We start from the raw sequence: 72,089 nt of genomic DNA, 5'->3' as shown, positions 1-72,089 counted from the left end.
CAATATAGTTTATTAATTTGCTTATATTATTTCACTAACTTAAAGTAAAATCATCCTGTCATTTTCAGGTTAAGAGAGGGAATAGTTTTATTGAACGAAAGGCATAGATTCTATTAATTAAATTTTGTGCAAGTAAAATTTTACATTTCTATATAGTTGTAATTACAGTTCTATTAACTAATGCCAATGACAACATGAGCATGTCTGATTCTGACTGACAAATCATCATGTCATATTTCTGTTAGGAGAATGAACAATTCCTGACTTAACAAACATAAAAATAGCTGTCTCTCAATGACTTGAAATATCAGCACTTTAATTGTTAATAATTCCATAATTAGAATAGCAATTTCATTCCTTCCCTGTGCCTGTAGTTTGTATTGTGTGTAGATTATGATGGTACATTAATTCTTAATCCTACATGTTTCCTTCATTATATACAGTATTTTTTAATATTGGCAAGTTATCTCAATAAATTTTACATACAGCTTTTCATTTAGTGAATGATTTACTGAATGATCATAATTAATGTTTGTCTCTGGTACCAGTAGGTCATTTTTGTTTGTCATAAATTGCTTAATTTAAATCATTGTGAAATCGAGATTGTAATTATTTGTTGTGAACTATTTCAGCTTTCATGTGGATGTATGATTGAGTTTGAGCCCATGACTGGTTTGCTTTTTGGACAGCCCTTTGATTTCACTAGTATGTCATTTACATAGATTAAGTTTTTTTTCATTTTTATTTATTTATTTATTTTTTTAATCCAAGCAATCAAGGCACTCTGTGTGCTCAAGGAATATAGCAATAGTATACTTTTTCTTGTTTGGCTGTACTAGGTCTTCATTTTTTAAGTTGCAGATAGCCTTCCCTGTACAGAAGTTCATACACAAGCCAGTGCAAAAGATAATACATTACACTCAGAAAAAAATCAGAGTTTTATTTAAGTTAATGATCTTAAAATTTTTGAATAGACTGGAAAAGATGAAACATGTCTCATTTTGTAGGAACAGTTAGCTTATCCCAATTTTTATATATGGGTGTTACTGCAATATATTTAAGCATGGCAGGGAATATTCACTTAGTCATTGACTGATATTAAAAAATCTCAAGGGTAGTTTTCCAAAAAGGTTACAAGAATTTAGTACTCCACTATAAACACTATCATAATCTCAGCGATAAAGTAATTTTTGTTATCTCCTATTGGCTGCACAAACTATTAGAAATATGATAATTTTAATGATGGAGAAACAGAGTTTAGAACAGTTTATAGCCACTGAAGGATCACAAAATGAAATATAATAATTTCTCAGATCATTATATATACTCAAGTGGTGACCAAGTAATTGCAGAAATATACTAATATTTATTAATATACCTAAAACAAAGATGATGTGACTTACCAAATGAAAGTGCTGGCAGGTCGACAGACACACAAACGAACACAAACATACACACAAAATTCAAGCTTTCGCAACAAACTGTTGCCTCATCAGGAAAGAGGGAAGGAGAGGGAAAGACGAAAGGATGTGGGTTTTAAGGGAGAGGGTAAGGAGTCATTCCAGTCCCGGGAGTGGAAAGACTTACCTTAGGGGGAAAAAAGGATGGGTATACACTCGCACACACACACATATCCATCCACACATATACAGACACAAGCAGACATATTTAAAGACAAAGAGTTTGGGCAGAGATGTCAGTCGAGGCAGAAGTGCAGAGGCAAAGATGTTGTTGAATGACAGGTGAGGTATGAGTGGCGGCAACTTGAAATTAGCGGAGATTGAGGCCTGGTGGATAATGGGAAGAGAGGATATATTGAAGAGCAAGTTCCCATCTCCGGAGTTCGGATAGGTTGGTGTTAGTGGGTAGTATCCAGATAACCCGGACGGTGTAACACTGTGCCAAGATGTGCTGGCCGTGCACCAAGGCATGTTTAGTCACAGGGTGATCCTCATTACCAACAAACACTGTCTGCCTGTGTCCATTCATGCGAATGGACAGTTTGTTGCTGGTCATTCCCACATAGAATGCATCACAGTGTAGGCAGGTCAGTTGGTAGATCACGTGGGTGCTTTCACACGTGGCTCTGCCTTTGATTGTGTAAACCTTCCGGGTTACAGGACTGGAGTAGGTGGTGGTGGGAGGGTGCATGGGACAGGTTTTACACCAGGGGTGGTTACAAGGGTAGGGGCCAGAGGGTAGGGAAGGTGGTTTGGGGATTTCATAAGGATGAACTAAGAGGTTACGAAGGTTAGGTGGACGGCGGAAAGACACTCTTGGTGGAGTGGGGAGGATTTCATGAAGGATGGATCTCATTTCAGGGCAGGATTTGAGGAAGTCGTATCCCTGCTGGAGAGCCTAATTCAGAATCTGATCCAGTCCCGGAAAGTATCCTGTCACAAGTGGGGCACTTTTGTGGTTCTTCTGTGGGAGGTTCTGGGTTTGAGAGGATGAGGAAGTGGCTCTGGTTATTTGCTTCTGTACCAGGTCGGGTGGGTAGTTGCGGGATGCGAAAGCTGTTGTCAGGTTGTTGGTGTAATGCTTCAGGGATTCCGGACTGGAGCAGATTCGTTTGCCATGAAGACCTAGGCTGTAGGGAAGGGACCATTTGATGTGGAATGGGTGGCAGCTGTCATAATGGAGGTACTGTTGCTTGTTGGTGGGTTTGATGTGGACGGACGTGTGAAGCTGGCCATTGGACAGGTGAAGGTCAACATCAAGGAAAGTGGCATGGGATTTGGAGTAGGACCAGGTGAATCTGATGGAACCAAAGGAGTTGAGGTTGGAGAGGAAATTCTGGAGTTCTTCTTCACTGTGAGTCCAGATCATGAAGATGTCATCAATAAATATGTACCAAACTTTGGGTTGGCAGGCCTGGGTAAACAAGAAGGCTTCCTCTAAGCGACCCATGAATAGGTTGGCGTACGAGGGGGCCATCCTGGTACCCATGGCTGTTCCCTTTAATTGTTGGTATGTCTGGTCTACAAAAGTGAAGAAGTTGTGGGTCAGGATAAAGCTGGCTAAGGTAATGAGGAAAGAGGTTTTAGGTAGGGTGGCAGGTGATCAGCGTGAAAAGAAGTGCTCCATCGCAGCGAGGCCCTGGACGTGCGGGATATTTGTGTATAAGGAAGTGGCATCAACGGTTACAAGGATAGTTTCTGGGGGTAACAGATTGGGTAAGGATTCCAGGCATTCGAGAAAGTGGTTGGTGTCTTTGATGAAGGATGGGAGACTGCATGTAATGGGTTGAAGGTGTTGATCTACGTAGGCAGAGATACGTTCTGTGGGGGCTTGGTAACCAGCTACAATGGGGCAGCCGGGATGATTGGGTTTGTGAATTTTAGGAAGAAGGTAGAAGGTAGGGGTGCGGGGTGTTGGTGGGGTCAGGAGGTTGATGGAGTCAGGTGAAAGGTTTTGTAGGGGGCCTAAGGTTCTGAGGATTCCTTGAAGCTCTGCCTGGACATCAGGAATGGGATTACCTTGGCAAACTTTGTATGTGGTGTTGTCTGAAAGCTGACGCAGTCCCTCAGCCACATACTCCCGATGATCAAGTACCACGGTCGTGGAACCCTTGTCCGCCGGAAGAATGACGATGGACCGGTCAGCCTTCAGATCATGGATAGCCTGGGCTTCAGCAGTGGTGATGTTGGGAGTAGGATTAAGGTTTTTTAAGAAGGATTGAGAGGCAAGGCTGGAAGTCAGAAATTCCTGGAGGGTTTGGAGAGGGTGATTTTGAGGAAGAGGAGGTGGGTCCCGCTGTGACGGAGGACGGAACTGTTCCAGGCAGGGTTCAATTTGGATAGTGTCTTGGGGGGTTGGATCATTAGGGGTAGGATTAGGATCATTTTTCTTCATGGCAAAGTGATACTTCCAGTAGAGAGTACGAGTGTAGGACAGTAAATCTTTGACGAGGGCTGTTTGGTTGAATCTGGGAGTGGGGCTGAAGGTGAGGCCTTTGGATAGGAGAGAGGTTTTGGATTGGGAGAGAGGTGGAATGTTTCCTTCTATTATAACTAATATTTATTAACATGTTTTTAAACTAATATGTTGAACTAAGCTGTTGTAATATTTTGTCTCAACATGTAATGCATGTATATCTTAGCTTCAGTTATGCTAATACAGTTACAATGAGACTGGTATTTATTTCTGTTACTAGCTCTAAGCACCTGCTGCTAATCATTATTATTTCAGCAGAGGACACTCATCCAGTTCAGTGCTTCTCTCAACTCCATGCAACCAGGAACTGCACTTGCATCCACTGGCTTCTATGCACCTCAATTATTTATTTATACACTGGTGTCCAAAATAAAAGCAAAAAACAGCTATTTCCCTGACTGGGGTCTAATTCATGATATGATCATACAAACAGATGTCTGTATGATTGTGTTTTGCATGGAAGATGGCAGTGCGGTCAACATACAACCATGTCAGTGATAATGTCAGGACACCTATCAAACAGGATAGTGTTTGCCAGGTATTCCCACATCCACAATCACTGTATACACAGTCACAGACAATGCAACATGGCACTGAGAAGATGCCTACCAGGCTCTTTGTAGTGGACGGCCATAGGAAGAATGGAAACAGGACAGCCACAAACTGATGTGTCCCAATTCACAGTAGTGAATCGTTCCGTTGTTTCTCGAATGTGGCGACAGTTTGTAAAGACCAAAACTGTATCCTGAATACCAGGGCAGGGCCAGCCATGAGTGACATCAGAAAGAAAGGACTGTTATTTGACTGTAAGGGCACAATGGTGTTACCTTAGTACTGCATGGCAACTGGCATCTGAGATCGCAGCATCCACTGCACTTGTTGTTTTGAGGCAAATGGTGTACATAAGGCTTCAGCAGAGTGTCCTTTATCATCAAAGACCTGCTGTATGTGTACCTCTGGTGTGTCTTCACAGAGGGAAATGTCAAGAGTGGAGTCATCAACATGCCTCCTAGATGGTTGAACAGTGGGTTAATTTCTTTTGCACAGATTTGGTCTGGACAGTGATTCATGATAAATTTGCATCTGGTGGAAACATGGTTTTGGAACCCAAACATTATGGAGAGACTGATATTGGTGAGAATCCCTAATAGTGTGGGCAGAGATTATGTTGACCACTTTAACACCTCTTCATGAAATTGTATGGGTGAATCGACAAGGTTTAACTGCTGTCAGGTATCGTGACAAGATATTACAACTTCATGTGTGGTTGTTGATAGGTGCTGTGGGCTCAGACTCCATACTATTAGACAATGACACTTGACCTCATAGAGCATAGGTGGCTGATGCTTTCTTGGAAATGGCATGGGCTGCATGCTCCCTCAGTTTGAATCCCTTAGAGTATGTCTGCAGTGCACTAGGGAGAGGAGCTGCATCACATCAGCATCCACCAACCTCTCTCCAAGACTTGCAAGAACCTCTACAAGAAGAATTGGTGTTATTGCATCAACATGACATTGATAACATCATTCACAGCATGTCCTATCATTGTCAGGCCTGTATTGCTGCCAGAGGTGATCACACAACATACTGAGCACATTAACCAGCTGTTGGAATGTGTGTGTGTGTGCAAATCCCTCAAGTTGGAAAAAAATGAAGAAAATTTTTATCTGCCATTATCTGTGTTGCTGTTGTTTGCATTCTGTATTCTTTACATTGTTTCTACTTTACTATCATCCGTTTATACTGTTTTGTGGCAAAATAAAAATAACTTTGCAGAATTTCCGTTTGCTGTTGCAATTTTGGACACCAGTGTGAATGGTCCCATTATATCTAATAAAGGAACAGGAGAAATGAAAAGACAAAACAGAGTGATTAGTTATAGATGAAGTATCAACTCTGAATGACTTTGAAAGACAATTACAATTGCATAACAGTGAAATGTATATATAAAATACAATATCTCTCTCAATCTGTTTCTTAAATAAGACGTAAACCAGCTACTACTATTGTATTCACAATATTAAAATATAGTTTGTCTGAGAAGACATTATCAGCTGCCAAATATCTTGGGAGAAGCTACATAAATTACTTCTCATTATTAGTTAGTTAAAAAAATTTGCCATCAATGAATGTGTACATAGCTACTGCAACACATTGAAAATTCTGAAATCTGAACCTTGGCTGACACCAAATATCATTATTATGAAAGTGAATGGAAGCCTCTCAGTACATTACCATCTGAGAACAATGAAATTAACATGTGGCATTGAAGGCTGGGAGGCTCCATCTGGGGAAGTTCGGCTGCTGAGTTGTAAGTCTTATTTCAGGTGACGCCATGTTGGGTGGCTTGCATGTTGGTGATGGTGAAATGATGATGAGGCCAATGCAAAAGCCAGTCCATGAGCATAGAAAATCTCCAACTCAACTGGGAATCAAACCCGGATCTGCTGCATGGTAGGTAAACACGTTACCACTCAGCTAAGCAAGTGGATACTACCTAAGAGATTTTACATGATAAAATAATCAAAAACATCATGTAAACATCAGCTTCCAGTAAATACACTGTTTTGTGTGGACCTATAGTAAGGATTTTTTCAAAGATGGGGGACTTGTCAAAAAAACAAAAATACTCAGAGAGAATTGACATCTTAATGTTGCTTCCACAGATCCTAGCTGAAATGGAACTCAGAGTTGAATGGAAAATTAACCTCAATAATTCTTATATATTTTGAAGGTTTAGTACAAACATTCCAGTGAATAATTACTGACATCTTCTGATCTAAAAATTCTGCAGAGAGACTTAACAATGATGTATAGGGTGCTTTTAGTGTTGACACAAATTTTCAGGGATGACAGAGAAGTGCAAGGCAATTGTATTAATCTGAGATAAGAAAAATGGCCTTCAAATGACAGAGATGAAACCTGAAAAGTCAATTGTATTGTGAGATAGCTATGATACTGGGATATGAAAACTTGTGAACTGTCACTTAATGTTTACTGTTTTTGTGGTCTTAAGTCTGAGGACTGGTTTAATACAGCTCTACATGCTACCCTATTCTGTGCAAATCTGAATAATTAAGCCACATATACTCATCTGAACTTGCTTACTGTATGCATGCCTTTGTCTCCATCTTCAATTCTTACCTTCCAAACTTCCCTTCCATTACCACATTGATGATTCCTTGGTACCACAGGATGTATCCTGTCAATCAAACCCTTCTTTTAGACAAGTTGTTGTGTCATAAGTTTCTTTTTTCTAAATTAAATTCAGTACCAGTGCCTTATTCAATCTGCAATTCTAATATTCAGCATTCTTCTGTAGAACCACATTTCAAAAACTTCTATTTTATTCCTATCAGAACTGATTATCATCCAAATTTCACTCTCATACAAGGATATGCTTTAGATTATATGTACTTTTCATTCCAATAGATTAATAATGAAGAGATCATCCAGGGCATATTATTACATAAGAGAACAAGAATACACAATAAATATTTACAAACAAAAACATAAGTGCTAATGGACCTTCCACAGATCCCAAGTGAAATGATCCTCATGGACATGGAGTAAGAAAAAAGAATTATAAACAAATTTTCCTTTAAAAGGTAGTTTAGTGACTAAGGTTACTGTCTTCCTTGGGCAGTGTCATTTCATGTCATGTAGTGTGTGTTTATTTACATTACAGCTATCAAAACATTATTTGATCCAGCCACCAGAGGTTTTGTTTTATTCTTTAGGAATTATTCTTAGACTGGTTCACTATTTTTTCAGAGAATATGTTACTTACTCTGTTGGTTATGGGATAAGTAGCCAGTTTCATGTTTGCTTGAGGGCAGATTCTACTTACATGCTTTATTTGCTGTTTAATCAGTGAAGTATTTGTTTGTTCCTGTACAAGTCTTTATATTTGGTATGCCAGCCAGGCTAGACCTCAATACCTGCAACTAACAATATTGCCTGGCAGATTCGGCAGCCAGCCCAACAGTTTGTGACCCCAACTTGATCTTGCCTGCAATACAACACAGACAGAACTCAAACTACTAGTAAACCAAGCTTTATACTATGAGATATGTACAAGATGTGACACAACAAACAGTTTCTGGACTTGCCCTGCATTTACCACCTTTGAAGTCACATAAACTCACACTGTGGTAGATGTGAAAGCCACTTTCCATTGTGTAGGTATCACAATTAATTCTACAAAGTTTGCAATAGTGATGACTGAACTAGACCATTGGTACACTTCAGAGATAGAAGAAGTGATAACTACACCAACAACAACAAACTCCTATGAGAAACTGAAGATGAAACTGATTTGTAGAGTTTCTACACCTCAAGAGGAGTGCACCAGGCAACTTTTGACTCCAGAAGATATCAGCAACTGGAAACCACTGCAGTGTGTAAGGCATTTTGGGAGTAAGGTCAACACTGACAGCAACTTGCTACATGCATTACAGAGTAGCTGCCTACCTCTGCAAACATAGGCAATTACAGTATTGCAAACTTATATGCCCTTGGGTACAGTGGAGTACTTACCTGACAAGATAATAGATGCAATGATGCCTGCCCCAACAATTGCAGTGACAGGATGATATAGCAGCATATCACCAACAATGATAATGCACACAGACTATAACAATCTTGCATAAAAGGTTGATGTGCTCACCAAACAGATCAGTGATCATTGTCTTGTCATGGTCATAACAGCAACAGAAACTGCTATTGCCAAGAGAGCAAGAGCCAATGTTCTACAAACTCTGACTTCTGGGGCATGTCAACACTCTGTTTGTATTATTGCAGATTTGGGAATCAGGTGTGCAAATGCACCCTACCTTGCAACCACTCAAATGCCAGCAGCAAACGAACATAGGCGCATCATCCAACTGACAAACACAATCACAGTGAGTCAGGCCAGAAATTTTTAGCTTATACTGCATCAAGTTTATGTGTATTTCCTCAAGTCCTCTTACACAGCAGTTGACCATCAACCTTGTTCTGCTTGTCTGCAATTAACAATTCTTCTGTACTGACATACCATACACAGAGAATGGAATTAGATCTGGAGCTGTATTGTGGCTTCACATGGGAATTCACAACTGTGAATGTGACAGAGCCTATCATCGGAGCCACTTTCCCAGTATACTACCATCTGATACTGGACATGGCTAATGCACGAATCATTGACAGTGCCACTAGGCTGACAGCTTTGAGATTCCAACATAGTGCAGCAGTGCTCATGGTTAAGATTGTGCAAGTGGTCAGTAGTGAGTATGTGGTTCTACTGCAGCAATTTCCAGCCTTGATGTGATCACCTGGCATGCCTAAAGAGGTATGTCACAACACAGTACATCATGTTAAAACTGCTGATGGACTGTCTGTCTCACACTCAGACCCAGATCTTCTGCTAAGAAATGCAGCACATGGCATGCATCTGGACACTATCGTGCACTCAATACCTGAATAGTGCCATAATGATACTCAGTGCCCTGGTTATGGTGTTATAATTATGGTTTATGTGGTGCAACCTTATTCAGTGTACTTATTGTGCTAAGGTGTTTACTGTAATCCGAATGGGAGAAGAAGATGTCATGAAGTCAGTCCCCATCACACCATCTGCATTATTTGAGAACCTATAGAATATGCGCAGTCGTGGCAAAGAGTCATCAATTTGGTACTGAAAAACCTTTCTCTCTATTTTGCCTACCTGAATGATATTTTTGTCCTTTCATCCATTGGAGAGCAACAAAAACAGCATTTAATATGACTCTTCAAGCAATTAAAACAGTATGGCATCATTCTGAAGACTGTTAAATGCATATTTGGTCAGTCACAAATTAAGTTCCTAGGGCACCAGATTACATCTTTTGGCTCACCACCAATACCTGAAAATGTGGAAATCATTTTACAAATTGCTTGACCAAATACTGTTAAGGAATTAAATCACTTTCCAAGGCATGCTTAACTTCTACCGTTGGCAAGTGCTATGCTTGGCTAAGCTACAAATGCTGTTGAATGTGGCACTCACTGGTCCAAAAATCAAGAGAAACTCACCAATATGAGGGGCGTCTGAAAAGACTGTGCAAAATCTGAGAGATGGCACCACTGGCACGTATCGAGGTCATGTTTAGTTTGTAGCATCTTTGGAAAGGATGCACACCAAGTTTCAGCCATATTGGGCTATTTCTTTGTGTTTGGCATTTGCATGAATCAAGGAAGTTGAGTGATGGTCAAAAAATGGATGAAAAAGAATTTCGTATGGTGATTAAACATTACTTTATGAAAGGCAAAATGCCTCAGGAGATTAAAGAAAAGCTTGCTAAACATTGCGGTGACTGTGCACCTTTGATTAGAGAGTTTATAAGTGGTTTCAAAATTTTCAGAGTGGCCATATGGGCACAATTGATGCTGAACCTTCTGGACACCCTGTGGATTTTGTGACTCCAGAAGTCATTGATAAAATCTATGATATGTTGATGGATAACAGAAGAGTTAGAATGCATGAGATTGTTAGTGCTGTGGGCATCTCGAATGAACAGGTACATAATATTTTGCATAAACATTTGGACATGAGAAACCTATCTGCAATGGGTTTTGCGATTGCTCAACGCTTGACCATAAATGGATTCATGTGAAGTGTTGCAAGGATGGTTTGCAGCTGTTCAGGAAGAATCCGTAGGACTTTAAGCATCGTTTCATAACTGTGGATGAAACATGGATACATTACTATGCTCCTGAGACCAAGCAACAATCTAAACAATGGGTTACCAAGGGAGAATCTACACCAAAAAAGGCGAAGACCATTCCTTTAGCTGAAAAGGTTATGGCGACTATATTTTGGGATTTGCAAGGGATAATCCTCATCAACTATCTGGAAAAGGGTAAAACTATTACAGGTGCATATTATTCATTGTTATTGTACTATTTTAAAACCAAGCTGCAAGAAAAACACTGGTGATTGGACCCCAAAAAAGTCCTTTTCCATCATGACAATGCACAAGCACACACCTCAGCAGTAGTAGTTGCAAAATTAATGGAAATAGGATTCCAACTCGTTTCACAACCCCCATATCTCCAGTCTTGGCTCTCTTTGACTACTATTTATTTCCCAATTTGAAGAAATGGCTGGTGGGTCAAAGATTTTATTCAAACAAGGAGTTGATTGCAGCAACTAATAGCTATTTTGCAGACAAATTAGAACAGCATTGGACAAAATGTGTAAGTCTAATAGGAGATTATATCCAAAAATAAAAAAGGTTTACCCCAAACACGTAAGTAGTTTTTATTTTTGCATGGACTTTTCAAATGTCCCTCGTACAGTGGACAGACACCATGAGCTCTGCTTTCAAAGTGGCAAAACAGAGCATAGTGGATGCAACACTTTCCACTCACGCTGAACTGAATGTTCCCAGCACTACTTGTAGACACAAGATAGAAAGCTATCAGTGCAGTGTTACAACAATTCAGGGATGGTTCATGGCAGCCACTGGTCTTTAACTCAAACAAGATGGAGTGCATACAATAGAGAACTTCTTGTTATCTACAAGGTTATCAAGTAGTTTTGTCCACAACTAGAAGTTAGAAGTTTACTATTTTCACTTATCACAAACCTCTCACTTATGCACTCCAGCAAAACAATAACTGATTGCTTTGCCAGCTTAGGTACCTGGTATTTATTGCTTGATTCAGTATGGAGATGAGACACATTTTGGGAATCAAAAATGTAGTAGCTGATTGTCTTTCGTGTCAACAGCATCTCAAGTACTATTGATTTTGCTTCACTCACACTTGGCTGACCAAGAACTCCAGACCTACTCAAAGATACATTGTCAGCCCTGGAACTGCAATTGGTCAATGTTCCTGGCACAGACAACTTTACTAGGAACTCTCAACTGGAAAACCTTATCCATTTTGCCTACTACATTTCATAAATGTGCCTTTGACAGATAACATAACTTGTGATCCTGGCTGCAGACCAACATTTCACTTGATCCTGTAATGATCTGTCCAACCAAGAATCCAAAAAGACTGGCAAGAATGGACTCATACACATGTAAAGTGCCAATGAAGCAGTTTCCTGCCATGTGCATGCATCAGTGGGAGACTTTCCTGAGACAAATACAAGATTTGTGGATGTGCATAAAGACATTGCAGGTCCATTACCTCTGTCAAATGGATAATGCTATATCCTCACTATGATCGATTGTTTTACTCCCTGGCTGAAAGTAGTGCCATTTGATAGCATCTATGCATAAACCTTAACATCCACTTTTGTTTCAAGCTGGATTACTCAATTTGGTTGGCTGCTACATGTCACAATGAACCACACCGGTAATTTGAATCAGACCTGTCAGTTCATCTCAATGAAGTCTGTGGCACTGTTCACCACAAGACCAAAAGCTACCACCCATAGAGTAACAGTATAATGGAACACTGGTGCCATTCTCTAAAGGCAGCAGTCACATGTCATGAAACATGCTAGGCCACAGTTCCATGAATGGTTCTACTTGTCTAAGAAGTACTTACTAGCCAGGTTTAGATCCCTCAGTAGTGGAACTAGTTTATAACAAAGCACTGTGGCTTCCAGGAGAATTTGTAGATGCACAGTCCCTCCAGATTACTGACCACAACTACTGCAATTTTGATCATCAGTTGAGGGAACACATTTCATGGAACTGCCTTCACCTAGTTTCATGATATGGCACACTCCCCAGTTCCGTAAATCATGACCTGGGAACAGGTACACACATCATGCTTCATACAGATGGCACAAAATACTCACTTCACTCACTGTACATAGGTCCACACAGACTCCTAAAATGAAGAGCACACACTTTGAACATATTAGTGAATGACAGATCCTCTACTGTCTGTATCAACCATACCAAACCTGCATATTTTTTCCAGAAAGTACTATCAACGACCTCCTTTGCCAGCATCAGCACCATCATCAGTGTTTGCAGTTTTAACACCCACCATACACTGTTTTCCAGAACATGCAACACAGTCAGGACTATACATGCATTTCCCAGTATGCTTCCTGCATGGTGCTCTTCTTCTCATGAGGGGGTTGATTTATTGACCAATATTTCAGTCCTCCTGGTGCAGTGTTGTGTGTCTGTTATTTACAATTAAGTTCCTCAATATTCTACACAGTTTCAACCTATATTCTAATATAAACAGTCCTACAAGTGTAACAAACCCTTCAAAAAGTCTTATAGATAATATATTTTCAAATATAGAAAGCCCAGATACAGACTTTTGAATACTGACCTGAGAATATCTGAACATTACACTCTTATTATTAAAGTGCTCACAGTTCCGCTACATAAAAAACCAGTACATCATATGTATAAGAGAATTTTCTCTCCCAAAAACTGCAACCAGTTTGGTATCACACTGACTAACCAGTCTTGGGCAGAAGTATTGTCACAAACTGATACAGATGCTGCATAAAATGTTTTCTCCTCTCTTTTAATGACAAATTTTGAAATGTGCTTTCCAAACAGATTAGTTAAAATCAAGTCCTGTAGCCATAGACACATAAATTCTTGGATCACATCTGGCATTAAAAACTCTTCCAAGAATGAGAAAAGACTAAACTCTGAAATTAAAACTAATACTGACCCTAATTTTTAAAAAAATATGTTAGTAACTACAAAAAGGTATATGAAGGGTAATTATTCTAATAAAAGTATTAAGTAATGATAGACTAATAAGAAAGTCAGACAATAAATCAAGGATCACATGGGAAATTGTTAAAAGAAAAATAGTAAAAAGCTCTAAATACCAGGATATTGTACTTAAATCTAGTGATAACATTGAAATAAAGAAGGAAGTCTTGCCCAATTACATTAACAACTAGTTTCTAAGTGTACCTGATAAATTAAGCAAGAGCTTTACCAAAGAAGAGAAAACAACAACACCATAAGTAGTCAGTAGCTTGATAGTAAGTCCCACTAATAAATATGAAATATTGAAAGTAATTAACAGTATGAAACCCAAACTGTCTGCAGGACTGGATGAAGTGCTGGTGACAATAATAAAAAAAAGGTCACCTCACAAATCTTGGAACCACTGCTACACATTGCCAATTTATCATTCAATGAAGGTGTGTTCCCCCAAAGGTTGAAAATCTCTAAGTTTAAAACATTATTAAAAAATGGGGATACATATTAGATAGAAAACCATAGACCTATATCCCTCTTTCCATCTTTATCAATTTTTTTTAAAAAACTGAGAAAATTAGACTCATAAGTTACCTTGACACCTTCAATCTTCTAAATTGTAAACAATATGGTTTTTGTACAGGCCACAGCACAGAAACACCTATACAGGCCTATACGGAAGAAATTATAACAAATTTAGGCAATAACAAATGTGTGGTAGAACTCAACCTAGATCTTTCCAAGACCTTCGATACAGTAGATCATCAAATTCTCCTTGACAAACTGGAGGAAATAGGCATCAGAGGAATTGGGAGGAAATGGTTTGAATCCTATCTCCAAGATAGAACTCAGGTTGTGGAACTCATCTCATCTTAGAATAAGTGACAAAAAAAAAAAAGCAGTTACCTGATGCTAAGAAAGTGGCAGTAGGTGTCCCTCAGGGTAGTGTTCTTGGCCCCCTATTATTCCTAATCTATATAAATGACACTGAAGGGGCCAACAGATCATCAAAAATTATGTTATTTGCAGATGATACAAGCATAATTTTAAGTGATTACAGCAAATCCTTATTCAATACAGCTGGAAAAGTTCTGAAGAGTGTGCAACAATGATTTTATGCTGGTAAGTTAACACTCAATTTAAACAAAACCAGATTACATACAGTACAATAAAGTAAATGAGAAGAATGATCACCGTTTATAATTGAGTGACCATGAAATAGAGAAAGTCTGGTCTACAAAATTTTTGGGCATCTACATTGGTCAGCACTTGAGCTGGAAAGACCGTGTCACATACATGTCCAAAAAACTCAATTCAGCGCGTTTTGCACTGAGAATAATTTCTAGAGTTTGCAGTGCAGAGTGTACAAGATTAGTGTATATGGCTTATTTTGATTCTATTATATCCTATGGAATAACATTCTGGGGTGCAACTAAATGTTGCTTGAGAGAGGTTTTTAAATCACAGAAAAGGGCCATTAGAATTATTACACACAGCTCTCCACAAACTCACTGCAAGCCCTTGTTCATGCAGCTAAACATACTTACAGTACCATCTTTGTACATATTAAAAATCATACTGCATACAAGAACACACTTGAGTAGTTAGGTGTAAATTCAGATCTTCATGACTACAGTACACAAATCTGTAAGAATCTGCATGTAGAAAGAACAAGAAAACAAAAACTCAAAAACATATGTGCCACTATGGAACAAAGCTTTTTAATGCTATGCCACTCTGCATCAGGGCAACAGAAGATGAAGGAAAATTTAAGCCAGAATTAAAACAGTATCTGATAAATAAATGTTTTTATAGCATAGAGGAATATTTTGAATTCTAAAATCACTAACTGATAGTTGTATTGTCAATATCATGTTGCTCTCATTGTCAGTTCTATTTCTTGTTTATACTCTTTTAACTCTAAAGTATGTGTAACGTGTGTTTTCCAAAATGTACTAAATATATATAAATTCATCACATACAGTACATGTTAAAAGAGCCTGTAAAAGAACAACCCATTAATTCAATATTTTAATTTTCAACATATTATATAATGTTAATTTTATGTGTTTGATAGAAATTTGTAACATTCTGCTGTGCATATTCTGGACAGTACTATGACAATTCCTATATCACAAAATAATGCAAAGGATGATAATAAATGAAATTAAATGCAGCTACCAAAACTCTTTTTGTGCTAGCTGCCACTGGTGCTTTTTAATTCTTTAGGAATGTGCTTATTCTTAGACTCATTCAGTATTGTTTTCAGAGAACATATTACTCACTTAGTTGGTTACAAGATAAATAGACAGTTTCTTGATTTATCAAGGGAAGATTCTACTTATGTACAAGTTCTCCAAAGCTGTTAATCCACAATAAGTTTCTTTCCTGTTTAAGCACTAATGTATTTGTTTGTTTCTGTACAAAAGTTTATAATTGTTATGCTAGCCAGGCTAGATATTGTCAGGCACAACTTATATAGCCAGATGGCAATTTCAGCACCCAGCCCAAATATAACAAAAATTTGTCACAAGATGTGTAAATGTTCGATATACAGAAGTATTTATGATAATTCTTAGGCATTTGGAGCCATGCATCATCAACTAGAAATATCATTTTACAATGATTATTTACAGTGACTGCATTACTCTTCTGAATTTGTTCAAAAGTCATATTATATACAATAGTCACATTATTTGCTATTAGTGTTTTAGTGACATATACACATCAGTTGGTTCTGCTAAGAATTCATAAGTGGGTTAGAAGGAGATGCTGACAATAAATGCTTTATGCTCTTTTTAAACTGAACATTATTCATGTCTTTCAACTCTTATAACTGCAGTCTGGTTTCTGTACAAGTTGTGAATATGTGGTCATTCCTAGCATTTTATCTGTGCTGTGCTGCCTTCAGAATTTCAAAGTGAGTATTCGAGTCGACATTGTCAAAAGCTTTATCTAAATCTACAAATGCTGGAGACACAGATTTTCTTGTCTCATCCTATCTTCTAAGATAAGTCGTAGGGTAAGTATAGCATCACATCATCCTATAATTCATTATTAGTTTCCATTTTGTTAAAAACCAGTCTCCAGAGGGCTCTTACAGATTTCCTTACTTTCATGAGGTCAGCTTTTACCAGTATCCCCAATTTCTATTAATAATTTGCGTCAGTATTTTTCACCCATGACCTGTTAAACCAGATGATGATAGTAATCACACTTGTCAGAACCTTCCTTCTTTGGAATTAGAATTGCTCTGGAATTTTTTTGGAAGTCTGAGGATATCTTGCAAGTTGCATATATTTTGCACAACATGTGGAATAGTTTTGTCCTAACTGGGTCTCCAAAGGATCTCAGTAATTGAAAGGGAATGTCATCTACACCAGGAGAGCTTGTTTTAATGCTCTGTCAAATTCTTCTCATATTATAATAGCTCCAAAGTCATCTTCATTTACTTCCTCATTCATTTGTATGATATCACCTCCAAATAATTTCCCTTGAATAGCCTTTCTATATATTCCTTCCACCATACAGCTTTCTCTTCTTTGCTTAGTACTAGCGTACTATCTCTCTTCTTTGCTTAGTACTAGCGTACTATCTGAGCTCTTGATTTGTACAGGAGCTTCTCTATTCTCCAAAGGTCTCATTAATTTTCCTATATGTGGCATCTATCTTTCCCTTACTTACTCTTTCATTTGTCCTATAAGCATTCCTCCTTAACAATTTTGCACTTTCTGTTGAGATAATTTTTTTAAACAACAGTATTCCCTTTCACCTGCTTCATTTTCTGCATTTGTATATCTTCTCCTTTCATCAACTGAATTCAGTATTTCCTGTGGATCATCTACCAAAGCTACCCACTCATCTTCTATTGCATTCCTTAATCCTCTTTGTGTTAGTCATTTCCTAATGGTTCCTGTGAAATATCCATCAACCTCTGGTTTCTTCAATTTATTCAGTTCGCATCTCCTCAATTTCCCACCTTTTTGTAATGTTTTCTGTTTTCACCTGTAGTACATAATAAACAAATTAGTGTCAGAGTTCACATCTGTCGTTAGTTTAAAATCTGGTTTCAGTATCTTTGTCGCATGATTGTATGATCAATCTTTAACCTTCTAGTACCACCAGGTCTTTTCTACATATATACTCTTCTTCCATTGCGTTAAATCTAGTGTGAGAAATCATTAAATTTTGTACTGGGTAAAATTCTATGAAGTGGCTCCCTCTTTCATTCTTTTCCACCAGTCCATATTCTCCTACTATTTTTTCTTTTCTCACTTTTTCTACAGTCAAACATCAGTCCCCCTTTACAATTAAATTTTCATCTCCCTTGCCTATTTGAATAATATGTCTTATGTCACTGTACATTATTTCAATCTCTTCATCATCTGCAATGCTAGTTTGTATATAAATGCTTACTATTATGGTGGGTATTGGCTTCATATGTATTTGTTACAATAATGCATTACTATGCTGATCATAGGAGCTTACCCACATTCCTATTTCTTTATTCATTATTAGGCCTACTCCTGCATTACACTTATTTGATTTTTGTTGATAACTATGTACTGAGCTGACCACAATTCCAGCTCCTGTCACTATAATTCACTAATCCCCACTAAATCTACTTTTAATCTATGCAACTAGTCTATTTGATTAAGGAATTTAACATTCTATGCTCTGACCCGTATAATGCCAAGTTTGTTTCTTCTGATGCAGACATCTTCCCAATTAGTCCCTGCCTGAAGTATTGGATGGGGTACTATTTTAACCTCTTAATATTTTATCCAAGAGGATGCAGTGATCATTAAGGTTAAGATTCACAAGCCCTCAGGAAAAAAATGAAGCCTAAAGTTTCCCCTTGGTTTCAGGTTTTTGCAGTATCAGCACAGCAAGGCCTTGTTGGCTAAGGCCAGATCAGCTATCATTGAAACTGTTGCCACTGCAACTACTAAAAAGGCTGCTGCCCTCTTCAGTAAACATAAGATAGTCTAGCCCTTCCACAGATACACCTCCATTGTTACTGCATCTAGGGTACAGTTATCTGTATTGTTGAGGCCTGGAAGCCACCACACCTCAGCATGGTCCATGGTTCGTGAGGGAGATAGAGATTGTCATTTTTTCGGTGTAAACTGATTTATTACGTACAAACATTATTTACACTGACTATAAGATGAGACTTTTACCCAAATTCATACTGTGAAAAATAGAGGATTATCTCACATTCATAGACACAGCTCTGGTTGCAAAGATCAACATTTTTATGTTGTTTAATAGCTTAATATAGTGTTGTCTTACATTTGCAGATGAAGCTTTGAAAGCAGCTACTGCTTGGCACCAATGCTGATTTTCAAGGCTGATGAAGTGTGTAGTTAAAATAAAGTGGTCTGATATCTGCCAATTCAGCTGAGAAGATCACTTATTATTGTTATTCAATTGCCTTAATGATGTAAGAACAGTAAATTGTAGTGACTGATAATGGACACAAATCACATCCATGATTGATGAGAAACATTAATCTATAAATTTTCATTTTGCAGTAAGTTCACACAGACAAAATGAAACTAATTTTAAGTTAATGGTTATTTACGAATTTGTGGACACTAAGAACTGTGAAAGAAGAACAAAATAGACATTATAGACTGTGAGTTCTACATGCTGAACTTTCAAGGAAACCCGGTCAGGGGATGTTTCATGAACTGGAAGAGTAGGTTGTTCAGCGTGCATGAGAGAAGCACAATTAAGGTTTCCTAATTACTTGAGAAATTATGTGAGTGAAGGCAACGGAGATAAAGAAGAATTTTCCAAATGCATGTACTGCAGAAATCGAAGCAAGTATGGGCTGTTGTTTGATGATGACCAAAACGGTGGAGCTTATGTTACGATGTTTAACACTACATCAGTGACTTACTATGGCATTTGATGATAAACTACTTGCATGTCAGTGTCACATGATTTATATAAGCAAACACCACCAATGTTTAAAGCAGACACTTTTTTTGGATAGGTCTTGTTTTCCCATGTGGAATGTTTCCCTCTATTATATTCATACCAGTTTCTACATTTGATTAGTCAGAATATATTAAAAACAAACATTTCTCAAGTGGCTCTTTAAAAGAAAGGGGTTGTATTATATTCTAGGTTATTTTATTGTCGGGTAAATACAGTAGTTGTTGGCACTGTAAGGTAAGCATAACAAGGGATGGGGGCACAAAACCACTAATGCATTGCAGATTGTGTCATGTGCACACTGAAGGAAGATTCATTAATTCATTACATACAATGTGATGTGTGGTGTGTGTAAATGGTCTATTCTGTAGTAGTCTTATTAACAGATTAGGGTATATAACCAACCAGGTTTAGAGAACTGCTGTTTTACCTAGTTATGGAATTAGCAGGATGTTGTTGTTGTTGTGGTCTTCAGTCCTGAGACTGGTTTGATGCAGCTCTCCATGCTACTCTATCCTGTGCAAGCTTCTTCATCTCCCAGTACCTACTGCAACCTACATCCTTCTGAATCTGCTTAGTGTATTCATCTCTTGGTCTCCCCCTACGATTTTTACCCTCCACGCTGCCCTCCAATACTAAATTGGTGATCCCTTGATGCCTCAGAACATGTCCTACCAACCGATCCCTTCTTCTGGTCAAGTTGTGCCACAAACTTCTCTTCTCCCCAATCCTATTCAATACTTCCTCATTAGTTATGTGATCTACCCATCTAATCTTAAGCATTCTTCTGTAGCACCACATTTCGAAAACTTCTATTCTCTTCTTGTCCAAACTATTTACCGTCCATGTTTCACTTCCATACATGGCTACACTCCATACAAATACTTTCAGAAATGACTTCCTGACACTTAAATCTATACTCGATGTTAACAAATTTCTCTTCTTCAGAAACGCTTTCCTTGCCATTGCCAGTCTACAATTTATATCCTCTCTACTTCGACCATCATCAGTTATTTTGCTCCCCAAATAGCAAAACTCCTTTACTACTTTAAGTGTCTCATTTCCTAATCTAATTCCCTCAGCATCACCCGACTTAATTTGACTACATTCCATTATCCTTGTTTTGCTTTTGTTGATGTTCATCTTATATCCTCCTTTCAAGACACTGTTCATTCCATTCAACTGTTCTTCCAAGTCCTTTGCTGTCTCTGACAGAATTACAACGTCATCGGCGAACCTCAAAGTTTTTATTTCTTCTCCATGGATTTTAATACCTACTCCGAATTTTTCTTTTGTTTCCTTTACTGCTTGCTCAATATACAGATTGAATAACATCGGGGAGATGCTACAACCCTGTCTTACTCCCTTCCCAACCACTGCTTCCCGTTCATGTCCCTCGACTCTTATAACTGCCATCTGGTTTCTGTACAAATTGTAAATAGCCTTTTGCTCCCTGTATTTTACCCCTGCCACCTTTAGAATTTGAAAGAGAGTATTCCAGTCAACATTGTCAAAAGTTTTCTCTAAGTCTACGAATGCTAGAAAAGTAGGTTTGCCTTTCCTTAATCTTTCTTCTAAGATAAGTCGTAAGGTCAGTATTGCCTCACGTGTTCCAGTGTTTCTACGGAATCCAAACTGATCTTCCCCGAGGTCAGCTTCTACTAGTTTTTCCATTCGTCTGTAAAGAATTCGTGTTAGTATTTTGCAGCTGTGGCTTATTAAACTGATTGTTCGGTAATTTTCACATCTGTCAACACCTGCTTTCTTTGGGATTGGAATTATTATATTCTTCTTGAAGTCTGACAGTATTTCGCCTGTTTCATACATCTTGCTCACCAGATAGTAGAGTTTTGTCAGGACTGGCTCTCCCAAGGCCGTCAGTAGTTCCAATGGAATGTTATCTACTCCGGGGGCCTTGTTTCGACTTAGGTCTTTCAGTGCTCTGTCAAACTCTTCACGCAGTATCGTATCTCCCATATCATCTTCATCTACATCCTCTTCCATTTCCAGAATATTGTCCTCAAGTACATCACCCTTGTATAGACCCTCTATATACTCCTTCCACCTTTCTGCTTTCCCTTCTTTGCTTAGATCTGGGTTTCCATCTGAGCTCTTGATGTTCATACAAGTGGTTCTCTTATCTCCAAAAGCCTCTTTAATTTTCCTGTAGGCAGTATCTATCTTACCCCTAGTGAGATAAACCTCTACATCCTTACATTTGTTCTCTAGCCATCCCTGCTTAGCCATTTTGCACTTCCTGTTGATCTCATTTTTGAGACGTTTGTATTCCTTTTTGCCTGCTTCATTTACTGCATTTTTATATTTTCTCCTTTCATCAATTAAATTCAATATTTCTTCTGTTACCCAAGAATTTCTACTAGCCCTCGTCTTTTTACCTACTTGCTCCTCTGCTGCCTTCACTACTTCATCCCTCAAAGCTACCCATTCTTCTTCTACTGTATTTCTTTCCCCTATTCCTGTCAATTGTTCCCTTATGCTCTCCCTGAAACTCTCTACAACCTCTGGTTCTTTCAGTTTACCCAGGTCCCATCTCCTTAAATTCCCACCTTTTTGCAGTTTCTTCAGTTTTAATCTACAGGTCATAACCAATAGATTGTGGTCAGAGTTCACAGCTGCCCCTGGAAATGTCTTACAATTTAAAACCTGGTTCCTAAATCTCTGTCTTACCATGATATAATCTATCTGATACCTTTTAGTATCTCCAGGGTTCTTCCATGTATACAAACTTCTATCATGATTCTTAAACCAAGTGTTAGCTATGATTAAGTTGTGCTCTGTGCAAAATTCTATCAGGCGGCTTCCTCTTTCATTTCTTAGCCCCAATCCATATTCACCTACTACGTTTCCTTCTCTCCCTTTTCCTACACTCGAATTCCAGTCACCCATGACTATTAAATTTTCGTCTCCCTTCACTATCTGAATAATTTCTTTTATTTCATCATACATTTCTTCAATTTCTTCGTCATCTGCAGAGCTAGTTGGCATATAAACTTGTACTACTGTAGTAGGTGTGGGCTTCGTATCTATCTTGGCCACAACAATGCGTTCGCTGTGTTGTTTGTAGTAGCTTACCCGCATTCCTATTTTCCTATTCATTATTAAACCTACTCCTGCATTACCCCTATTTCATATTGTGTTTATAACCCTGTAGTCACCTGACCAGAAGTCTTGTTCCTCCTGCCACCGAACTTCACTAATTCCCACTATATCTAACTTTAACCTATACATTTCCCTTTTTAAATTTTCTAACCTACCTGCCCGATTAAGGGATCTGACATTCCACGCTCCGATCCGTAGAATGCCAGTTTTCTTTCTCCTGATAACAACGTCCTCTTGAGTAGTCCCAGCCCGGAGATCCGAATGGGGGACTATTTTACCTCCGGAATATTTTACCCAAGAGGACGCCATCATCATTTAATCATACAGTAAAGCTGCATGCCCTCGGGAAAAATTACGGCCGTAGTTTCCCCTTGCTTTCAGCCGTTCGCAGTACCAGCACAGCAAGGCCGTTTTGGTTATTGTTACAAGGCCAGATCAGTCAATCAACCAGACTGTTGCCCTTGCAACTACTGAAAAGGCTGCTGCCCCTCTTCAGGAACCACACATTTGTCTGGCCTCTCAGCAGATACCCCTCTGTTGTGGTTGTACCTACGGTACGGCCATCTGTATCGCTGAAGCACGCAAGCCTCCCCACCAACGGCAAGGTCCATGGTTCATGGTTCATGCTCCCAGTCTTGGGAGCATCATTTGCATCATGTATTAGCAGGATACATGATGCAAATGATGCTCCCAAGACTGGGCAGTCCCATCTGTTGCAAAGGTTGTTTCAGCTATATTGTAGAAGTTTCACTGGGAAGACCAATTTCTCCCCATGGGATTTCCCTGTTTTTGGTGCCCTGAAGAAAGATATTCATGGCCAATGATTTGCCTCTGACAAGAAGGTGCACACCTGGGTACAGTCATGGTTACATAGGCAATTGCAAATTTTTTTCCATGATGACATTGACTATCTTGTGTCACAGTGGGATAAATGTATTAACAATTAAGGTGATTTTTTTTGAAAAAATCAACAGTTTACTAACTTTTTCCCCCTTATATCTAGTTTTCACTGATTGCCCTTTATAAGAAGTGTTACAGGGCTTAGGTTAGCACGTCACTTTTGTAGATCAGAAATGGAGAAAGGAGGAGTTGCCACATTCATCAGGAACTGTCATAAATTTAAGAACATAGACAGTCATAAATTTTGCCTAGAACAGCGTATGGAAGCATGTGCAACAGAATTAGAATTTCACAAAAAATCCTTCATAATATTAAGTGTATATTGAGCACCTGCAGGTAACTTTAATCTGTTTGTATACCACCTTGAAGCGGTACTGGCCCATTTAACAACCAAAAACAAAGAAATAGTGGTTGCTGGTGATTTCAATGTAGGTTTCCTTAAAGACTCTCTCAATAAGAACTTATTTGAGTTAGTAACACTATCATTCAACTTAATTCCCACTGTAAAGTTCCCCACTAGGATAGCCACTTGCTCACAAACAGCCATTGATAATATCTTTATAGAAAAGTCCAATGAACAAAATTATATTACAAAACCAATAGTCAATGGCCTCTCAGACCATGACATGCAGTTCCTTCTGTTAAATGTTAATACTGAACAGGATATAAAATCTGTTAAATCTGAGCTCAAGAGGGTAATCAGTAAGCCAAAAATTGATTATTTTAGGACACTCCTCAGAGACATTCACTGGACTGATGTTTACAGTGCTCATGGCATGAATGAAAAATATAACATTTTTGCTAATAAAGTGCTTACCTTATTCAAACACTGCTTTCCCCCAAAACTTACCAAGGTTAGAGCAAAGTCTACAAAGAAGCCATGGATTACTCGAGGAATAGGGGTATCTTGTAAAACAAAAAGAAAACTGTATCTGTCAATCAGAAACATTTCCAATGTTGATGCTATAGGACATTATAAGAAATACTGCAAAATATTAAAGACTGTAATATGGATGTCAAAGCAAATATATTACAAGGAAAAGACAGTCATATCAGATAACAAAATAAAGACAATGTGGGATACAGTGAAGGAGGAGACCAGTAGAACCAGACATGAAGAGGAACAAATAGCATTAAGAGTAAATGATACATTGGTGACAGATGTGTATAGTGTTGCAGAACTTTTTAACAAACATTTTATAACTGTTACTGAAAAGATGGGGTTGTTAGGTTCGGTAGATGCTGCTATGGATTACCTTAGACCAGACATTTCAAGTAACTTCCATAATATGAATTTGACCCTCACTACCCCAACAGAAATAATGTCCATCATAAAATCTTTAAAATCAAAAACATCTAGTGGGTATGATGAAATATCAACAAAGTTAATTAAAAAATGTGATTCTGAGCTAAGTAACATATTAAGCTATCTGTGTAACCAGTCGTTTATCAGTGGAATATTTCCTGAGTGGCTAAAATATGCTGAAGTTAAGCCGCTGTTTAAGAAGGGAGATAAAGAAATAGCATCAAATTTCCGTCCAATTTCACTGTTGCCAGCATTCTCAAAAATTTTCCAAAAAGTAATGTACAGTTGTCTTTATAACCATCTTATCTCAAATAACATACTGTCAAAGTCACAGTTTGGATTTCTAAAAGGTTCTGATATTGAGAAGGCTATCTACACTTACAGTGAAAATGTGCTTAATTCATTAGACAAAAAATTGCAGGCAACTGGTATATTTTGTGATCTGTCAAAGGCATTTGAATGTGTAAATCACAATATCCTTTTAAGTAAACTAGAATATTATAGTGTAACAGGAAACGCTGAAAAATGGTTCAAATCTTATATCTCTGGCAGGAAACAAAGGGTGTTTTAGGAAAGAGACATGTATCAAGCTATCAGGCATCATCCAACTGGGAACTAATTACATGTGGGGTCTCACAAGGTTCCATTTTGGACCCTTACTTTTTCTTGTGTATATCAATGACCTTTCATCAGTAACATTACCAGATGCCAAGTTTGTTTTGTTTGCCGATGATACAAACATTGCAATAAATAGCAAATCAAGTGTAGTCTTAGAAAGATCAGCCAATAAAATATTAGTAGACATTAATCACTGGTTCCTAGCCAATTCTTTGTCACTAGAACTTTGAAAAAAACACACTACATGCAGTTCAGAACTTGTAAGGGGTGTCCCAAGAGTATATGTCTAACATATGATGACAAGAAGATAGAAGAAGTGGACAGTGTTAAATTCTTGGGATTACAGCTTGATAATAAATTCAACTGGGAGGAGCACACCACAGAACTGCTGAAGCATCTTAACAAATCTCTGTTTGCTATGCGAATTTTGTCAGACATAGGGGATATAAAAATGAAAAAGCTGGCATACTATGCTTACTTTCATTCCATAATGTCATATGGGATTTCTTTTGGGGTAATTCATCAAGCCAAGCTAAAGTTTTCTGGGCACAAAAACGTGCAGTAAGAGTTATATGTGGTGTGAACTCAAGAACATCCTGCAGAAGCCTGTTTAGGGAACTAGGGATACTAACTACTGCTTCCCAATATATTTATTCCTTAATGAAATTTGTCATTAAAAATATATCACTTTTTCAAACCAACAGCTCAATTCATGGAATCAATACTAGAAATGAGAATAATCTTCACAAGGATGTAAAGTCACTTAGTCTTGTACAAAAAGGTGTGCATTATTCAGGAACACACATTTTCGATAACTTGCCAGCAGTCATAAAAAGCTTAACAAGCAATGAAATTAAGTTTAAGAGAAGTCTAAAGGATTTATTGGTGGCCAACTCTTTCTACTCCATTCATGAATTTCTTAGTAAAACCAAATGATTTGTATATAAGTACAACATAACTTCTGCACAATTTCAGTACAGTAATGTGTTCATTGAAAATTTGTGTGTGTGTGTGTGTGTGTGTGTGTGTGTGTGTGTGTGTGTGTGTGTGTGTGTGTGTGTGTGTGTAAGTATAATCTAACTTCTGCACCATTTCAGTGCAGTAATGTGTTCATTGTAAATAAGTATTACAGTAGTTGTATCACATGTTTATTACCTTATAAATAAATAATAAACTTTTTTATTTTAAATTCAGTGCATTAGTATTTGTAAAATGACTCTTAGTGTTCATTAAAAAATGACGATCATTCCACTTGGGACCTGTGGAATGGTACATTAGCTTAGTTGTTTTAGTTGTAAATATTTGTAGTGTATTGGTGTTTTTCTGACATGTTCCACATCCTGGAGGACCTCCTCACTACAGATCAATTGGAATGAAAGTAAATCTAATCTAATCTAATAATACCAACCTGATGAAGCACCACCTCAGCTTGCACATTGTGCTATTGAAAATCTGAATCAGACGTTCCACAAAAGGAAGAAGGAAGAGGACTCTGTTTTCTTCTTGAAGTGCCATGAAAAATGGTACCTGAGATACCTGTTTGGACTGAAAAGGATCTCCTGGCATGATTTCTGGTTGCCTATGACATTTTTTCCATGATTGTTGGGATAAGTTTTAAAAATAATGAAAATGTGTGATTAAAAAATTAAAACCATTCAGTTCTGAGTGCCTTGCACTTGGAAATCTTCCTTGCCAATCTTAACTCAATACTGTCCTATACAGTGACAGCTTATAGATACGCATTCTGGGTATTCACAAATTTGTAAATTCAGATAAGTATGAGAGGGCAAAATTAAAAGCATCTGCTGTATAACAGTTATGCTCATCAATATATTTATGTGACTTCAGCCACTGTGAAAAATAATAACAGTAATAATAATAATAATAATAATAATAATAATAATAATAATATGCATGACATGTCTGAAAAATGAAATTATTTTTATGGAATTTTGTTGTTTTGTACATAATTAAGCACAGATTTTAGCAAGAACAAAATAATCTTTAAGCTTTTACTACTTTCTGTTTCTCATTTTTTGCGAAAGTGGGAATTTTCATGGTGTTTTATTTTTTTCTGACAAATGTACAAGATCCCTAATTCATGTATTAGTTAAGGAGTTAACTTCTGGGTTGAAAATCAGGCATTTTTAAATTGCACCCACATAACTACAACTTGTATTATACACTTCTTTGTTAAATGTTCGCTTGTAGTCACTTTCTCAGACAACAAATCCGGTGTGGAATGCTCTAGTTTCATTGCAGATAACTTTGACTGGTAATTTTTTTTTCTATAGGTGCTTAATACAGGTTCAACAGAGTTCTTGTTGACATTCCACGGGAAAGCCGATTCCTGCACAGTCGACAACCAACTCCAAACACAAACTGCCATTTGTGGAAATGGTAAATTCAAATAGTACTATCTACCAAAAAGGTCACTCGACTAGAATACATATGAGGTGCTGAGAGCCATAAGGATCAAAAGAACACCATCTTCGACCCCCACGACTTAAGTGAATATCAGAGAAACCAGTGAGACAGCTTTTCATGAATGTTCAAATACAAGGATTGGAACTTTAACAGTGGTAACTATTTATTTACAGCTTGTACAAAATAGATACATGTTTCAAAGTTTTACTGACCAACAAAGTAGTCATCAGCATTGTTTATAACACATTTTTGGAACAACTACGACCAGCTTAGAGACAGAAGCGATGACACTTCCTGCAGAACCTGACCACAATTTTGCAGGACAGTGCTCAAGCACATACAGTGCAAGCTGTTACTGATTTGTTTGACTGATGGGGCTGCTATACGCTATATCACCTACTGCACTCCCCTGACTTGAGCCATTGTGAGTTCAACTTGATTTCTGTACTGAAGGAAACACTTCACGGCATTCACTTCAGAACTGGTACAAATTCATCAGGCAATTGACCACGCCACTCAAACTGTCAACACAACTGGTGCTGCTAAGAGTATCCTACGATGTCCACATTGCTGGGAATGGGTTATACACAATGCTGGTGACTACTTTGAAGGTCAGTAAAACTCTGAAACAAGTATCTATTTTGTACGAGCTGTAAATAATAGTTTCCACTATTAAATTTACAATCCTCGTATGTGTACAATGTGAGCCTACAGCACAGATCAACAGATGTCAGTAGCACAAATAATGTTACTGTCTCACAATCAATGATGATGTGCTTTATGGTTCTCAGTGCCCCAAATGGATTACTCTATGATAAAATCCAAAACTTTATGTATCATATCTCATTCAGAATCCCACAAAATAAGTTTTTCTCTCAGTATAACTATAACATATACTGATGACTGATCTAATTTCAGGATATAGTGTGTGAATTTGCATATCTGTGAAGTGTGCTACTGCCTAGTGGGATTTATGGTGAACATAGATAAAAGTCTGCCGCAGTGTGCTATCAACTGGTTGCATTGAGGTAAACTAGTAGTTGAGGAGTAAAGGCTAGCACTGCATGTCATGAACCATGCACATTGTTTATTAAATTCATCTGTATTTGGCCTGTAAGACAATTATGCCATCCTAGCTGTGCATGTGCAGAAGCTCCTTAAAATGTGCACAAGTGAAGGTGTGCTCACAACCCTGATGCCAAGTTTCATGGAGTCTAGTGGAGCAATATTTAGATGGTGCAGTAGATTTAGTACTGTGTATTTCAGATTACTGCATCTACATTATCTTTAACAGCATTCAGAACAATAATAATCAATAAATCCAGAAGGTGTCAAAAGTTAGATTGTTCATATGCTCTTACATAGCAGCTACCACAGGTCATATTATGTAATCTTTTGGACCAATACAGCTAAGACCAAGAAACATACTTTACAGAATTGTCCAATAAGTACACTGTGTAAAGCTGATAACTAAATCTCTTGCATAAGTGTCTTAAGGTTTCTCATAATCATAGCCCAATGGCATGTGCTATCTAACAGTATTTGTGGTTGATGAAAAAGAATGAATCTAGGATGAACTTTGTAACTGTCAACCAAAATAGAGGATGTAAAATTATTTCACATGGACTAGGCATCTCCGTCTAAGATTCAGAATGTAATCTTATGTCTGGTGCAAAGGTATGCAACAACTTGCCAGCAGACATCAGACAATGGAAAATCCAGGATGGAATAATGACAGTATTACGAAAAGGATATATTGCCACTCACTATGAAGCAGAGATTTTGAGTTGCAGATAAGCAAGTAAGCTTTCAGTCAAAAGGCCTTTATCCAAATTAGACAACACACACACACACACCCTCATGCAACAGTACTTTATTAGCTACTCCTTCCATAATTTATTGACTCATGGGTCTAAATTGTGGTTAATACTATTTTCACATTAGAAGTTTTAATTATACTAGAAAATGGACAACTGATAATGTTGTGAGTAAAGTTATGTACAGAAAATACTTCAGATAAAGTAGTAGATAAAAACAGCAGCTAAGTTGTGTATGAGGATGAGTAATATATGGTAACAGAGTGATCTAGAAGTAAACAATCTAGGAATGAATGTAATGACTTACCAAATAGTAGAGATGTTGAGTCACTGACAGGCACATAAACAAGACTGAAAATTTAACTAGCTTTTGGCTGAATCCTATTACATGCTAGCAAACACACACAGAGGATGAGTAATATATGGTAACAGAGTGATCTAGAAGTAAACAATCTAGAAACGAATGTAATAACTTACCAAATAGTAGAGATGTTGAGTCATTGACAGGCACATAAACAAGACTGAAAATTTCACTAGCTTTCGTCTGAATCCTATTACATGCTAGCACACACACACACACACACACACACACACACACACACACACACACACACACACACACACACACACACACACAGATGCACACACGGAGTCCCCTGCCCCCCCCCCCCCTCTCTCTCTCTCCTCCACCCACCCACCAATGGCATATGCATGAATGACTGAACCGAACGAGTATGAAGAACTTTGTGTGATGATATCATGCTTGCAAAAAATCTGGAGAATGCTTCTATGAACAATCGTTATGGAGTGTAGCAGATTCTGCAGGTTTTATGGGTATAAAATTGCTACAGAAGTGTGTCTACTTTGACTTTTATCATTATCAGCAGACAGAAGACAAATTGGAAATTTTCTCATTTTTTCTTATAAATTTTGAATCAATCATTTCCGTGCAAGAGGTTTCTTATCTCAAACAGATAGCTTTGCCCTTCTCCATTGTCACTAAAAAATTTTATCTTCATTGTGGAACACACACCATTTCAATAAACACAAATAAGGAAATGCAAAGTTCCTTTTGACATGCATGCATTGGAATTTTTCTTATCTATACAATAAAGCACAATACTCTGACATAGTATGAATTAGAAGATTTCATATCATATTACAAGAAACACTAATTTCAGTGTCTTGTTACCTAGAGAGGTGCACTGTAGTAAATGCAATGGACTAGTAATCAGGAGTAATATCATTAAAGTTTCCATACATCCCTCCCAGTTTATGTTAGTTGTGGTTCCCTAAATCACTCATGACTAACTTTAAAGGCCTTTCCAGTGACAGGAGATTAAAATTCACCCTGTCTTCCCTTTAGAAACTTTTTAGAAAAGTTATAAGCCCAAACTGAATATTTAGTTTAGATGAGCCTATCAATTTTCTGTACTTCTCTTCGTTAACCTCAGTAAATGTAACTGCAATAAAATGCCCTAACGCATACCAGCATTGTAACACCTCACTATCTTTAATGATAACTGTAACAGGCATTAAACACAGTCAGAAATAGTGAGAGAAAAGCATACACATCATGTAGCCTTTTTATATGAATTTCAATTTTTTGTTTTAAACAAAAGGGCAAATTTTAAATAAAACAATTCTTGCTTTCATTGGATAGCTTTCTGTGCCAGCAATAATGATCATACTAACAATGTTTGGATTTGATTACATTTTGTTAACATTAAATTTAATTTTGCATTCACTCTGGAATTTGCCATTTCTTGTCTGATAAAGATGCAAAAATGCAACCAGTGTATAAAGTTCATATTTTTCATAATATTGTAATTCTGTCTCAGTATTTCAGCTCCATCTCATAACAACAACAGCCGAAGACACAGGTTTGAATAATTTTATTAATCTCTTGCAATCATTAGGATCATGACTGAACTTTATTGGTAATAGGTTACAAGGTTAATTGTCCTTTTATCACTGTATCACCTGCTCTATTTGTTAGCCATTTATTTTCTTATTGTTTTTCAATAGCCATTTTTACCACTGATCCACATGGCAAAGCTAAGTCCTAAGAATATTCTGAAGCCCAATAAATATGGTAATTACTCTTACTTTACTTTTACTCTGAAATGTGCAGAGAGCATGGGGAACAGGGAATGCAGAGCTGGGTGTTTGTGACTGAGGATGTTCAGGCCTGACACAAATTTTTATTGTAAAGTTTCTTTTTCTTTATTTCTTTTCTTTTTTTCTAAGGCATAACAGTTGTTGGCTGGATCTGTCCCATCCTGACAACTGGCATTCCTTCACTGACTCAGGTACTAGAGCCAAGGACCTGTACCATCAGTACTGATGTGGCACAAGTGGCAACAGTGGCACACAGCCTATCAGCTGCCTAAGGAGCAAGATGCAGAGAAGGCAGAGCTATCTTGCACTGTAACAGAGAACTGAACAAGTGACTAGGTCACATCACAAGGCACAATGCCACTGTTGTATATTAAAAAAAAAAACCAAAGAGCAAAACATTGCCTAACCATTGGCATAAAATTTAATCACAAAATGTGAACAAGTTCTCAGTTCATATTTATTATTGAACACTGTGTTGCACATTGCTATTAAAGTAACCAGAAATCTGTTAATGAAAATCAGGTCACAGTACATTTAAAAAAGCACAGAATGGACATACACCATTAAACAGTAACATAGTTAATGTTTCTCCACATTCCCAGTTGGTAATAGAAAGTAGTACACGTAACAAGTGAGCAGCAGTCCCTCTAAGCCATACCCAAGCTTACTCAAACTAGTGAACTCACAATTAGTACCTTAATTAGTTTGGCAGCACTTACAACTGTATCAACAGGCTCTTATGACAAACTATGTCTGCTCTTACAGGCACTATCCATAACTTAAGCTAGGCTTCAGTTCACGGGGGGGACCTAATCCCTTCAGAACTAAACAGGGACTAGCCATAACTCAAAATCAGACTCCAGTTCAAGGTGGGGGCCTAGCCCCTTTAAAACTAAATAGGTACTGTCCATAACTTGAAATCAAATGCATAAGTGTGCCTTAGGCCACTCAAGTACTACCAAGTGAGTATAATTCATGGTGTGGTACTTCACTGAAGAAACATAAGGGCTGCCACTTAAACACAGGGATGACAGTGACAACAAATGTGCCTGTTGTTCCCTAGTACAACACTAAATCAACTAAATAACTGTGGAGATGCCCATAACAAACAATATGGACAAGCATAAAACAGATTCATACAATGAGCCATGAGGCCCTCACAACAATTCTGAGGCCACACATATGTCAGAGAGAAGCCATCCCCAATTTACAAAGGGAACACACAAAATCAGCACAAGAAAACATCATGGTGATACCCTGAAACATACTGATACACATACAAGGAGGAGCAATGAGATCATAGCAGACTAAAATCCAACCACACAAATACTATGCTGTGTCAGACACAACAAGTTCACAGATCACACTGCTAATAGAAATCTAATGAACAGTGGTATCTCCATTCTCAATTTAGTGACTGAAACTGTGCACAGTACACATACTTGATACTTTGTGGTCAGTCTCTCAGAAACATGTAAACTATTTCTTTGTCAGTAAACACTGCTTATGTCATATCACTACGACACTTAATCAAGGAGTTTTCAAAGCTATACAGTATTAACATAAGCTAATACAACACAATGCACAACCAAATTATATGCCACTACCTTTCATTACTTCAGATTGCAAATACACATGACATATATTACTGATTGCATGTCCCAGTGGAATCATTTCCACTGGAGTTATCACCAATTTTCAAACATGCAGACCTAGGCAAATGAGTAACATATATGAGTATGCTATCACCATTTACTACACACTGACTGCCAACAGCTTGCTGGTGCTGACTGCAGAAAAAATTTTAATCATCAGGTTACCAATACACACCTGACATATGTGCGCCTAGCTGGTGCTCACACATCACTGTGGAACCATCCCCTATGGAGCTATACTCAATTGCCAAATGCACAACACAAAATAGACCAGGAACAGACAAAGAGTAATCTTTCTACAAAAGCATACTGACAATTGCATGTGAGTTGTCAGCTGCTGTCAACAACTTTCATTTGGTACTGGTAGAAGCTAACCAAGGCTACATAGTACTTGCAAATTGCATAATAAGTCAACAAGTAATGTGATGGCAGACAGAGGAATTCAAAATCACTTCCACTTTCAGCAGCATACTGTACTGCTAATGCATAACTTTCTTGCCTAAACAAACTCTTATGACTGCAGACATAAACAGACAGTAAAAGTCCAACAGAACACTTCAAATACCAGAAGGTGAGAAGCATGACTGGAGAACTGAGCAAACACTTAGCTGACTGCAGCTAGTAATAAATCTACCAAATGGTACACAAGCCCATTATTTTACCCATAACATCATGATATCATTTCTGACACATGAGAAACTAAATACAGCACTAATGCCTCAGCAACAAAATGAGGAAAAATGCAAGAGGTTGTGCAAACAGCCACCAGGGAGCATCAGACTGACAGACAGCACCCCAAAGGGAAGGTGGTAGGATTTTTCAAATGTGTGCAAAGCAGATCCTCATAGGCTGCTTGTAATTATGTGCTTTGCATGCAATATAATTTTGCAAATTAGTTAATATATAATGAACATCTCACACTTATTTCCTTTGGCATTACATATCCTGACCAGTTTAGCATGTTAACAGCACTTGGGCATTGTTGCCTAAGAACATGATAATGTCCCAACTCTAGTAGCACTCGCGCTATTCAAAATACTAGGAAACTAGTGGGAAGGCAAATTCAGTTCAATTGCATTGGTCTGACTACAGACATCAACACACATTAGCACATTCATTCATCTGTTCATTATGTCTGTAGATCTCATCAAGAAAGATTGAGGGGTTAGAATATGTCAAGGTATACATTAACATGGACAAGTAAATCACAAACTTAAACTGTGTACCATACTTACAATCAATTAACACTATATTTTCATGGTTTCTGGAGGTACTACCAGATTCACTCCTCAAAAGTCCACAATTTTTTGGCGACCAACCATGACTTTTGATGATGGGATCCAGCAGTACACCTAAAAAACATGGAAGCAAAATATATGCCTTCCACACTTATGTCTACTAAATTTAATCAAGTAAATTTGGATAAAAGCTGTGGCTTTGAAGAAAGCCTAGCACTATATTGATAAATTTTACAATGGAACCAACTGATATAAACATTACTGATTGTATTTCACAGCATGAATGCTGTGCAATACCTGACTTCAGTAGAGTGATATCATTCATGTAAGTAAGGCTGGAAAACTGTTTTCGTTTTGATGATTCTTGACTGCAAGAACGTAGTAATAATGTTACACTTTGGTATGTATATATTCAAATGTTTGAGATAAACTTTTTAATTAATATGTATATGGAGGATTTTTTTCCTTACATCCTTGCTGACCATCCCACATGGCAAGTATTGCAGTAACACTAACTTATGTATTATTTTAAGATGTTTATCATGCATGCTTCCTAAAAGGTTTCACACTCCTGCAGATATAATCGCCATATGGCTACATAATGAATGAAGTATTTAATTTTGTATGAAAAATATTTGTGTGTATCTGCAATGGAACTTCCTATGAAAATGACTGATACAGGTGAATGCTTTGATGTTTAGTTTCTCTCCTTCATCCATTCACTCATTCCTCAAAGTTGTTTCTGTTGCTATGTAAACAATGAGAGCAAGAGCATAACTAACCCTCCATTGGCTTCAACTCCAGGATTCCTGAGTTTAATACAGTGACCCTGACAGGTTTTGAAATCATCTACTGTCTCAATCTCAATTTTAGTGCCCTAAACACAATCAGTGACCTCATGGGAATGTTTAGAAAGAACACATGAAACTGGATACCAAAAAATTAATTTATTAACCACAAAAGCAATAAAATAGAAAATACCAAAATTTTGAAAACACCATAAAGATTGCAGTTTTCGGTATGTGAACACTATCTTGCCCTTGGGCTGGGAGATTTCCCATAAAGGTGGATGAATCAGCAATGATTAACAGCATGAGGATGCAGAATGCAAAGGAAACTACTGCATTAAAGACACATAATATATATCCACAGAACATGTAGCCTGTAACTGAAAAAGTGTCATGATGATCTCTCCATTGGTAAAAGATTACAGGATAGTCTCTCATCCCGATCTCTAGGAGGGGACTGCCAAGGGGGATGTGACAAATGGTTCAAATGGCTCTGAGCACTATGGGACTTAACTTCTGAGGTCATCAGTCCCCTAGAACTTAGAACTACTTAAACCTAACTAACCTAAGGACATCACACACATCCATGCCCAAGGCAGGATTCGAACCTGCGACTGTAGCGGTCGCGCGGTTCCAGACTGTTGCGCCTAGAACCGCCAGGTTACTCTGGCCAGCGGGATGTGACAATGAGAAAAAGGTTAATCAAAGAAAGGATAACATCTTGTGAGTTGAGGCATGCAAAGTCAGAAGTCTGAACATGGTAGGGAAGCTAGAAAATCTGAAAACAGAAATGCAAAGGCTCAATCTAGATATACTGGGGGGCGGTGGAGTGAAATGGAAAGAAGACAATGATTTCTGGTCAGATGCATATAGGGAAATATCAACAGCAGCTGCACAGATACTGGAGTAAGGAACAGCTCAACAGGCAGTTCATCTGAAGAGGAATGGATATCTATAAAAAGTGCAATCACCGAAGTTGGAAAGAAAAACATAGGTACAAGGAAGGTAACTGCAATGAAACCATGGGTAACAGAAGAAATACTTCAGTTGATCAATGAAAGAAGGAAATACAAAAACGTTCAGGGAAATTCAGTAACACAGAAATACAAGTCACTTATCAGTGAGATAAATACAAAGTGCAGGCAAGCTAAGGTGAAATGGCTGTATGAAATATGTGAAGAAATCAAAAAACAAAATATTATTGGAAGGACTGACTCAGCATATAGAAAAGTCAAAAAACTAGTTGGTGAAATTAAAAACAATGACAGTAACACTCAGAGTGCAATGGGAATTCCATGGTTAAGTGCAGAGGAGAGAGTGGATAGGTGAAAAGAGTACATCGAAGACTTTATGAGGGAAAGACTTGTCTGATGTGATAGAAGAGGAAACAGGAGTTTATAGGGAAGAGAGAGGGAATCTAGTATTAGAATCAGAATTTACAAGAGCTTTGGAAGACTTAAGATCAAATGCGGCAAAAGGAATCGATAAAATTCCATCAGAATTTCTAAAACCATTGGGGGAAGTGGCAATAAAATGACTTTTCATGTTGGTGTGTAAAATGCATGAACTGGCAGTATACCATCTGGCTTCTGGAAAAATATCATCCACACATTTATGATGACTGAAGAGCTGACAAGTGCAAGGATTACTGCACAATCAGCTTAACAGCTCATGCATCCAAATTGCTTACAAGAATAATATACAGAAGAATGGAAAAGAAATTTGAGGATGTGTTAAATGGTGAACAGTTTGACCTTAGGAAAGGTAAAGGCACTAGAGACACAGTTCTGGCATTATGGTTGATAATGGAAGCATGACTAAAGGAAAATCAAGACTTGTTCCTAGGATTTGTCAACCTGGAAAATGCATTTGATAATGTCAAATGCTGCAAGATGTTCAAAATTCTGCAAAAAACAGGGGTAAGCTATATGAGACACAGGTAATATACTACATGTACAACAGCAAGAGGAAAAGAGTGGAAGAGCAAGAGCAAAATGCTCAGATTAAAAAGTGTGTAAGACAGGGATGCAGTATTTTGGCCCTGTTGTTCAATCTATACATCAAAGAAGCAATGATGGAAATAGAGAAAGGTTCAAGAGTTAAATTAAAGTGCATGGTGAAAAGGTATCCATGACAAGATTCACTGATGACATTGCTATCCTAAATGAAAGTAAATAAGAATTGCAGAATCTGCTGAATAGAATGAACAGTCTACTGAGTACAGAAGATGGGTTGAGATTAAATCAAAGAAAGACAAAAGTGATGAGAAGTAGCAGAAATGAGAACAGAAAGAAACTTAACATCAGGATTGATGGTCATGAAGTAGACAAAGTTAAGGGATTCTGCTACCTAGGCAGCAGAATAACCCATGATGGATGGAGCAAGGAGGACATCAAAAGCAGACTAGCACTGGAAAAAAGAACATTCCTCGCCAAAAGATGACTACTAATATCAAACTTAGACCTTAATTTGAGGAAGAAATTTCTGAGAATGTAAGTTTGGAGCACAACATTGTATGGTAGTGAAAAATGGACTGTGGTTAAACCAGAACAGAAGAGATTTGAAGGATCTGAGATGTGATGCCTTAGACAAATGTTGAGAAATAGGTGGACTGATAAAGAAAGAAGTGAGGATGTTCTGCACAGAATCAGAGAAAGGAAATGAATATAACTGGAAACACTGACAAGGAGAAGGGACAGGATGATAGGACATCTGTTAAGGTTCAAATGGCTCTGAGCACTATGGGACTCAACTGCTGAGGTCATAAGTCCCCTAGAACTTAGAACTACTTAAACCTAACTAACCTAAGGACAGCACACAACACTCAGCCATCACGAGGCAGAGAAAATCCCTGACCCTGCCGGGAATCGAACCCGGGAACCCGGGCGTGGGAAGCGAGAACGCTACCGCACGACCACGAGATGCGGGCATCTGTTAAGGCATCAGGGAATGACATCTATGTTAGCAGAGGAAGCTGTAAAGGGTAAAAACTGTAGATGAAGACAGAAACTGGAATTCACCAAACAAATAAATTTGCAAATAATCATGGCAGGCAATATTTAGACCACATTGTGGCAGTTTCTACATTCATTCACAGTTTGTCATCCTTCTGTAACCCATTTCTGTAGTGCAAGTGACACATCTAAATCTTTTGGAATGTGAGATACATGTTGATTTCTATGTTCAATGGGGATAAATCTTTGCATCCGACTTTGCAGACTGGAGAGGGTTTCATTTTTTTCATACTACTTCTGCGCACCTCTCCTAGAACAAGTTCTGGGTCAACATTTTATATACACAGTTCTATGCAGTTTCTACAGCTGATTTTCAAGGTGAATAACGTGTTGATTGGTACCACTCTCATTCAGCATTGTGACAAAAATGATCATTTATTTATTTATTTATTCCATGTGATCTGATCGTACACAGTGTGTTGCAGATGTCAGAAAATATCAGTTAACATTGTTAACATATATTAACATATAGTATCCTAATGTACTATATTGCAAAGATTGGTTAAGTTTACTTCACTCCAATTGCTGAATGTTTTCAATTTAACATAAATAGCAAGATTACTCTTCTAAGTATTCATTTATAGAGTAAAAACAGTGACACAACAAATATGACTTTACGGCTTTGCTAAATTTTATGTTTTGTTCAATGGACTTAATATTAGTGGGAAGGTTGTTGAACAGTTGGAGGTCCATGTGGAAATGCTCCCTGTTTACATAGTTGAGTGTTTGTATTAAAACGTGCAGATTTGTGTTTTTCCTGGTGTTGTGTTTATGTATTTCATTATTTTTTATGACTCTGGAGTCAGATGGCACTATGTGGTTTCAGAAAAATTTTAGAGTCTCGAGAATGTATAGGCAAGGCAGTGTAAGGATTTCCAAATTTCTGAAAATGTTGGCCAGCACTTGGTGTTTTAATTCACACTGAGGGTACTACACATCTGATTTGTAGTATTAGTGCAGTCTATCATTGGATTGTAGAAAGTGACTATCTCCAGTTTATTTTTCTCTACATATTTGAGATCAACTACTTATTTATTAAGTAGGATCATGCAAACCAAAGCTGCTTTGTCATGGAATGAGTCAGTACAAAGTTTACAGAATTCTGATTAGAAAATTTATAAATGAAGGATTAAATAATTAATTAATATAACAAAAAAGAGTATAGGAATAAGGATATTGGAATAAGTAACTCGTTAGCTGGTTGGTTGATTGAAAGGTTGAGAGACTAACCAGTGAGGTCATCAGTCTCTCAGTCAAGAAATAGTTCAGCCACAAATTAGACTGAAATGTGAAAGTATGAAGGAGTGTAAAACTGAGACAATGAAAGAAAACTGATAAAATGACAGTTTTTATTGCAGGGATGTAAGAAACCAAATCATTCCCATTGCAACATTTTCCATACCTGGAATGCACTCAGTTCCACACGTTCTGACGTCTCATATCTTAATGTTTCTGAAAAAATAAGCTGATAACTGACTTTTGACAGGATAGTGCCAAATGATGTATGCCACAAGTAGTTAAAATTAAGTGTTTCCTTCCCATTTCATTTTAACTCTGAAGATTTTGATGACCAATTCCATCACACTTCTCCTTCTGTAAACATTTTCTCAATACAGTAACTTAGTTTTAATGCAATGACAGACTATTAATTGAACATCACAGTGAAAACTTGAACAGTGGCAGTACATCATAACAAAAACAGCACATATGTTATTGTTGCACAGAAAGATGAGAACATAACTAAGATATTCAGCAAGTAGGTTTCATGAAATTTGATTACATGGTGGTTGCATACCTTTACAAGTGGGTAAAACAAATATATTAAGAGGTTATTATCAATATGACATAGAGATGTGATGTGTTTGATAATGCTCCTGGGAATCTTATGATTAAGCTATACACAGATGTTATCTTTTCTTGCAATAGTTGTTGTCTGTGAGTGTTTGTACCATGGACTGGCAAATTTCAGGTGGGGTGGTCTATTTAAAGACTGGAGTACAGGTATTTGAACTCAGAAACTACATAATGTTTTGAAAACTGGCTAGGTCAGGCTTCATTGTTTTGAATGGATTGCACAACTCATCTGTTATTTGGTTTATGGAAACTATTAAAGGTTAATAAATCATAAAAGTATATGAAACTCCCTTATACTTCCTCACTGCAAATACACTAATTACAAGTAGCTTACCCATCTTAAAATTTATTTTACGTTAAGTTAAATTATGAAAAATCTTAGTTAATGGCTTAATTAATTAGTGAGGGGCATCATTTGATTCAGAAAAAAATACAGTCACAAAAGTCCATTATCACAGTTCAGAATTCAAATGCAGCAAGCACAAGGGCAACATGCAACGGAGAACTGTGGATGTCTGATATTTCAATGTCAATTATCTCATAAACTAATTACAGTCAAGTAATTCAAAGTGCTTTCTCAGGAAGAGCGAGATAACTGCTTTCAAATGAACTGTAACAATATTTCAGATTCTGCCAATTAGCTCAAAATGTTTTCCCATTGCATATTATGTTAGAATTTTCAATTAGCCATAAATTCAAATGTTCTAATGAAAACTATGGTGTTACTGGAATCAGCAATTCTGAGTTAATCATTTGAATAATTAATTTAGGTGGAACTTCATGTAAATAGCACTTTGAAATATTAATGTTCCTATTATATGTTTTGTGTGCAACTGTATTAAAAATAAAAGAAAAATCAGGAAAAAACTGGTTATTGGTGGGAGTAGAAGACATACCAGATGGAGAGTTTCCAATATGCTATGCCTCAGTATCACTAAAACCAGACACATTGCTATATTGTTTCTTCACTTCTTCCATCAATAAAATCTGATTGCCATTGTCTTTTATTTTTTCTGACAGTCCCAACATACAATAGCTTCTTTGCTTTTAAATCTTTTAAATAGTTAATGAGATCAACCAGTTATCAGCAGTGTTGCTGTGACTATATCAAAACACAGGCTTAGCCATTCTTTTGACAGCTTCACTTGGCTTGCTGCAAACACAGAAAGGGCTGAATGGCTGTTGTCCAATATAAATCTCCATGTAAGCTGTGTATATCATCTTACTGTTAGCAGCGCAAAATTTTTTATTCATACATGTTTGGTTTTAGCGTATATGCAAACAAAGAACACATCCGTCATGAAATCATCGCAGCATTTCATATATTGTGATGTTATTTTCACTGCAATGGCTCTTTTGACAATTTTCCATGAATGTTATAAAATAGCACTTTCTAAAATACCAGTAAGGCAGTCAAATTCTTTCCACTTGGATCTGATAGTTCATTCTTCAAAATGGATGCAATGTATCAGGCTCCTAAGCCATCTGAAATTCATCCTGTGACTGAAATTTTTAACACCATCACCGTCAATCCCCCAAAGTTCCTCCAGACTTTGATGATTCCCTCTGTATGCTCCTGCTATGTACAACAAGCCAATAAAACCTCTTACTTCTATGATATCTCTCTGAAGAAATGATCCTTCATGTGTTGATTTGTGTATCTGTCATATCAGAGATGTAATCAATGACTAAACTGTTACAATATTCAATAGTTGTTTGAGCATTCTTAGCATTTTCTATTACTCCAGGAATGTGAGGATTGACATTGAGAGGTCTTTTCTCAGTTAGTATTTTTAGTCAATATGGTCTCACTATCTCTCCAAAATAAAAGTTTCTTGTTTGCTGTTCCTTCCATCTTTATCTTCAGCAATGTCATCATCACTTTGGTCATTTAAAGAGTCACCTTCACTTCTTCCACCTTGTCTTGAGGATAAAAGTCACTGTCATCCCAAAAATAATGAGAAATTGCATGATATTCCTTATTACACATTGGAAAAATCTTATACTCCTGAAGAATGATGTGGGATAGACAAATCATAGTAATTCTGACCCATATGTGTGGAGAATCTGGTCATGTATCAGACTATGTGAGTGATCACCTAATGAATTTAATGAATGGTTTGGTCACTTATGTTTGATGATGACACAGGCAAACTAGATAAGGGTCTAAAATAAACCTCATGAGAAACAACTTATATTAGGGTAGTACATAAGTTCGTAGTGTTTTTATTTTGCATGTTGGTAGTCCGGTTGCTATGGATTTGGTTATTGCCTGTCATTTCTTATTTGTAGTTCACTGTTGATATTTGAGTTTACATATTGTAATTTTGTCATTTGGAGATAGTGAGTGCAGCTGTGCATGTTAGAAAATGGAGGGCCAAGTGCAGAAATCTGAACATTTCCATATGATATTCTGTCTGAGTTCAATAGAGGGGTGACAGTTGTAGAGTCAGCCAGAAATATATGTGCCACATATATGGATAATGCCATCAGACAAAGCATGGCAAGAAAATGCTTTTCTGATTTTAAGGAGGATTGTTTTGAAATGAGTGACTCTCACCATTCAGAAAGACCTTTGATGTCTGATGATCATTTAAACACATTAATCCACAATGATCCATGTCAGCAAGCAATGAGGAAGGTTCAAAAACTGGGTGTATGGGTACAGTATGTTGTAGATGACACTAGTATTGTAATCAATCCAAAAAACCTACAGTAACCAAAGAAATGCTAAGTTATACTATTAAAAATATTATTGAGTGGTTTTCTGTGAAGAATCTCACTCTCAGTTTCAAAAAGAGACGACATATTGAGTTTTGTACTAGTAGATGTACTACACGAATAATAAAAGTAATCTATGGTGAGGAAATAAGATTATGGTGCAAACTTTAAAAATTTAAGGTGTCCATATTGATGCAAATTTAAACTGGAGAAAACAAATTTTGGAACTCCTATAAAAACTCAGTTCATCCATATTTGCTGGTTGAATCATTACACATCTTGGGAGCAAAATTTAGTAAGTTGACAATTTTTGGGTATTTTCATTTAATAATGTCATTTGGAATAATGTTCTGGGGTAATTTGTCTTTAAGATAAAAGGTCTTCATTGCTCAAAAACAACACATAAGAATAAATATAGTGCTTACACATGATCAACTTGTAAACATCTGTTTAAGGAATTAGGCATTTTGACTACTGTTTCACAGTTTATGTATTCCCTCATGAAGTTTGTTGTAAATAATTCACTGCAGGTCAAAAGAGACAGTGATATAACTACAGCAACAGAAGGAAAAATTACATTCATTACTTCACATTAAGACTGCCTTTAGCACTAGAAACGGTGCACAATGCTGCCATAAATTTTTTGATCTTTTACTCAATGATATAAAATATCTGACAGGCAGCAAAGCAAAATCTGAAAACAAAGTGATGAAGTTTCCCTTTGACAACGCCTGTTCTACAGAAGAATTTCTATATTTTTAAAGTGTAAAAGGTGATGTGAAGGTTTTACTAACTTCATAGGAAAAAGATAGAGAGATATATATAAAAGATAAATAAAAAAGCCACATTCTTGTAATGGTCAACATGAACATGTATGCATGTTTACACATGAATGTCAATGTTAAATGATTCATTCTACATCATTATGATTATCTGTACAAATGACCCATGAAACATAAAACTAAGTAGTTAACTACCTAATAACTGATACATCTCTTCCAGGAGAAGGACTTACAAAGTTGTCAATCATCAACAAAAGAGAAGTAAGCCACAGAAATGTAACCTATACACCATATTAACAATGAATTACACTATTCTGCTTAATATTATTTGTGCTTAAACTACACAAATGATCTAGTGCTTTTTAAGGGAAGAAACTCCTACTTCCTCAATTACAATAAATAGCAAACTATCCATTTGATATTGGCATCATAGTATTTACTTCTTTACATAGCTATTTTTCAAAGAAAGTAGTTGCTTGTAATTGTAACAAAAGAGGTCAGTTTACAATATGGCACTGCTTGTCACACAATTTGGCAGAGAACACTGCTATGTGTCATGAAGATAATAGGAATTTTCTATCCTTGGATCAAAGCAATCAAATAATTGGTGTAAGATGTGTCTAATGAGGAGTTTTACACACAGTGTTTCATTGGCTCAACCTTTGGTGTCAGCAGGTCATATCTGCTTATTTTAAATTGCGTTTATGAGTCTTGAGAGATAAAGACAACAACTGTTTGTTGTGAAACCTGTTCAGACATCACTAAACTGTTTCTCATGTACAGTTATCATAATGGGCTGGTGAATAAGTTTTTAGCATTTTTCCATTAGTTTAATAAACACAACAGATCCACATAACAGATGCACAACTCTAGAAATCACTTGGTTTAGTTGCAAAGAACTTGTCAATCCATATTCAGAGTGCCCACCACTGAGGCACAGTTCGCATCGGTGAACACCGTGCAGAATCCCCATATGATTTGTGCCTTTCCTACACCCCTGCAAGCACTGGTCCCCAGTCATCTTCTGAAGCTGCCACCATTATAACTGGACAACCCAGGGACGTGGTTTACCTTGGTGGACAACATATTGTTCATACATGGTACTGTGAACGACAGCACTCGTTTTGTGTATTTAATGAACCACTTGCATGACCACCCTGATCTCATCAGTGACTTGTTGCTGAACCCACCCAAGAGCACCAAATATGCCTCTACCCATGCACTACTCATCAAATGTCTTTCTCGTCTGCCAGCTGATATGATTCACAACATTATTTATGATGAGACTTCAGGTGACAGAGCCCCCTCGCAGCTGTGGCGATGCGTGCATGTGCAGGTTAGTACCAAGATCTTGCCGAACTTGATGCTGTGGGCATTGTGGTTGGTGAAGCTGCCACAAGAACTACAATTACATTTGCTCCCATGTACCATAGTGTCACTTGAGGCTGGCAGACCAGGCATACACCATTATTTCACACCGCCACCTCCCTCTGCACAGCACAGTGCCTAATACCGCCGAGGTGAATACACTTCCACCCTCAGGCAATTGGGCGCTAATGACCATAGAAGTTTTGCGCCCTAAACCCACAAACCCAAAAAAAAAAAAAAAAAAAAAAACCCTCAGGCGATAGAGGCTGGGCGCATGTGTATCATGGACAGCAGACAAAACCGCAGACATATAGTGGCCAAGACCAGGAATCATGAGTGGGCCAGCACAAGCTTCTCCCCAACTCAATCGGGCTAGTGCCTGTCCGCCCCAACTTCCCCTTGCCTGATGCTTCAGCTGGTGGGATGGGTACAGCTGACTCATGCATATGCTGGCTCCACTCCATTTCATTATGTTACAGGTTGACATAGTCAAACCAGAATTACAGTCACCTCACTCTGGCCCACATCGAGTAGTGGCTCGCACAGACAGTACTATGGACATTCTAATCAGTGGCCATCGGCAGAAAGTTTCCCTTCAATGTGTGAAACCAGCCTGGATTATCAAGGAATCTGTACCACATCCTCTTGAGTTGAGTGTTCCTCCGTCAGGTGATGACTCCGATCGCACACAGACCGCCCACTCCCCTGTGCTCCACCATGATCATATGCGCACTGAGCCTACGCCTGTGAGCAGCTCAGTTGTTGTGTATGATGATACTCTACCCTCGTTTCACTGAGGAACTGCGTGTGACAATCCACAACCTCAGGCCCAACCACATGTTGCATGTGACATTAACCTGTCGCAAGTGTTGGCAGCCAATGCCCCCACAGAGTGTTCCAGTGTTTCCCCTGAACTACGTCATTTTTCCCTGTCATCTCCTCTAGTGCCCCCTATGTCCACTTTTGACGAAATTTGCATCTCAGTCAATGCCTCTCATTGCCCACAAAATGAGATTTCCTTGCACCTCCACGAGGGATCCAACTTCATCCTCTGCATGGGGGACACTTCACACCCATCCACTCCCATGTCACATATCACCATCCTGCACACAGTCCCCATCCCAAATGGCATGGATATGGCTGGCATAGCTGCAATGTTCAGCACCAATGCGATTCTTAAGATTCGCATACCCCTCTCTGCCTATACTGCAACACCAATTTCTTCCATGCCAGTCCAGTTCACGCATGCAAGTCAATGAGTCCATCCCCCACTGGATGGAGTACTATACCAGTGCTAGTCCACCCTGCACAGACAGTATGGACTCTTTGCACATGCCTCTATCAACCAGCGAACATCCCACAACACCACTACACAGGAAGATGCCCATGTCCTTTCGCCAGTGCTCCGCAGTCCCAGGGGTGTCTTTGTGGCAACCATCGACTGCCAGTAACTGCCACCTATGAAGTGCAGCTTAAATGGTCTTCGGGGACATGCTGTTCTTTGGTTCGGTCTTGGGGACTTGGGTTACGACGTGCATGTTGTGATTTTCTGTAGTGTTTTGTGTAATTACACAAACCTTAATAAAAGTGCCTGATCATAATAGGTTGGATTTTTTTTGTGTGTGGTCAGTCACTATAGCCAGAAAACCCACACATCATACTGTCACTATTCCACAAAATGTATAACATTATCTTTTGTGGTTACAAAGGTCTTTGTAACAGAAAGCTGGTGCTTTTTGTTAGGCTCATTCACACTTCTCTTTTTCTTATGTTAACATGAAGACACCACTTCTCATCACCAGTAATAATACAGGATATAAATTGTCAGTGTTTTTCACAAGACAAGCCTGCAGAATTGCACATATGCCCACCTGCAGACTCTTCTGATTTTGGCTTTCAAGAGGATCATGTGAACTTATTAAGTTGTCTCTCCCAAGAATTGTCATGATTCAAACTACAAATGTAACTGAACTAAGCTGCTTTAAGTGTCCCAAAATCTCTCCTGCTTGCATTGATTAAATTACTAAGCACAGCTTTCTGCAGTCTTTTAGTTAGATATAACATTATCCTTTATTCCATAAAAACCACACTTTATTTTGAAGAATATTGTGATTCACACAGTCAACTGTCTTAGATATGTTACAGAAAATAGTAACTGGTGTCATTTTGTTTCTAATGCTTGTAAAGTTTGGTGAGTGAATGTGTAAATGGCAGTCTCTTTTAAGCAACTCTTTCAAAATCAAAACTGAGATTTAATGAGGATGTATCTGAATCTTAATTTTGTAGCTGAGTATGTGGAATACTATCCTAGAATACATCACCTTCTCAAATATCTTGAAAAATAATATCAGTAGTGAGATGGGTTTGTTGTTATTGAGATCTCTTCCATTATCTTTATTTCAGACAAGTTTAGCAATTGCTTAGAGTTAGTGATGTCTTACACTTTTAAGAAAAGACAGTGCTTATTGTATGGGAACAAGTCTTTTGTACTGTGTTGGGAACACCAGAAAATCTTCTTAATTTCAGAAGGAGAAATGGCTGAGACATCCTTATGACTGAATTTTATGTTAGGTGCTTTTCCAACATACTGCTTTGTTTTTCTTCTTTTGCCGTCTGGCCTTACATTTTCCACTACATTTAAGAAATGATTATACCTGTGATTTCTCATTTGTATACATTCTGTTTAAATCAGTACTTAAGTTTTCCTATTCTGTGATCTGTTGTCCTTTCTCTCTTTTCACTACATTCAATAAAGAATTGAGTCTGTTATCAGAATTACTGATTTCTGACATAATGTGTCCATTTCTTGATTGTTTAATAATTGTTTTTAGTAAAGTTGAGTAGTTGTATAGCTACTGCAGTACCTTTACTTGTTCTTTTCTTTCACAAGATACTTTAATCCCTCTAGTGATCCATGGTTTTCACACGGCTGCTTAATGTTCTTTCTGATTAACATACCTGGAAAGTTATTTTCAAGTGCTGATGTGAAATAATCATGGAATATATTTTGTGTCAGCATTTAGTTTCATCTCTTGTAGACTATTCTTAAAGTCATTTATCTTGGAGTCATTAATTATTCTGATTTCCACTTAGGAGTGTCTTTGCTTTAAGGTGTTATCTTATTTATACTAATCATGCATCATGATCAAAGAGAGCATTCATTACTGGGTATACTGCTATTTTTTGTTCTGAGCTCCATCAAAGAAAACATTATCAATTAAGGGCTCACTGTCTTTATTCAAATGTCTTGGAAATTTAATTACTGAAATCAATTTGTAGGATCCAAATATTGCCTCCAGATCAGTTTTCCTATCAGAATCCTTTAGAAAATCTGATAGACAGCATAGTAAGGAATCCACACACTCATAAAGTAACAACTTCTCTTTTTTCCATATTAGTTCTACATGAGCAAGATGCAAGAGTGCAATCTCTTAAATTTAACTTCTCTAACCATGGGGTTATGTGGTGCTCAAATGGGCACAGGATGTCTATCTTTTTAGAGTTCTCCAAATTTTCCAAGCAGACAAGAAACTCTCCTACCTTATTGCTCAGTCTTGTAATATTCTAATGAAATAAGCTAACCTTTCTTTCCTGTGAATTCTTAAGCATTTCACCTTCTTTCATATCAGACACATGAATCATGATTATAACTTAAAGAAGGTAGGCCTACCCCTCTACACCAGTGACCACAGGGATCTTGCTTTGTGTGATGGTGTCACCCACCCCTATCCCATGAACTTTCCACAAAAAGTTCAGCCAACCTGCCTTTCCCTCTCTTCATCAGTTACCTCACCAAACCGTGTTCTGGTGTACAGTAAATCAAACTTCAGGCTAAATTTAGGTTCATACACAAATGTGGTAGGCCTATTTACTTAACAATGGTACACTGACATTTGATTTGACTTATCGTAATTTCTAATCTGACAGACCTAACTAACAAAAAGACATAGGACAGCATGATTTTCCTAAAGAAGCTGTATGATGAATATTGGTAGCAGATCAAGACTCAAGCATTTGTAGTCTCATGTTACAGATGGAAATAATCACTGCAATGTGTGCTTAAAATTAGTTTTATAAGCAACAAAAATCATACCAGATTATATTTACCACTGGTGTGGAAATGTTGATAACAATGAATGATTCTTCTGTTCCACACACATCATCAGACTATTTATTTCAATGTTTATGTTAGTGAAAAAGACAAGCAATAGAATGAGTAAACACAATCTATCACCTTATGGAGAAGGAACTGAGTAGAATTGAGGTGCGCAGTTTTTTACATAAATTGAGTTATTGCCTTATTGCTATAGCTCATGTTATTTGGCATCTTTTCCAACAATAAAACTGTTCCTAAACCCACTTTTTCCCCATGTAAATATAGCACAAATCCAGGTCGTGTTTTCAAAACCCACCTTATCATGTTTCCAAAATCTACCTTATCCGAACATGTGGTACTGCAACTAGAATGTATCTCAAATAATACTGCCTGAAGTAAACGTTAGTATGATGTTTATGAAGTTCCAAGTTCACTGTGTACCCTTTGGAACAGTTGGCAATACTGTTCCCAATTATTTCGCATCAGTTTCTCACAAGCACGTGTTTGTAAGACATACCAGTGGTGTTTCGAGTTTCAGTAAAACAGTGTACATTATTTTCTGTAGTAATGGGAAACAGAATTGCACTGGATATCAGCCATATACATAGCAGGAATAAGACAAGAGATCCTTCAAAATTGAAAAAGAATACAGCTAAACGGAACAGTTAAACATTCTTACCTATGTTTTGCTTCAGCATAACCTTTTGTCTATCTCAGTCTCTCATTGTAATAACAACTGAAGTTGGTTAGATTTATTTTGTAAACCATAGCACTGCCTTACCCTTTAACCTTCATTTCAGGTATGTTTCAAAATGCCTGCTAACAACGCCCACTTGCAAACATGCGAAAACTGTCTGCCAGTACAATGAACTTAAAATGCAAGATGCATGGCAATTTCATCAAGAATATTATGAGATTAGTGAAAAGGTGAGACAAGATGAATTTATTCTGAGATACACAACTCAAGAAGGGCCTAAAAGAGAGAGAGAGAGAGCTGTGAAACTGAACAGTTCCAGGAAATGCCTGTCTGCCTAGTATTTCATCAGAGTTAAGGCAAGCAATGGACCCACATTAGTGCAGATTTGTCAGAAGACCTTATCAATACTGGGCATGGGCAAGGACAAAGTGAAAGTAGTGTGTAAGAAATCATTCACCACTGGTCCGTCACCAAAGGAGAATAGAGGAGGTGAAACAAGATCTCCCAAGTATCTCAAAATACGAGAAGAGGTTAAAGTCTTCATTGAAAAATTACAGTCAGTCAGTTCTTGCTACTGTAGACACAAATCTATAAGCTTGTACTTGCCTACGGAACTAAGTATTTGCAAATAATGATGAATTTATAATTCAGGAGCACTCCAGGAAATGAAAGTGAAATACAATTATTTCAGAACAATTTTTGTGACTGATTTTAATATTAGTTTCAAAACACCAGCTGATGATGTATGTTCTGAATGTCAGTTCCTCGCCCTACAAATGAAGTCAGCCCACCTATCAATGAAAGAAAAATTATCTGCAATGAGATAATTTCATGTGCATAAGCTCAAAGCAGCTGCTTTTAAAGCGCTGTTACTGACAAAAGAGTCTGCGATGATCAAATTTTCTTTTGACTGTCAGAAGAATATGGTCTTGCTCAAGCTACCAGATCAAGTGGCATATTACTCTGGGCAGTTATATTCATATAACCTTACAGTCTAAAGATGTGGGTCAAAATCTCCTCAGAAAAAAGAAACAGTTACGATCTGTAACTGGCTCGAACATGAACGCGCCAAAGGGTGCAATGAAATTCTTTCTGCTTTACACTACCTACTGAACCATTCTACTCTATGGGGGGTTACAACTGTTCAACTGTATGCAGATGGTTTCCCTGGCCAAAATAAGAAGAATTTTGCAATGGTTGGAATGCTGCGTTATTGGTTGCAGTTTGAATCTCCCAGTAACTTTCAGGAAGTACACCTAACATTTCCTGTTGTTGGACATTCTTTCCTGCCTCCAGACTGTGTATGTCATTGTGGATCCTGCAGAATATATTGAACTGTTTGAGGAAGAAGGTACTGTTCTAAGGCTCAGAAGTACAAAACTGGAAACATGGTGTATCTCAAGTAAATAAACCTCCAAGTGTATGGCATTTCCAACTTCACCAGTGTAAAAGAGTTGTCTTCAAGAAAGCCAAGACTGCAGTTCTGGTTAGAGATGAGTCCAATTATAAATGTGACATTGGTGTTTCTGTTCTCCCTTGAGGAAACACCAGAAAACTGACAATATTACCTTAAGTACTCTACCAAAAGATGTGCCACTAATACTGGAAAAATTAAAGGCTGTCAATAAACTCCACTTGAAACAGAATATGAATGATTTGCTGTTAAATCAGCACTTGATTATTTTCTTGATTCACATTATTACACTTTTAAAAATATGTAGGAAAGTAATGTGTATCCTGCAACATTTACTTGTCATTTTTGGAAAATTTTGTTAAATTATTGGCATTTCATATTTTTACATACTATAACTGAAATATTTTGTGATGTCAAATAACATAAATAACAGAAGAATGTCAATAATAATTCCAATTAATGACAAAAATTATCATTGTTTGATTTTATCTATGTTTGTGAAACACACCCTTGTACATGATGACAGTTCCAAAACACACCTCATCCAACATTAATTTGTAAATATCTTCCTTACATGTCACAAATTATATGCAGCTCTCAGATATATCAATATATGTAGGTACAACGATATAATAAACAAGAACAAATACATTTCTTTTACTGAAGGTGAGCAAGAAACGTTTTTTTCATTTCCTGAAAAATTTGAAGAAATGGATAAGGTGGATTTTGGAACCATGTGCCTTAATTACTCCATTAAAGGAACATTGGAACATTGTAGTCAGCTTACAAACTTCTTCAGAGAAAACTAACATATACATACATATTGACAGCTACATTGTGTCAGACCTGTGACCTAACCTACATTCATCTTGTGTAGAAAGAGTCTTACATTTACTACAGAAAGCAGAGGGCTCATGTAGATGAGTTGCATCTCAGGAGTGGAGCTTGATTCAGAATCATCTGTAGATACCTGCTGTTCCTTGAGAATTATCAAAGTTAGCATCAAAATATTAAGTGGGGAGTAGTAGATAAAGGGCACTGGAACATACACATAAGAATATAACTTTTTGTATTTTTTTACTGCTGCTACAACTACTGTTATTTGTTTTTAAGATTGAATTCTTTTCAGTTGTGCCTAATAAATCTGTCATGGACTTTTTGAGCCATACGTGCACTATGGAATCACAATATGGTTGACACTTCCCATCACTTGAGTGGACAGAATATTCACACTACAGAAAAAGCCATTTGGATTATACCGAAAAAGAAGCTAAAAGAATACTATAGAAATTGTTTTTAAGAGTTCCATCACTGTTCATATTCAAGACAGCTGTGACTGCATTGCAAATCCCACAAAACTGGAGAGCAATAGCACTCCTCATCCTTGTAAGGCAAAGAACAGAAAACAGTTGCAGTACCTTTCACATAGCTTATGGATTTTTTAAAAAAGAACCTCAATATTCCAGTATTAGATTAATACAAAAATTGCTAAAGAGAAGTAAAAAGCTTCAAAACTGGGAATACTTTGACTGTAGCCCTAAAACAATTGCTGGCAGTGTGTAAGAGTATATGACCAGACAGTGAGTTAAAATTACTTGTTCACCCTGTGAATAATAAATGCTAGGGTCCATATTAAGAGAAAGTGAACTAGTATTAGGAAGTAAACCAGCCATAAACCTAATCAGTGTTTTATACCACTCATATACAATCAAAGGTAATAATAGGTCACAAAATTGTATTTTGTTAACCCAGGTATTGTAAATCATTATGTATTAGGTAACATCATATGTTGTAAATCATTGAGTGTTATATATTATTATATTTGTGCTGTGTAACCTATTATGCAGGATTTAGAGGTATAAGCAGAGATACTGTGATTACTGGTACTTTAATATGTACACCCACATCAGTATGTTGTTTGTTTTTTCTCTGTATCTAACAGTCTTCCTGCAAAGGCATCACATAATTTATTACCTGATGTTTTATAACTGTGCCACTAAATGTGCTATGTCTGTCAGTATAGACTAACTGTTTCATTCAAATGTCCACACTTCAGCACCTGACCTGCTGCCCAGGAGAGAATAAGTGTTAATGGCTTGCTCTTGCTCATGTATTGGAAGTACTAACCAGTCAAAAAGCATACTTCTTATTGTAGCTATAATTATTAGTCTGCAAATAAAGTAAATAATGGTGTAACATTGTTCAGTATGCATTGTTCAGTATGCATACAGTGCTTCACAGGAGGAATGGTCAATATTCAGTTGTATGAGAGGAATGATCATTTTAAGCAAGTGAACACTGGCTCTCAGATGCATACCTTAAGAGCTAAGAGCACTTCATCTTTGATAGAAATAGTTATCTTCTACTGCAAGCTGTTTGATTTCCATATCTTGAGAAGTGATAGTCTGGATAAGTATGGGCCCCAAAGTGCATACTGTAAGAGCTATAAGCACTCGTTCATTTAGGCTGTTCAGAAACACATCTCTTGTACTGAAAAAGTGCTTATGGCTCTTATGGTATGCATTTTAGAGCCCATGTTTACTAGAGTTTTTGCTTTAAGTGTGTATTCTTTTCATATATATGAATATTGACTGTTTCTTCCAGGACACCCTGTATATTGTCTTGCTTGTAATCATAATGATTTATCCTGTGTTACATGTACATAGCTGTTGTTGTTGTGGTCTTCAGTCCTGAGACTGGTTTGATGCAGCTCTCCATGCTACTCTATCCTGTGCAAGTTTCTTCATCTCCCAGTACCTACTGCAACCTACATCCTTCTGAATCTGCTTAGTGTATTCATCTCTTGGTCTCCCCCTACGATTTTTACCCTCCACGCTGCCCTCCAATACTAAATTGGTGATCCCTTGATGCCTCAGAACATGTCCTACCAACCGATCCCTTCTTCTGGTCAAGTTGTGCCACAAACTCCTCTTCTCCCCAATCCTATTCAGTACCTCCTCATTAGTTATGTGATCTACCCATCTAATCTTCATGTACATCTAATGTACATAGCTATACAGAAGGTAATTTAAGGGACCAAAAAACATTACAATTACAAACATTGTGTTCCATTGTGGTGATATTTCTACTTCAAGTAAAGATACTTTAGATGTTCCTTCTAACAGAACGAGTTGGTAGAAACAGGAAAAATGACCTTTCATCTAGAACAAAAATAATACTCATTTGTGGCTTTGTTTCACTGTTACGCTATCTTCCTTGTAGGGGTAAAATGATAGCCTAGTGACACAAAGAAGACAAATGGTGCAATAGCTAACAGTATAGATGATCTTTGCTGCAAAACAGTATGTAGCAGTTACAACATAAAACACTAATTTAGACAGATGCAGATGGAATTAACACAATATTGATTAGAAGATAATCACTGTTTTTTACTTTTGCTGAAAATTTCTTAGTACATTTAATCTGAAAAAAAAAAGAACAGAATAAAACATACTTATGCTTTCACTAACATGTTCATCCATTCTATACTGTTTCAACTCATAACTCTCTGAGTCAGATGTGCCAGTTTAACAATAATCTCATTACTGGCAACTCTCATAATTTTATCATTCATCCAACACCGTTTCTACATGAAACTTCCTGGCAGATTAAAACTGTATTCCGGACCAAGACTAGAACACAGGACATTTGCCTTTCGCAGGCAAGTGCTCTATCATCTGAGCTACCCAAGTACGAATCATGACCTGTCCTCAAAGCTTCAGTTCTGCTAGTATCTCATCTCAAAGAAGAGCTTCTGTGAAATTTTGAAAGTAGGAGTTGAGGTACTGGCAGAAATGAAGCTGTGGGGATGGGTCATGAGTCATGATTGGGTAGCTCAGATGGTAGAGCACTTGCCCCTGAAAGGCAAAGGTCCTGAGTTCAAGTCTCAGTCCAGCACACAGCTTTAATCTGCCAGGAAGTTTCATATCAGCGCACACTCTGCTGCAGAGTGAAAATCTCATTCTGGAAACCATTTCTACATGTTCCATCTTATAACAATATCCTGTAGATCCTCTGCCATGACTGATAGAAGGCATCCATTTGCAAGTTTCTGTAGGTTTTTATAGGATATGACCCCAGCTGGATGTTACACTCCCTGAAATGCCTTAACTACAGTTTAAAGGCACAGCATCAATAGTATACACTCCATCCACTGTTTTTTTAAAATTGAATCAGAGTAGAGAGCTTCTGTTCTCACGCTGCCATCACAGGGGATTTGACTTTTCTCCAGCCACTTCATCATTGCCACTTTCATAACACTGTTTGCCACTGGGTGTTGTGTGCTGTCCTTAGGTGAGTTAGGTTTAAGTAGTTCTAAGTTCTAGGGGACTGATGACCATAGATGTTAAGTCCCATAGTGCTCAGCACCATTTGAACCATTTTGAACTTTTTGCTGGTGTTTTTACAACACCTGCTGAGATAATATGCACTGTACAACACAATCACTTACTGCTGAGTAAGGTTCAGTAAAACTAATTTATGAAATAATTTTCAAAATTTATCTAGTTCATTTGGCCATGGAAGCTGCCTCAAATGGATTTAGCATAGAAATAAAGCTGAGTATTCCTGGAGGAACCAGTTTATGAATGTGTTCGAACTACAAACCTTTCTGAGTCACCTCTGCACACCATAGCGCCTATTGTTTCTTTATATTACCAGCATTTACCAAAGGGCACCCTGATGCCTGGACATGATGCACTCAGATAAAAAAATTCCTTGTCTGTTTTTCAAAGTCCACATCCAGGTAATAAAAAATTTTTCACCTGCTTTGCAAAGTGTTTTCACGTGTACAGAGTATCAGGAATGCCAGTCTTTAAAATATTCACATTCTAATGATGCATTTCATTTATTTTTTACTGTTCTCCTCATGAGAGCCATTGATTTTAAAATTTTCCATCCCATCTTGCAAAACCAAGAGAGTTTCCTGGCAACTGAAACAACTTTCTGGTCTGGTATGGCACACTTGCTGAAGTCATCTAACACCAGCTGTATTTTACAAACAATCCTCCTAAATACAGAAAAGTGCACAAAGATGCATAGCAACTTAATAGTATTGTACACTAAATGAGCTAAAAATATATTGCAGAGTACATGCAACATGCAGTTGCACTTCTACATAATGTGCTACAGTAGTAATCTAGTACATATATTAAAATATGGATTCAGTGGTTATATAAAAAATTGTACACTAGAAGAATAACTAACACTATCCCCTTATTTCACAGAATTTCTGGCACATCACTAGGATGCCTTGCTAAACTTAGGAGCCTTGTTACACTAGCCAGGCTTTTTCCTGTGTAGGAAGCAGCACTTTTTTCTTGATTGGTTAAACAGTTGCAGTAATTTATTCTGCTATTTCTAAGTCACAGTATTTTACGACACTGAGCATTATTTTGCGAACTGAACTCTGAATCAAAAATGTTCAAATGTGTGTGAAATCTTATGGGACTTAACTGATAAGGTCATCAGTCCTTAAGCTTACACACTACTTAACCTAAATTATCCTACGGACAAACACACACACCCATGCCTGAGGGAGGACTTGAACCTCCACCGGGACCAGCCGCACAGTCCATGACTGCAGCACCTTAGACCGTTCAGCTAATCCCGCACGACCAAACTTTGAATCACAGCTCTCTGTCCATGAAAAAAAAAAAAAAAAAAAAAAAATATGGGACAGTTGGTGGTCTCAATCTCAATCAAGTTTACACTGCAGGAGTCACAACTGGGCAAGGCAAATTAATGTGGAAGCAGTTATGACCACAAGAATCTTAGTGTACTAAAATGAGCTCCTGGCCAGGCTGTGAAAGTCCAAGACATGTGTGCCAGTCGCCGTCTCACCCTCTGCTGGTGGTGTCATGCGTATGTGCTATGGAGGGACATGGGGTCAGCACACTGTGCTCCCAGCCATCTGAGTGCACCCTGTACTTGTTCTCACACCAAGGAAAAAGTGGTGGTAGTACCAGGAATCTAACCCAGATCCTCCACATAGCAGACATCAGTGCTGACCGCTCAACTATGGAGGCTGACAATCTTAGCATACTGCACATTATTTTCAGAAAGTAGTACAAATTCAAGCTTTCTCAAAAACTTATCTTAATATTGTCTTGGTACCAGTAGCCAAAACAAGCTGCTATGTAGCACTGCATCCTGTTATATTACATTAATACTTGTTCCATAGAGCATGAATATGACATTTAGTAATGGTGTCAAACATGTCAGCTTAACATAAATTTTCTCTACACAATATAATTAACTTTTTTCAACAGTTACTACTTCATATTAGAAAGTTCATCTATAGAGTAGAAAGAGTTGTCATTCAGAAATTCTTTTAATTTGTTTTTAAATGTTGTTTGGCTATCTGTCAGATTTTTAATGCTATTTGGCAAATGACAAAAGATTTTTGTGGCAGCCTTTTCTGTGCCAAAGTCAGATTTAACCAAGAATAGTGAAGAACACCCTTTCTCCTAGTGGTAGCTATGCTCTTTGTTATTATTTCTGAATTGGGATGGGTTATTAATAACAAATTTTGTAAATGAATATACACTCCTGGAAATTGAAATAAGAACACCGTGAATTCATTGTCCCAGGAAGGGGAAACTTTATTGACACATTCCTGGGGTCAGATACATCACATGATCACACTGACAGAACCACAGGCACATAGACACAGGCAACAGAGCATGCACAATGTCGGCACTAGTACAGTGTATATCCACCTTTCGCAGCAATGGAGGCTGCTATTCTCCCATGGAGATGATCGTAGAGATGCTGGATGTAGTCCTGTGGAACGGCTTGCCATGCCATTTCCACCTGGCGCCTCAGTTGGACCAGCGTTCGTGCTGGACGTGCAGACCGCGTGAGATGACGCTTCATCCAGTCCCAAACATGCTCAATGGGGGACAGATCCGGAGATCTTGCTGGCCAGGGTAGTTGACTTACACCTTCTAGAGCACGTTGGGTGGCACGGGATACATGCGGACGTGTATTGTCCTGTTGGAACAGCAAGTTCCCTTGCCGGTCTAGGAATGGTAGAACGATGGGTTCGATGACGGTTTGGATGTACCGTGCACTATTCAGTGTCCCCTTGACGATCACCAGTGGTGTACGGCCAGTGTAGGAGATCGCTCCCCACACCATGATGCCGGGTGTTGGCCCTGTGTGTCTCGGTCGTATGCAGTCCTGATTGTGGCGCTCACCTGCACGGCACCAAACACGCATACGACCATCATTGGCACCAAGGCAGAAGCGACTCTCATCGCTGAAGACGACACGTCTCCATTCGTCCCTTCATTCATGCCTGTCGCGACACCACTGGAGGCGGGCTGCACGATTTTGGGGCGTGAGCAGAAGACAGTCTAACGGTGTGCGGGACCGTAGCCCAGCTTCATGGAGACGGTTGCGAATGGTCCTCGCCGATACCCCAGGAGCAACAGTGTCCCTAATTTGCTGGGAAGTGGCGGTGCGGTCCCCTACGGCACTGCGTAGGATCCTACGGTCTTGGCGTGCATCCGTGCATCGCTGCGGTCCGGTCCCAGGTCGACGGGCACGTGCACCTTCTGCCGACCACTGGCGACAACATCGATGTACTGTGGAGACCTCACGCCCCACGTGTTGAGCAATTTGGCGGTACGTCCACCCGGCCTCCCGCACGCCCACTATACGCCCTCGCTCAAAGTCCGTCAACTGCACATACGGTTCACGTCCACGCTGTCGCGGCATGCTACCAGTGTTAAAGACTGCGATGGAGCTCCATATGCCACGGCAAACTGGCTGACACTGATGGCGGCGGTGCACAAATGCTGCGCAGCTAGCGCCATTCGACGGCCAACACCGCGGTTCCTGGTGTGTCCGCTGTGCCGTGCGTGTGATCATTGCTTGTACAGCCCTCTCGCAGTGTCCGGAGCAAGTATGGTGGGTCTGACACACCGGTGTCAATGTGTTCTTTTTTCCATTTCCAGGAGTGTATGTATTGTGAAGGTACTGAGAACATCCTGAGTTCCTTAAATAAATGTCTGCATGGTGATCTTGGGTGGGCTGCAGCTATTATTCTGATTACAAGCTTTTGTGCAGTGAATTCTTTTTCTCTTAATGATGAATTACACCAAAATATGATGCCATATGAAAGCAGGGAATGAATGTAGGCAAATAGGCTAATTTACTGATATCTTTATCTCCAGTAAGATGTTGAAGTTAAGCTATTGTTTAAGAAGGGAGATAAAGAAATAGCATCAAATTTCTGTCCAGTTCCACTTTTGTCATCATTCTCAAAAAATTTAGAAAAGGTAATTATAGCATCACTTCTTGAAAAAAGGAATATAAAACCTAGTAATCGATATTCAGTGACAATGAAAGCACTATATGCACTCCTAGGATTGCAATAAGCATGATCTTTGTCTCATAGTATATAAGAAAAAAACTTTTGTTTCTTTGTGCTCTGCTTCTCTTTCGTCTTCTTGGTTCTGACATCCTAACTGAAGGTGGTCACATATAGATCATGGTCTGTAATTAATTCAACTATATGTAGTGTAATTATAATTTTTGTTAAATACACTCCTGGAAATTGAAATAAGAACACCGTGAATTCATTGTCCCAGGAAGGGGAAACTTTATTGACACATTCCTGGGGTCAGATACATCACATGATCACACTGACAGAACCACAGGCACATAGACACAGGCAACAGAGCATGCACAGTGTCGGCACTAGTACAGTGTATATCCGCCTTTCGCAGCAATGCAGGCTGCTATTCTCCCATGGAGACGATCGTAGAGATGCTGGATGTAGTCCTGTGGAACGGCTTGCCATGCCATTTCCACCTGGCGCCTCAGTTGGACCAGCGTTCGTGCTGGACGTGCAGACCGCGTGAGACGACGCTTCATCCAGTCCCAAACATGCTCAATGGGGGACAGATCCGGAGATCTTGCTGGCCAGGGTAGTTGACTTACACCTTCTAGAGCACGTTGGGTGGCACGGGATACATGCGGACGTGCATTGTCCTGTTGGAACAGCAAGTTCCCTTGCCGGTCTAGGAATGGTAGAACGATGGGTTCGATGACGGTTTGGATGTACCGTGCACTATTCAGTGTCCCCTCGACGATCGCCAGTGGTGTACGGCCAGTGTAGGAGATCGCTCCCCACACCATGATGCCGGGTGTTGGCCCTGTGTGCCTCGGTCGTATGCAGTCCTGATTGTGGCGCTCACCTGCACGGCGCCAAACACGCATACGACCATCATTGGCACCAAGGCAGAAGCGACTCTCATCGCTGAAGACGACACGTCTCCATTCGTCCCTCCATTCACGCCTGTCGCGACACCACTGGAGGCGGGCTGCACGATGTTGGGGCGTGAGCGGAAGACGGCCTAACGGTGCGCGGGACCGTAGCCCAGCTTCATGGAGACGGTTGCGAATGGTCCTCGCCGATACCCCAGGAGCAACAGTGTCCCTAATTTGCTGGGAAGTGGCGGTGCGGTCCCCTACGGCACTGCGTAGGATCCTACGGTCTTGGCGTGCATTCGTGCGTCGATGCGGTCCGGTCCCAGGTCGACGGGCACGTGCACGTTCCGCCGACCACTGGCGACAACATCGATGTACTGTGGAGACCTCACGCCCCACGTGTTGAGCAATTTGGCGGTACGTCCACCCGGCCTCCCGCATGCCCACTACACGCCCTCGCTCAAAGTCCGTCAACTGCACATACGGTTCACGTCCACGCTGTCACGGCATGCTACCAGTGTTAAAGACTGCGATGGAGCTCCGTATGCCATGGCAAACTGGCTGACACTGACGGCGGCGGTGCACAAATGCTGCGCAGCTAGCGCCATTCGACGACCAACACCGCAGTTCCTGGTGTGTCCGCTGTGCCGTGCGTGTGATTATTGCTTGTACAGCCCTCTCGCAGTGTCTGGAGCAAGTATGGTGGGTCTGACACACCGGTGTCAATGTGTTCTTTTTTCCATTTCCAGGAGTGTATATATGTCAGTATCCAACATAGCATGTGTTTTTGTTAGTAGCAAGAAATTACTATTCCTGCCTCTTATTTAATTAGATAACAATTAAATGTTGCACTGGCCCTTTAGTGGAAGTGCATTGTTGAAGTGACACCATTGGTATTAAAATGATAAAAAATTTCTTAATAGTCATTTAATTCTGAAAGTGTTGAAAGGATTTAACCTCAATGAATAGAAAACAGCATCCTATAATATTTTCCATTTCATTTTAGGCCAGAAGTACAGTTTTATTAAAAACAATTATTTCAATTGTATATGCTACCATTGCACTTAGGCAGCTATACTGGAGCATCAAGCCCCTCAGAGAAAAATAATAACTAATTGAGTATTTTGTTTAATTTGCTTATCACATAACATTAAAGAAAGATTTTTTTTCCGTCATGAGTAAGACGGATGTCTTTACACTGGAATACATATGATATTTCTGGCAATAGCGCCTTGAGAAAAATTAGCCATGGCTTTTAATGAACATAAAAGAGATTTTTTTACAAAACATTTCATTCCAAATTTACAGAATATTTGATGTCATTCACTTTTCAAAAAGTTATGTGATAACTGGTGCCCCACGTTGGGCATGTTCAGTCTTTACCTGACAACATGAATAAACCGAAGTAATCCTATGATGACAATAAAGTTCATAAACCCTGTAAAAACACTGTGGATGTAGCATTTGATGAAATTGAAAGTGATCTTTTACATGAAGTGTCTAATAAGAGAGACGATGATTCAGATTTTGGATGTCCTTCCATTAAGATTATGACTGATCAGTGGAAAGGGAACTGTTTGATTGATACAAGTAGCCAGATTTGTGGTATGTCTGAACAATTCAAAGACAAGATTAAGTACTCTAAGAATTTTGTGGAAATGCCTGTTGTAGGTGTAAAGATAAGAGGAGATACAGGTAAGCAAAGCAAATTGGTAAAATCTCAAGTACTTTTAATATTTAGTATAGAAGACAAAACCTTTGAACATGGATGTTTAGTGATCCCCAGTCTGAAACAAAAAATAATTCTTGGTATGGATTGGATAGTGAAAGTTGAAGCTTGTTTTGGATAGAATGCTAAAGATCTGTTTATTTATTTTGAAATGTAAAAGTAATACCAATGTGAAAACTAATTTCTGTATTTTAGCCTGTGGGAAAAGTTGTAACTATTTCCAAAACATGATGAACCAAGGTGAGTACCAGGTGTCTGATGATAATACAGATTTTGATGAGACTGAAGATCAGAATTTTGAAAGTGAAGTAGATTCTAAAGTAAGGGAAGCTACGACTCTTAATGACCTACAAAAGGAACAACTTAGGAATTTGTTATTGGAGTTTAGAAATGTGTTTAGTGAAAAACCAAGGAAAGTGAAAGGCTATCAGTGCATACTTTACTCTAGAGATCAGCAACCTTTCTTTCTCAAGCTGTATAATACACCATTTTCAAAAAGGAAAGATGTAAAGAAAGAAATTCAGAAAATGGAAACATGGGGTGTAACTGAGAGAAGTAGGAGTGCTTGCAATAATCCCTTAGTTGTGGTAAGTAAGAGAAATAGTGGAGTGAGAATTGTTTTGGACTGTAGACATATTAATAAATTTCTTATCAGGAGAATGACCGTCCAAAGAAAATGGTCGAGCTGTTGCATAAATCTGATTATGTAAAACACATGAGTAGTTTGGGCTTGACCTCTTCATTTCATTAGACCCAACTTTAAATTAATTCTAGAAAGTATACAGCATTTTTGTATGGAGGTAAGTGTTTTAAATACTGTGTGGTGGCATTTGGGCTAAATGTATCTGTAGCTGAATTTGTAAGAGCTCTGGATTCTTTCTTGGGAAGTGGAGTGAGTTCATAATTAATTGTATATTTTGATGACATTCTGGTTACAGAAAAGACTTGGGAACAACATTTGGATCTGTTAAGAGATATGTTTTCAAAATTAGAATGAGGAGGTGTGACTTTGAAAATAGGTAAGTGTAAATTTGGTGTGGAAGAAGTTAAATTTTTAGGACATGTTACATCTGAAAAAGGAACTGCACCTGATAAAGAGAAACTTGATGCTATTGCTAATTTTCCAACCCTACATGACAAAAAAACAGCTTAAATCAATTTTTTGGGTTAACTGGATTTTATGGAAAATTTTGTAGCATCCAAGCTATTAATGAACCATGCTTGTATGAACTTTTGAAGAAGAATAGCGTTTGGGATTGGAATCAGAAGTGTCAGGATGCTTTCAATGAGATCAAAGGACAGTTGTGTCAAAGTCAGATATTTTTCAGACCAGATTTGTCTTTTCTATTTTGTATTATGACAGACAGTAGTGATGTTGGCCTGGGTACTCATTTATTTCAGGAGGTTGAAGCTGATGGTGTTATTGGACACAGATCTCTTGCATTTTCTAGTTGGATTTTGCAGAAACACGAAGACGTACACTGTAACTGAGAAAGAACTTTTGGCTGCACATTGAGCATTCAACAAATTTAAAAATTATTTATGAGGTCACAAAGTCATCATCTATACTGATCATAAAGCATTATGTTATCTTCAGCTGTGTAAGCTGTACCATAACAGAACTACTCAATGGGCCATGTTTTTAACAGCAGTTCAATTATGAAATCAGATTAATTAAAGACACAGACAATGTAGTTGCTGATGCTTTGTCTAGGCTACCTTCAGGGGGTAAATCATCTAACAGCTTTGGAGAAGGAGAGAAAGAGTTTAGAATTACATACTTGAGTGGTGTGAAAGAGGAGAAAGAGACCTTGAAAATTTGCAAAGATATCTGCAGGTATCAAGATCACGATCAAAACTGGAAATCGGTTAAGAGCATGTTAAGTAAGAAAGGAGGAGAAAAGGCAGAACAATATCATAAGGTACACAAGAGTATTTTATTAAGGAGACTTAAGACTGACTCAGATGATTGTAAACTACGTTGACCAGAACAATGTATTGATATTTTAATCACTTATATGCATGAGAGTTTTGTTCATTGCAGATCAGCCAAATGCATGCAAAAGATTCAGGAAAATGTATATTTTTATAACATAGGAAGGAGAATCAAGAAGAAGAGTACCAGCTGTGATGGATGTCAAAGAGTGAAGGTAAGTAACCAAACAAGTAGAGGCCAAATGCAAAACGTACCGCCTTGAAAATTTACATCCTAATGCATACAGACTTGTATCTGTGAATGTTTATGGACCTTTACCCAAATCTAAGAATGGATTTTGTTATGTTTTGTGGTGGCTGATATATTCTGAAGTTCATAAAGCTGTATCCTGTTAAGAAAGCTACCAATAAGCAAATCATCTCTAAGTTTGAAAACACATAATTTCATCAGGTGGGTATTCCAAAAAAAATTTCATCTGATAATGGTTTCTAAGTTACATCTCAAGCTAGGAAAGATTTTGTTGGCCACACAAAAATAAGGCATATTCTAACTGCAATGTAACATTCTTTGAGCAACCCTGCAGAAAGATATATGAGAGAGTGTGGATGACTGTTTAGAACATATTGTAATAAGAATAATACCAGTTGGATAGATTATGTCAGTGGTTTTGGGGATATTATGAACAGTTTATAACATTTTTGAACAGGTTTTTCACCATTTGAAATCATGTTTAATTGTAGACCAGCTAATCTTATTTCTGAAAATGTTGAGTTTCCATCATGTAAAATTCTGTCATCACAAGAGAGGGAAGAGTGTGTTGGGGAGATGATGAAAAAATAGGGATACAAGAAAGCAGAGACATGATGGTAAAGGTAGATTTTCTAAATTTGAGGTAGGAGTTCTTGTGTTGATAAAAGCCAAAAAGAAATGCAAAGTGTTGACAACTGAGATAAAGAAAGTTTTTGATATTTATATTGGACCATTCAAAATTCTTTAAAATTCACATCCTAATGCATACTGACTTGTTTATCCCAAATCTAAGAAGTTGTTTGGATTACACATGTAATGGAACCAACAAATAGACATCATTTTGTTATATTATACACTAAAGTCGTGTTAAAAAAGCTTTTGCTTAAGATAATACTAAGTTAGGTGTTGCAATCAATAATCCATATTGGAATTGTATGTTCTTTGTAGCCTATGACTGTGATCTTTGGTCTACAATGGGTTTTCGGCCACTTGAGTTTTGGCCACGGTTGAGTGTACCTAGTTGTTTATCTAGTTTTCGCAATAAATGTGTTTTTGTTACAAATAAACCGTGGAATACTGCATCATGATTTCGATAGTCCAGTGATAATTAAAAAACCCGCACCTTTTCTTGGACCCAGAGCAGCAAAGGAATCATTGCCTAGACAACGAGAAGCCACATGGACAACACAGTCTCAGCACCATCAACAAAGGAGACATCATGGCCAGCTTTACTAAAGTATTATACAGCCATTAGCCACACCGTAATGGTTTCCTTATGGAGATAATTTTTCCAGCACAGTAGAGAGGGTTCATGACAACTGGGGGCTCTGTGCCAGGATTAAGACATTTATATGTACTGGATTGACAAAATCTGTTTTGCAGAAGTCTAATGACCACGTGGTACAAAGAAGTGGAAGTTAAGGGAGACAAAATGAAACAGTAAAGCGGACTGACCACATGACTGAGGACCCAGACAGAAAAGATAAGTACATCTGTGAAGTGCTGTTTATTCCTTTTATTATTTTGTGTGTGAAAGTTTACGAAAATGACCATTGTGAAAGAGGAAAGTAGTGCTGAATATGAGCAGGATTGTGAAAATTTTTTAGTCTTTGGAGATGTAGACATACTGATAAAATTGGAAGATGAGTCAGTCAAAGAAGTGGATCAAAGTCTTAATTCATCAGAACATGAGATGTTGGACATTAAATCACTGTTACAAATGATGGAACAATCATTAGCTTTAAACCAAACAGTTGCAGCCCGCTTACAAGCTAATGAAGAACAATTGCAAAAAATGAATCAGATGGTCATGGACAGTTTTTGGGTCATAAATCAGAAACTGTCACGTCTAGAGGGAGCTATGAACAAAAAAATTGATGATGTCTACTTTGGGGTAATAAACTTTGCAACGATATCAAAGACAGACAAGACAGACAAGAAACTTAGCAGGGCAGAAACAAAGGTTTATGGCAGTAGAATCTAAAGTGGGAGGAGTAAAATCTAGTCAGTCTGTAAAAAATGAACTGGTCACAGACAGAGAGAAAAATGCAAAGGGTTTTGTTAATATTAATAGTCAAATAGATACAGTTTGTGTAAATGTAAAAGCTATGGCGGTAAAGCTTGAAAGTAGAGTAGATTCAAAACTAAATGCTGTGAATGATAAAGTGGAAACAGTCAGTAACACAGTAAAACTCCACAAGATTGAAACTAAGACAAATGTCAGTGAATTAAAAAGTACAGTATCACAGTTAAACCAGAAGATTGAAATATTTAGCAATGGTGTAGCTAGCAAAAATTTTTCTACGCACACATGTATCTTATTATCCAATATCACAGTTAAAAACTTTTCCAATGAGTGTAGTTTGCATCCTGTTGACTTTCTGCAGAGTTGTAGAGACAATTTTTTGCCCAATATGAGCAAAAGTTTCAAAATTAAGTTTGTTAAAAAATGTTTGGAGGGGGAATCTTTTTCATGGGCCAATCAAAATTTTTCTATGGACATGTCTTATGCAGAATTTGAAATTGAGTTCTTAAAACGGTTCTGGTCTGAAACTGAACAAACCAGGATAAAGAGCGAGTTCCTGAATGGACCAAATTATAGAGAAACACAGGGGACTATGAAACAGTTTTCTAAGAATCAATTGAAGAAACTTGTTCATTTGAGTAAACCCTTTGATGATATCACACAGATAGATGCTTTAAAGAGAAGATTGCCAACAGATGTGAAATGGGTTTAATGTATGGACCTGATGACAGCACTGAACAATTTCTAAACCATGTGGATAAACTAGACAGGATTATAGGCAAAGTGGGGAAACCAAAAAACTATTTCAATCACACACCAAGAAGAGGGGATCATAGTTGGGGAAACACTAATTTTAACAGAAGGGAAAAAGGAGGTCAACAACCATAGTTTTCATCATAGGGAACAAAATAGTCACTATAATAATAATAATTTCCATTCATAGGAAAATTATAATGTCGAATCAAGAGGACAATCTGGGAACAATTAGAGCAGAAGTTATAACAGGGAGTCTGGAAACAGGAATTGGCGTGAACATAGTGACACCAGGAGTCAAAATGCTATGGGAAGTCATGAAGTAAAAAAACTAGCATGCGCACCATTGTCGGTCCACAAGGTAGGGGCAAAAAGCATAGATAATAGATGGACCAATAACAGTGACTACGCTGTACCAAAAGATACATCTCAAGTAATGAGTAGTTATCTTGTGAATGTGTACTACCCTCTAAACACAGTAACTGTTAAGAATGAACACATTGGTTGTAATAAAGAGCCAGAGGAAACAATTGACTTAGTTGAATTTTATGAATGGGCAGAAACTTGTAGTTTGTCAGAGGACCAGCAGGTTAATGATTTAAATGATTTAGGAATTGATGCACTGATGAGGGAACCAGGTGAGCAAATTGTTGACACTGATTTAACGAGTAAAGAATTAAATACACTTGGGTGTGAAAGCAATGTTTTAAGTTTTCAGGAGAGAGAGGTTGATGAGTGTAGTATTTGGGAAAATGAAGATTTAATGGTACATGATGATGGTGAAAAATATTTTGTTTGCTTGAAAGAGGAAATGGAGGAATTAGGTGTTGTGGGAGAAACTGATGTGCATATTGTAGATGTACCCAAGTGGTGTTAATGTCATTGTCACAACCAATAGGTTCTGTAATCCAACATCTTATGAAGAAACCTGGGCAGATGATAAAGATTCCCTGAACAGTAAAACTAACTGTGCAAGTAGGCTACCATTTGGAATGAACAAAGGTGAATTATTTCTTTATAATATGTGGCTAAATAGTGATGCAATTAGAAATGATAGCAATTTTAGAAAAATGATTCTTAATATGTCTCAAATTTTATATCCTGATTGATGGCAAAATACTAAACATATTATTGTTGAACAATTGAAGGATAAATACCTTAGTGATGAACAATGTGATATGGGTGAGAATATTTGGATTAATGAAATTATCAATGCAAGTGACAGTGCTAATGATGTGTGTGTTAATGCAATGACCGTAGATAATAAAGGTGACAGTAATATAGGTACTTGTAAGTCAGAAAGTCATTGTTTTAGTGAAATTCAAAATGATTTATTGTATGAATATGTTCAGCCTGAAAAAAGTGATGACATAGTTAGTCCATTCATTAGAGCAAAAGTTGGTAACTGGGAAGGCAAGTGCCTTATAGACACATGGAGTCAAGTGTTAGGCATATCTGAAACACTAAGCAAAAAGCTGAAGTGCAAGAAAGATTACATTGAAATGCCAGTCATTGGGGTGAAAATAAGAGGGGCTACAGGAAAACATAGTAAAACTGTGAAAAGTCAAACTTTGTTATCTTTTACAATTGAGGGAGTCACATTTACACATGGATGCCTAATTATACCAGGCCTCAGTGAGGACTGTATTCTTGGGATGTCATGGATTCAGAGTGTAGATGCAAGATTTGACTGGGGAGGACAAAAACTTATCATAACAACACCAAATTGGCAGTGTATCTCCACCAAGTTTGCCAGATCAAATACAGTTTTGTGTAATTATAAATTTAACACTATAAATTTTGTAAAGGAGAAAAGATATGTTGAAAAACACATAACAGAGCTAGATTTAAGTGAAGTAGATTTCAACACACTGGTAAACACTAAGATTTCAGAAGCTAGCGGTCTAAACGATGAGCAGAAACAGGAAGATGTCTTTGTTATGGGAATACAGTGATGTCTTTAGCAACATTCCAGGGAAAGTTGGGGTTATGAATGTACTTTGCTAGTAAGACCACATAACCCATTTTTCATAAAACCATATGGTGTGCCCATAGCAAAACGTACAGCAGTTGAGAAAGAATTACATACGATGGAAGTGTGTGGCATTATTGAAAGGAGTATCAGTGCTTATAATAACCCACTGGTAATTGTGTCAAAGAGGGATGGGGGAGTGAGAATAGTTCTTGACTCCAGGCCTTTAAATAAGATTTTATATAGGGAAACAGACTACCCTGACAATGTCAATGAGCTGTTGCACAAGTTCAAGGATATAAAATTAATGTCAAGTCTAGACTTAACCTCAGGCTTTCACCAAGTACCCCTGGCACCAAAATCTAGGAAATATACTGCTCGTATCCAAATTAGTGATTTATGTAGATGACATTTTAGTAAATGGACAAGATTGGAATGAGCATGTTGGGCTTTTAAGATAGGCATGTGAGAAACTTAGAAGAGGGGGGATGACACTAAAACTAGAAAAGTGCAAATTTGCAGTACCAGAGTTAAAATTTTTGGGACATGTCATAACAGAATAAGGAATTTTGGCAGATCCAGACAAAATTAAAGCTATTGCAGAGTTTCCTATGACTTGTAACAGAAAACAACTGAAATCATTTTATGGGCTACGTGGCTTCTACAGAAAATTTGTAAGTAAACAAAGCTTAAACACACCGTGTCTAAGTAACTTGTTAAAGAAGGACATTGTTTGGATATGGAGTTAAGATTGTCAAGAGGCTTTCGACAGAATAAAAAAAGGAACTGAATAACCAGAACATGTTACACAGACCAGATTTCAATTTACATTTCTGTTTACATACTGACGGCAGTGTTTATGGGCTAGGTGCTGAATTATTTCAAGTAAAAGAAGTCAATGGGGAGACAGTTCATGATACAATTGCATCTGGAAGCAGAATGTTACTGAAGCATGAAAAGAACTATACAGTCACAGAAAAAGAGTTATTAGCTGTACAGTGGTCATTTTCAAAATTCAGGACCTATTTACTTGGACATAGGTAATAGTGTACTCTGATCATAAAGCCTTGAGCTATATACAGGAATGCAAGCTCTATCATGATAGGCTTACAAGATGGGCATTGTATTTACAACAATTCACCTTTGAAATTAAGTATATTAAAGGCACTGACAACATAGTTGCAGATGCTCTATCAAGGCTACCAGTTGGTGGGGAAACAGAAATGTTTGATCAGAATGAAGAAAAACAGTTTAAAATGAGGTATATTAAAGGGGTCACAGATGAAAAAGTTGTTAGATCACTGTGTGATAAAATCAGGAGCCAGAACTGTGATGCAAATTGGAAATTAGTAAAGAGCTGTTTAGGGAAAAAGAACTATGAAAAATTAGACAAGTACTATAAGGTGTTTAGGTTAGGAGAACTGACGAAGACTCGGACAATTGGAAACTATGCTGGCCTGATGAGGAAGCTGAGAGCTATGGCCATTGTGGCATACAGAAGTGTATGCAGAAATTACAAGAAAACATATACTTCTACAATATGGCCAAGAAAGTTAGAAAAGAATTGTCAACTTGTGATAAGTGCCAACGAGTCAAAGTAAGTAACAGAAAATGTCAAGGTGAAATGCAAAACATTATTCCTGCACAACCTCTAGACTTAGTCACTGTTGATTTCTATGGGCCTCTTCCAAGGAGTTGGAGTGGCCACTGCTACATTTTTGTCATGGTGGATGTATTTTCTAAACTAATCAAGTTGTATCCTGTTATAAAAGCACAGGTAAATAGATAGTTACAAAAGTTGAAAAAGACTATTTCTTAAACGTTGGGAAACCAAAAGCAATCTTGTCAGATAACGGTTCTCAGTTTTTGTCAAAAGTTTGGAAAGCCTTTGTTGATAAATTGGGAACCAAACATGTTCAAATAACTGTATATAATCCATCGTCAAACCCAGCTGAGAGGTACATGCACGAGATTGGTCGTTTATGTTGTACATATTGCAGTAATAGACATCCTACATGGTATGACCATGTACGAGACTTTGAAGATGTTATGAACAGCTTGCAGCACACTTCCACAGGATTTTAGCCTTATGAAATTACGTTTCATCTAAAACCAGACAACATTATCACTGAACTCATAGAATTTCCACCATGCACAATGATGACTATGCGTGAACGTGAAGCCATAGTCAAAGAAACCATGATAAAACAGGGGGAAATTAGAAAAAGATGACAGGATTGCAAGATCAAAGCAACCAAGTTTAAAGTAGGAGATTATGTTTTAGTAAAATCACACGAGAAATCACAAATTCTAACTTCTGAAATAAAGAAATTCTTTGATATATACATGGGTCCATTCGGGATTGTAGAGCATCCACACCCTAATGCATACCGGTTGGTGTATCCTAAATCCAGGAAAGTTCTCGGGCTAAGGAGTATTGTTTTGTTGAAATTGTATAAACAAAAGAGGTAAGACTATTCTGAGAAACTTAAAAGGTGACTCAACAAAGGTTTTTCACTGGAAATTATGAAATTTTATGTATAAAAATTGTCTGATTTTGATACAGTTTTGTGCCCTTTAAAATGTTTATTATTTGTTTGCAATGAATTGTCTGTGTAATATGCTTGCCAAGTTAGTTCTTGATATTGCTATATGTTTATGGAATTTGATTGATATTTGATAATTCGTGTAATTTTAGCTTGTGTAACTTTCTCACACA

This window comes from Schistocerca cancellata, chromosome 1, assembly GCF_023864275.1.
Source record: "Schistocerca cancellata isolate TAMUIC-IGC-003103 chromosome 1, iqSchCanc2.1, whole genome shotgun sequence".
NCBI classification, from domain to species: Eukaryota; Metazoa; Arthropoda; class Insecta; order Orthoptera; family Acrididae; genus Schistocerca; species Schistocerca cancellata.
The sequence above is the reverse complement of the archived record's forward strand: the minus strand, read 5'-3'. Positions refer to the sequence as shown.